At 46.9% G+C, this 71,202-nt stretch overlaps 1 protein-coding gene across 2 annotated transcripts; it reads right to left on the reverse strand.

Moving 5' to 3' along the window:
• Nucleotides 1-32,824: 32,824 nt before the first annotated feature.
• MARCO (macrophage receptor with collagenous structure) lies at nucleotides 32,825-44,811 on the reverse strand. Of its 2 annotated transcripts, XM_076343043.1 has the most exons (15): nucleotides 44,595-44,811; nucleotides 43,419-43,520; nucleotides 42,800-43,030; nucleotides 42,337-42,372; nucleotides 41,039-41,083; nucleotides 40,565-40,672; nucleotides 39,127-39,234; nucleotides 38,963-39,007; nucleotides 38,296-38,394; nucleotides 38,152-38,205; nucleotides 37,058-37,102; nucleotides 36,796-36,903; nucleotides 35,478-35,519; nucleotides 34,969-35,145; nucleotides 32,825-34,642 (listed from the first exon to the last, which is right to left on the reverse strand). In XM_076343043.1, the coding sequence occupies exons 1-15, from the start codon at nucleotides 44,707-44,709 to the stop codon at nucleotides 34,512-34,514; spliced, it is 1,446 nt and encodes a 481-aa protein (XP_076199158.1). In that variant the 5' UTR covers nucleotides 44,710-44,811; the 3' UTR covers nucleotides 32,825-34,511. The 2 variants fall into 2 exon arrangements, with proteins under 2 accessions (XP_076199158.1, XP_076199159.1); XM_076343044.1 differs by lacking the exon at nucleotides 43,419-43,520.
• Nucleotides 44,812-71,202: the final 26,391 nt, after the last annotated feature.

A 71,202-nucleotide genomic window follows, 5' to 3' on the forward strand; every position in this document is an offset into this window, starting at 1 on the left:
GCTAAACTGAGAGTTCACCTCCTAATAGGCCATTTCAAAGCAGTTAGATTTACTCTTTTAGACTAACCGTACTGTTTGAACAATATTTTATGCCTGTGTTAAAATATAGTAGGCTAGAGAGACAACTCAGATGTCAAGAGTAGATAGTGCTGTCAAAGTAATTTGTCTTGGGTAATAGATAGACTGACATGACTATGAAATATTCCGAGAAAGAAATAATTCCAAGTTTGAATGGCTTGTTTCTTTCCTTTTAAAAAGCCAAGACTGTATTATTTAAATCGTGTCTATCAGAAAGTCTTTATTTTCTGTGAAAATAACATTGGCATTGCCAGTGATGGGGACATGGCACAATGGGACTTTGCGGTGTTTGATAGGGGAATTAGGCAATGCCAGCACGGTGCTCCCAGAGCATCCTCAAACCACCCATCGTAGCACCTTGATGCTGCCAGCACTCGGGGGAGTTTGGGAATGGATTAAAAAAGTTAAACCCAGTGCTCTGGGAAGCGGCAACAGTGCAACTGAGTTCAGGAGAGATGCTTTTCAGCCAAGGCGTTTCGAAGTCCCCTAAGGAGTGTGACACTGGCAGTTGTGCTTCTCCAGCGTTAACCATGTAGATCAAAAATGCTACTAAATTGCGGGGGTAATTACTGAAGAAATGTAAGTAACCTTCTCAACACAATGTTTGTCACAAGCCTCCCCACTGCAAAAGTGTTATTGTTACTGTTAATAGCTTTTTAAAGCTTTTATCGGCTTCCTCACAGATAGTCAGCAAATACGAGTATACTTAAGGGATATGGACGACCTGTTATCCGGTCTTGTCATTTGTCCAAATGTTCTGGAAGAAAGGCTTAAATTAGTTTTTTGTTAAGAAAGCATATATGAGGACTTGGAAAAAGTCAGAAAAGTCTTAAAAGAATTCATTGTCTTGTGTTAAAAAGGTAAAAAGAAAGTTGGTAGGGTCTTATTTTGCGGAATACAGAGCAGGTAAGATTTCTACTGTTTACTTAGTCCCTTCACACCACTGTGCTGGGTAAAAGAACAGTTGAGGAAGGAGCCAAGAACATTTTTGTTCCCTTTAAAGCCCATTTCCACTGCAGGTGTAAATGGCACCAGCTAGCACAGCTGAAAATGCTGTGTTTGGCATCTTCCCCAGTGCTGTGCTGTGCTCTCCTGGGCTTGTGCTGAGCTGTCTTGAGGCTGGGGGGGTTCTGCCAGGGCACGGGTAGGGTCAGGGTATTATCCATCCATGGGGATAGAGACTGGTCCTGCCCCAGGCTCAGAGTCCGGGACCATCTCAGCCATGCCCATCACGGGGAACCTTTTTAAAGGCACAAAAAGGCCTACGGGTCAAAACAAAATAAGCACATGACGTGTAAATACTTCCTTCACCAGGAAAAGGGCCATCTCATCTGGAAATGCATCCGTGCAAACGCAGTGTAGAAATGCTATTAGAAAAACACTCGTTGATTCGACTCTGCCTGATCGCAGCATGATCGCAGCATGGTGTTCGGATGGGGACCAGCTCCCCCAGGCATGGGGGTGTTCTGCAGGGCTGAGCCCCCATGCCTTGGTGCCTACCCCTTGGCAAAGTGTCTGCAGAACTACCCAACACTGACAGCACATTTTATTCCCCACCCCCCATGCACAGGTATAAATGACCACCAAAAAACGTGGGGCCGTAGCAATACATCTCCTCACTTGGAGGTTTTCCAGGAACTTTCCATAGGAAGGTAAATATCCAGCTTTGACATACCTTTTTGATGGATGAGTACATTGAAGGGTGGAGGGAGACTTGCCCTGCTGGGGTTAGAGGCAGTGCTGGGAATAGGGCGTAGGTGTCAAGCTAGGGAGTCTCACGTTTTGGTGACAGAACTGACACTTGTGGGTAAAACGTCCCTTTTCTATTGCTACTCTGCTGCCACTTGCAGCCATTTCTATTCAAGGCATGTTATTATCAAATCTTGCGGGGAGCCCCTTGAGATTTGCAGTTGATAACTAAAAGAAACTCCTTTATGTTCATAATCATAAAACAAAGCATCAAGTCATTTGAGCTGATTTTACCCAAGACATTTCCTGAATTATTGCTCTCTCGCAGCTGTCATGGGCTTGAAGCTTTCAAAAGCCCATTTTGTTTCTGCTCATAGTTCTTTCATTGTCAAAGACTGGTGCCGTACCCCTGGGTTTGCTTGTGCAGCTCAAAGAGGAGTGAGTGACGCAGCTCCTCAAAGTTAAACAAAAAATCCTCACGGTTAACGAACTTGTCTAATTTTATGCAGAAAATGCTGCCATCTTTCCTTTTAAAACTGACTCCAAATTCCAGGTTGATACCAATGGGGATAGTTTCAAAAGCACCTCAGACTTGGATGCAAATCCCTTTGACTTTCAGCCAGATCTATACGCTCCTATATACTTTGGGGGGGGGGGAGATTTTCAGTTGCCAAAGCCTTTTAGGCAGCATCACAAACCCACCTGGCTTCTGTTAAGCACTGTGGCCAGCCAGCCAGCAAAAATCAATGCCTCTCTATTTAGCTGTGCAAATCCCATTTACTGTAATTACCCATGTAAGAAAATGATATGGCTCTACTTTAAGGATGTCCAAAGTTGCTTTATGATCTTCCTGTGGTATTTTATGCATGTGGTTTTATTTTTTTTCCCCACATATTGAGCAGTGAATGTGAAAATAAAAAAACCCAAAAAATCCATGTACAAAAAGACAAATAGTGTCCCTAAAATTATTAAATTCTTATGCAGGTGAGTGGGTAGAAACTCTCTTGCTTACTCTGAAATCAAGTTGACCTAAATTATACAGTATAGATTATTGCATTTAGAATCATAATGGTGTGCTGGATATAGCGGAGTGATTTTAAACCAAGGACGTACAGCCTTTGCTGAGATCCAGCCGGGTTTCTTAATCTGATTTATGATGCAAAATTTAGGTCAGGTGGATTGATTCCTAATAGAGATATAATGAATCAAAATTCCTAGAATGGCTTTATTTTGCACAGGGTTGTCAACAAGCTGTACTTCTCTATTTGTGCACCTGGCGTGTAATGATTCTCTTGCAAAAATCATAATCCATCAAGTCCTCCATTCAAGAATATCAATCAGTGCCAAGAACAAGACTATTTTAGCCAGGAGTTCTCAGTCATTTTGTTTTCCTCTTCATGAACACATAAGGCGCTGTGACATTTAAATTGTGCTTTGACATGTAATCATTAAATGTTTGAAAATGTCTCATCCAGTTTTTGTTGCCTCAACCATTTGCTTACACTGGCTTCTTGTTTTGCCATTGTTCCTGGGGTTTTTAGCATACGATACCCATATTGTTGCTTTTAATAGCTGGAGGCAAAATTATCTCAATGTCCTGACAAGAAACTTGGGTTTAGTATTAGAAAACTAAAATTAAAGCTAATGAGATGTCTGTTCCTCCTTTAATGGAAATTAAAACAAAAAACCCCAGACTTTTCTCTTAACGCACCTATCTCTGACATAACAAGCCAACTTCAAGAAGATAGTCATAAAACTTGTGATATAGACATGAATGTAGATCTATGGGAGCTTCTTGCTAAGATTTATGTCCTATGTGTTTTCCTGTGTTATGCGTGATTTTTTGCCAGGTTGAAAGCAAAGTTACATGGTTGGGCCACTCTGTAATTCCCAGCCTTCTGTCAGTGTCATCTGTTGGGCAGCTTTCTGGCTACACGTGAAGAACGGATACAAGGGGTTTTGCTGAAAACGCAACAAATCCCTTATACCCAATAGCAGTTCTGGGCAGGGCTGGGTGCGACAGGGTATAATTATACTACAAGGAGATGTACAGGCACAACATTATTTGTTATTGCTGGTATTAATTGTTATTGCTTTAATAAACAATAACAGTGACTTCTCCTTTCTCTTCTTGCTGAATCAATGTGCAAATGTCTAAGTCAAGACAACAGCCTGGTGGTGCGAGGTGCTATGGAGATACCCATGGAGAAGCAATGCCTTCCCTAGAGAGCAGGACTAAGTGACCACGTTATTTTTTAATTTGGTCATTGAGTTATAAAAATCAATTTAAAATAGACTTAAGGTGGAGAACTCTATAAAACATGTTGAACTAGGGCTTGGAAATGGCATTAACACTCACTGTGCTCCTGACAGTGAGCTGCTGTTAAAAAAAGCCACTAATGTTGTGGCAAAGGTTGTTAACTTTGCTAGTTTCCGCCAAAATTCAGCTTGGTGGTGTGATCACTAATGTCCTGCCATCAGCCTCTTCCCTGAAGCATCCTTTGGCATTACACAGATGGTTGGGGACTAAGTGAGGGCTGGAGGTGATCTTCATACCTCTTTTCTCTGGGTGAGAAAATTGCTATTTGCAGAATGATTAGAGGCCCTGGGGTACAGGGGAGCCCTGTCCCCATTTCCTTATGTAGAAGCATCCACAGAGGTGCAGCTTTTCCCTCTGTACCTATCTCCCATTTAAACAGGTTGAAACCAAGGGGACTGCCCTATTAAGTGTTATTTGCTGTGCTGGATGCAGGCAGCTATCGGTGGCTTGTAAAATGGCTGTATCTTTATTGCTAGCCCCCACAACACACACACCTCCAACTGCCCAGCCTTGCGAACACCCTCAGAGCTGTCCCCCTCCAGCACATGGCGGGCTGAGATGCTGCTTGCCCCCAGCCTTCCTGCAGATCATCCTTTTTTTTTCCCCCTCTCCTGTAATTCTGGTGTGTAACTGAGAAAATTATATCTCATTTCTTCCTTGGTGTAAACTGATGCAGCTGCCTTGGAGTCGGCGGGTCTGTGCCAGATTGTACCAGCCGTGAGCCTGGCCGAGAGCCAGCGCTTGGCACAAACTTGCTGAAAGCTGTGCACAAACAAGGCTTGTCACTATGTATGTTATTGCTCTTTTGTTTAGGATATAAATATGTCCCATACATGCTAGCAAGCCTCCCATTTGCTATTTCAATGGAGAATCCTGTAAAACAGCTGTCATGCTGTCTCCTGTCAAATCAGTTACAGATGCATGTGTCTTTCCCCATAATAAACAGGTATGAAATTGTCTTTATGCAGTGCGCCAGCCCTTGTCACCGAGAATGCAAACGAGGGGAGCTCAGAAAAAAAATCACCCTGAAAGCTGGTGCTTTGATGGAGCACTGTGAAAGTTACTCGGACCTCTGCAGAGAGACTTACAAGCAGAACGTTTCGGCGCATGAAGTAATGAACTAACAGTGATTGGTGTAGAAAAGTGAGGTGAACTCCTAGCTTGTCCATAAGGTCACCTTCCTACACTAGCTGCAGGCGAACGATGGCAAAGCAGCCCTTGTCCTGCCCAGGGTCAGAATGGGGTGCTGGGGAACACGCCTTCCTGCATCCAGCAAGACGGGTACATGCTTGGAGGTGATTCCTTTGAGAATAAGTGTCTGTGTAAGAAGGTATAGAGTGGAAGGAAAGGAGATGGGCAGGATTTCAGGAGTGTTACGCCTTTTCTGTCTCCTGGACCCATTACACACCTTGTTATTGCCAAGGGTGCCTGCTAATTTTGACTGGGTTTTGTCACTGGGTGACTTCGGGTGAGAGCATGCCACCAGACCTCCTGCTCTGAGGGACCTCCAAGCACGTACCTGCCCAAGGGACCCAAAATGTCTTGTGGCCCTTGGTGGAAAATTGCCTTACCCTGTGCTCACCGCAGGTCAGCATCAACTTGGGAAGACCTGAGCAAGCATGAGTCGTGTGTCTGAGTGCCCAGCTTTTCCCTCACCTGAGTTTGATAAAAAACCCCAACACGACACGTGCCAAAAGCCACTCAAGCACAGACTTGCTCTTACACTAAGCACTACCCAAGGGAGAGTCGGTCTTCAAGATGGGTGGGAAATTCAGCTTAATATTTTATCATTCCTGGGCCCTTTTGCCTCTACACTCAACTCCCACCTTGTACACCAAATGTTTTATGGCACACCTCCTGTTTTTGATGAACTGCTTCTTTCCCAGTGGCTGACATTGGTCCTTTACGTGAATTAAGTGTCAGATTGTGAAAATCTTCCTTGCACCAATGGAGTTAATGAGACAGATTTGCAGAGATGAGGATCTGGCCCATACATTTTATTCACATTTTCTTAGGCCATGTCTCTGAGGTGGATAATCATGAAGCTGATGGCATCAAATAAATTGCCTATTAGTTATTAGTATCTTGCTTCATACAATAACAGTCAAACCTGCTTACATCTGACAGCAGCGTGCGGAGGTTTGGGAAGTTTGGGGGATCCATCAGGGATAATTTTTAGCAAAGACTCAGTAGTTCAACAGCAAGGAGTTGGGCTCACGCACCGACAGTGGGGTGAGGAGCCTCTCAAGACAAGGCTTGAACGCTGACATAGTTCTCCATACTGAGCATGGGAAGAGCAATGTCTTACAGCTTGGAAACTCTGCAGCTGATGAATTGCCTGTCTCCTCCCCGCTTCAGCAATGTGCTGTCAAACTCATAAAACTCTTACGAAATTCTGTTTGCACCTTAGCCAACTGTGTTGAAACTGTGCGGTGTACTACCAAGTCCATTGGCAATACAGCGATTAGTGAAATGCTCCTGGGCACGGTACACCACACGCAAGTTAAACCTCTGAGACAGGATTTTAAACAGGGATGCTGAAAACAGAAGTCCAGCAAGAAATCAGAGCAAGAAGACCCATTCTGGAGAGCATTTCTAAGAAGCATTACAGGAAAATACAAGTTTAAAGAAGTTACATTCACATCACTGAGGACTGAAATGTTGCAGGGAAGGACAAGAGATGTTTTGTTCTGGACTCCAGTGAATGATGGTTTTTAAGGAAATTGTTACAACTCTTTGCTGATGTATATGGTGGGTTAGACGTGAGGAACTGGCCTCACAAAATCAGTAGGTATTGATTTATTGGTGTGGTTGACCAGAAAAGTGCTGGTTGAGGCTCAGCGAGTACAGGGAGGAGAAACTACTGCCCCTGGCTGCTCTCCTTCCTGCTGGCGGTGGGCAGAGATGTGTCCTGCTTCAGCCACCGCAGCTCGGGTGATGGGATGCCTCTCCTCGCCAGCTTCACGTTGGCTGACATGCTCACAAAAGCCAAACCCTGCTGCTTGGGCACATTCTGTTTTTTGTTGCCAGCTTCAGACACACCTTTGGCAAAGGCACACAGTTGTTGTTGGTAATATCCTACTCCGCTGCAGCTAGCTCTGCCCTCTTAATTTTACTCCTATGAGATCATTTTACCGGTAGTTATTACAGCCAACCAAGGCATCGTGCCCATCAAACTCACTTCTACTGGGCAGGCCAAACTTGATCTAATAGCTGTGCGTTGAATGTATTTGCATGGTATATTCATTTTGACACACCACGCTAATCCATGCAACACTCAGTGCAGGAGGTTGGGGAGAGCATTGTCAAAACGACATGGTTCTCACCAAGGCAGGCTGCAAGCTCTGAAATCCCCAAATTATACCCAGGAAGTACGCAGTGATACCTGCTGACATTTTGTACAACTGCAGACAAAAATAGCTGTCCTGGTAGAGGAGGACGTGGGAGTCGGTAGGGACTTGCAGCTGGAGGAAGAAGGCAGCAAAAATAGAATAAAAAGCCTTCAGACCAGGGAGCTGCCACCCTTCTCTTAGATGCTTTGCATGTCAGTGGTGGAAGAAACGGGGTTTCTCAACATTTCTCCCCATCCTTGTGTGGGGACAGACAACAGTGAAGGACCATGCCTCCTGATGCCAGGAAAAACTCATATTACTGCACCTTTTGCAAGGACGTGGCTGGGACAAGGACTGCCTGGCAGGTCCACGCTGCACCCTCCCACCCCTTCTTGATCCTCCTAGCTCAGGGGATCGCTGGCCTCTGTGCCAGCTCAGCGCACGTCCCGGCACAGCGATGTCCTGGCACCCACTGTTGAGCAAAGTGCCCTGCTGCTGGGTCACCACAGGCAAGACCGGAGCGCTGGCCAGTATGCTGTTGGCAATATTGAAACAAATCAAATCAAACTGATTTGATTGCTGCCTCCAGGGTATTGCTCGCTGCTTTGCTTTTGCCTGGAGGTTGCTGTGGGTCTGAGGGCTTCGGAGGGGGAACGGTTTGCTCTCACCTGACTCACATCCAAGCTGATGTGTGGGGCTGGCTGCCTTTTTGCAAGGAGTGCAGTGGAGCAAAGCCCCTGAGCGCAGCAATCGATGCAGCAGTTGGGTTTAAAATAATGCTCTGGGTATGTAAAGTCCCAGGCAGTGGTAGCACATCTCTGAAGGGAACGTGATTGCCGCAACCGTAATAATGTGCCTGAGCTTATTGGACTAACTCTAAGATTTAATCTGTCTGTAAGCCTCAAGCTCAGTCTTTTATGACTTTCCCTGAGGATCTTTCCCTTTCTCTGAAGTTTTGCAACAGGTGGGCTAAGGTCCAAGCAGGTCAGCTGAGCTCTTCTGAGCCTTGTCAAGGGCTGAATGCCCAGCGTCCCCACAGCCCCACCAGCAGGGCAGATCCACCTGCTCCTCCCAACTCTTTGCTGGGGAAGGACACTGCTCCCTGAGGACCAGCAGCAAAGGGGTGGTGGCACACCAGGCTGTGAGCATCACCTCTGGATCATCCTTACTGTCTTTCCATGTTTATGTCGGAGCTCTACATGGCTTTGTCCTTGGGCCTCTTCTCTTCTCCCTCTACTTCTCTTCAGGTTTTCTCATCTGCAAACTTCAATTAAGCCAATACTGGTGACTCACAGACCAACGTCGCTTTCCCAAATCGCAGTCCCAGCTTGCTTTTTTGACATATCCTAGTGGATGTCTGGTCATCACCTCAAGCCCTTTGCACCCAGGCTATGCCTATGTCCTACACGCTATTTCTGTACAGCAGCTCCAAGCTACCACCTATCCATCACCCTCCAAAGTTACATCTTTCCTCCAGCCTTCCCTGCACCCACCTTTCCTCCTCGCCTGACAAATGCAGCTTGATGGGCTTGTGGAAAGCCACCACAAAGTTCCCTCTTTGGGCTGTCCATGGCCATCTCTTCCTCTCCGTAAATCTCCCTGTACCTTTGTGCTTTTCATCAGTTCCTTCTTCAGAGAGTCCCACTCCAAAATAATCACTTTTTGGTGCCCCGAGGTCCACACAGTGGTGGGTGCTTAAGCCCTTGCTCTTGCCCTGGTTGTCTGTAGCTGTCTCTGGTCTTGAGCTGGAAATATCTTTTTAGTCTGTGCTTGCTAAGGGTCTGGCACGGGAGGCTCCTCATTTCTGAGCAAAAACTAACCCATTAAACTACAGCTTTGACTACAAATGCAAAAATACCCCTCCTCTCCCCTAAGAGCAAAGGGTTGGTCTGCATGTTTCCCAAGAGGTGAAAAGGGGTAAAATAGTCCTTATTTACCCCAGAGCAATTCAGAGTGCGTGAGTGCAGAAGAGAAACCACTGTGCACCAGTATGGCCCTCCCGACAGCTGCCAGGTTTGCTCTGAGGCTTGGGAAGCTCCACCGTGGCAGGTCCATACCCGCGTCTCACCCCCCCCAGCATAAACAGAGGGGATTTAATCCATCACTGGCCGGGCTGAGGAAAGAAGAGAAATTGAGGGAAGGAATTAGAGGGCAGAACAGCTTCCAAAATATGTTTTGGAAATCTGCAGGAGTTCGATGCTTGTTTAAGATCATTCTCATTTTGTGTAGAAAGAAGAACTGGTAGGACAGGATAATTAGTTAATTAGCTAAACATAATGTCTAAGTCTTCTTTTTTCATCTTTATGCCAACTTTATTTTTAAACTCCCTCCCCTCTAGCCAAAGATCCAGCTGTTTCTCAAAATCATCTTGTGATTAATCTTGGTCCTCATTGTGATCAAGAACAAAAATCCCCTTCATTACACTGTGGCCAGGGTTTCTGCTAAGAGGATTTTGGTCAATGTTTTTTCAAATTGCACATTTAAATAAACATGAGTTTTTACTTAAAAAAGCAATTTGGACAAAAAGTAATCTTATTTAAAATATTATTTCTGTAGATGTACCATTTACAAAATCCTTTGTGGAAGGATCATTCTTGATTTAAAAAAAATCATTCTTGACTTAAACAAAAAGTCTGGAGAGAAAATGGAATTACATTGCAAATGTTTTGTACAAAAATAAAGACTTGCCTTCACCAAATGCTTCCAAATTTAAACAAAGCAAGCTTGAAATTCAGCACAAAAATAGGTTTTCGCTCCTGTTTGTTTTGACTTTCCTTCTGGTTGATTTATTACCCTTGGCACCCTGCAGCACTGTCTGAGCAGTCTTTCATTACTCTGCTCTTTTCTTTCGGACATGATGAAACTTTCTGGCTCCTTGCTGTCCTCCCAGCGGTGATGAACGCAGAGTACGCGCCCAGCTCTTCCCAGCCGCTATCCCCCAGCTCTGCTGCCGACCACTCACCTTCAACGCTGGTGTTTGCTCTCATCTTGCTTCTGCCGGCAATTTGGGTTGCACTGATGCGTGCCTGGGAAGATGGGAGATGGCCAGGGGAAAAAAAAAACAACAAGAGGCAATTTATTAAATAAATGAATCAATTAAAAGCCAAACCCATGCCCCAAACATTTCCGCCTGTTTACACACCAATTTTTAAAAAAAATCCAGGGGGCTTCTAGCTGCAGCGGCCACTGAAGCCTGGGAGATGCTAGGGTACCGGGGCAGCCAGGCGGGTGGGCAGCCAGGGCGGGCCAGGCGAGCCCAGCCTGCTTTTAATCATGTACGTATTTTGTATACACCCCAGCTTGTGTTTTCCACCTTCATTTTGCACCTCTTGCCAAGGAATTGCAAACTCAGAGCAAGGAGTCCAGGGGATTTACTAGTTTGAAACACCTAATCCTGTGATTTTTTTTCAGGCCAGCTTCATGCTGATTGCTTTGTCCCGGCTTGTCAGTTTGGAGCTGCTGGAGCTGGCACCAAGGCGGTCTGCTGAGACAGCAGAGGTGTGCCGATGCAGGCCAGGCTGTGCTTGCTGACAAAGCGGGGAGTGAGTGAAGCCTTGGGGATGAGCACTGGACAGGGGATGGCTGGGGGTGGCATCACCTACTGTCAGTTATCACATCTGTGAAAAAGTAGAAATACACGCTCAGGCATATTTGTATACGCACACTCGCGATATCTGGACTGGTTCTTCATGAGACCTACCATAGATGCTCCAGCCTGGCAGTGGTACAGGTCATGAGATCCGTGACCTTTCCCAGTTTTTCCCTTGTGGCAGCCTAGTTTTGCCAGTGGCTCAGTACACTCAGTTCTCCTGTTAATGAGGTTGTAATTAGGCAGAGCTAGTTGGGAAATGTTTTTTCCACTCCATCAAAGATACTGAGATCTTGAGCATTGCCCCATTTGGCAGTGGCATAAACAGGGAACGTTACAAAATTGGTTTCATTTGCATTTTTGGGGTGATTTTTAAAAATTTTTTGGTGAAAATCCCACCTCAGACACCACAAAATGCCCACTGCCATGCTGTCCGCCTGTGCGTGCCGTGGGAGAGCATGTGCAAGGCAGAGGCAGACACCAGGGAAGTGGCAGGAGGGAAGATGCTGCAACAAAACCCTCATCATAGACTGAGTCACTATGGGGTGCTGAGATGCTGGCAAAGAGAGCGGCTAATCCAAAAAGCCTGGAAACGTGAGCTCAGCAGACCTCACAGGTTCAGAAATCACAGATTAAAAAAATCCTTCCCAGAAGAAAATTCCCCCTGTATGTGTTTTCTGGAGACAGGATGGTGTCTGACATGATTTTTGAATGCTTTGTTTTGGCAATATGAGGTCTCATTTCTACTCATCAGCAGATGTATATAGCCAACACCTGAATATGTAAATTACAGGGTATAAATTAAATTAGTATTGTGAAGTTCAAAGGCATGTATTGGCTATTGCATCATCTAATACTAAGATCTTGTTAGCTACCGTGTGATCCAGATAACCGAGTCCTTGCAAAGGCTGTGCTTTTGTAGCCTGTGCACTGGACACGTGGTGATCCAACCAACACTTTTTCTCGTCCAGCCCAGTGTCACTGAAATTATATGAGTGCGTGTGACTTTTGAAGAAATTAAACCCACACACGAAACCAACAATTTCTTAACTACAAGCTCAACTTCAAGCTTGTACTAATTCCAGTGAAGCCAACAGCATTATTCATCTATCAGGAGAGATACAGAAAAGGGTAAGGGATGATCAAGGACATGCAAGAGTTTCCACATGCCGAACAGTAAACAGACTGGGACTTCTCCTCTCGGAAAAGAAATGACTGCAAGTGAGATGAGCTAGAAGTTGTGATATCTTGAAGGTGATGGATGGAGTGACCAGAGGATTATTCATTGCGCTGTTGAACACAAGTACAAAGGCCACCAGTGAATATTTTGAGCAGCAGGTTCAAAGCAAACACAAGAAAATGCTTCCTCACCTGACACCCAATTACATCGAGCCCCCGTCTGCCTCCATGGAAACTTTTGTGTCTCAGGTGGTCAGTCCTTTTTTTGTTGTTTTCAGGATGAATAGAAAGAGCTGCTCCATCTATAACAGGCGGGGTGTTGGGTTGACAGGAACACATCATATAACAGATACTTTAAAATATTTAATCCACCAAAAACTTCATCTTCTTACTGTACCACTGACTAATTTGTTAGCCCAAAAGGAAGTTCAGCAGCTCTAGCACACCAGAAAGCAGCAGCACCTGGTACCTTGCACGGTGTCACTTGCCAGTCTGGAGCAATCAGTCAACTGCTTAATAAGCAAAACTCTTGAAACCTTTAGTGGTATTTTTCTTTGTTAATATGAAGAGGTGACACACACGTCTAAGCAGCACTGACTTGCATTGTGCTACTTTATATGAATGCACATAACCACCTGCAACCTGCCAGCCCCTCATTTGTCAATGGGGAGCAATCATTCAGCCACTTAACAATTGCCAGGAGAAATGCTCCGAAGCTTTCCAACTGGAAATTAAAGTGCAGCACTTTGGTGAGTGATTGCAATTCCCTGACAAAGCATCCTGGAGTCTTAAAAATAGCCGTGCATTTTTGTATATATCTGTAAACAGTTGACAGTTGATTTCTTACTTCCATTTCTAAGCAGGCTGGGAAAGTTCTGTAATTAATGGTCATTAGGGATTTAGAAGACAAATGAGTCATTCATTAGCTCGGTGTCCAAACTAATGAGCAATAAATGCTTATGAAAGACATGATTTATTTAGTATTTAGAATCTATGTCATTATGTGATACCTGATAAAGTTGCCAAGAAACAAAGATGACCCATGCCTTGGAGCGGTGAGGGACAGCCGCCTGCTCTACAGGACCACATGGGTGCCAAGTCTGGGGGACTCCTGGGAAGTCAGCAGCCTTCCCATGACTAACAAGCATTAGCTTAGCCGTCTGAGACCAAGTTTTCTCCTAGTGTTAAGTGTTTTCCTAGAGGCTGGGTCCAGGAGGATCATTCCTGACTATTTCAGATCACCTATCTGAGGTCTTCAATACATATATGGCACCGCCATGGGCTGCACGTCCTTGTACCAAAGCCATTTTTGGACTTTCCTTTGATACCGTCCAGATGAGCAGCCCACCTGCTGCAGAAGAGCCTGGCTATGCTGCTGCCCCGTTACCATTCAGTTTTGTCTGTGATCTTTCAAGAAGGCTTTCCATCCACCCAGCCTTCCTTTCCCACAGCTGGGAGATGGAGATGTAGTAGTCCAGAACGAAACTAATGTGCCAAATGTCAGAAGTAATGAAAAAAGAACATCACAGAAGGAGGGTTAGTTACAGCTGGTCTTGAGAAAAATTTACTTGACATCCTGTTTAAGCAAGCCAGAAGACAAACTGGATGGCTGCTTCACATGCCACGGGGACAGGGAACTGTAACGCTAGCAGGTACTTAGCGCAGGTAAAACTGGGATTGCAGATGACAGTACTCACCGGTCCAGGCTTATAAAACCTGCTGGTGCCAGAGGGAGGGCGGCTGTCATCTTAGCAGAGGAGGATTTGTGGTCAGGGAGGAAGACATGTAATGGGTGCTTATTTTGGAAAAGAAGTTCCTGCACTGCTTGGTGTGTGTCTGTGCTTACTAATGCAAACTGGTGGACTCGCTCTCTCATGGCTCGGGCTCTTCTGGTCCCGTGAATCTCTTCCAGCCCTAACACTCAGCTCCTTTTCTCCTCTCTGATTTCCTTGCTGTTTATTTTGGGCTATTGGAGGAAGGAGGTGCCCTTCAGGGTAATTAGGATCAGCTACCTCAGGCGGGTCCTGCAAGCCATTGCTTTTGGGGAGTCGTGTGAGTGATTCATGGCTTTTTGAAGGACAAATAGCTCCTCCAGAAACATGGTTTCCAGCCGAGCAGACAGCAGGTCCAGGTCCCTGCAGGGATCCCCACTCGTGGCTCTGCTTACAGTGGGCTGGGGGATTGGTCCTGAGTCAGACCAGTGCTCACTCCGCTCATTTTGGGAACCCCATCAAACAGAGAGGACAGGTTTACACAGCAGAGACAGTCATTTGTTTTCTTTCTTTCTCCTTACAGGGCAGTCAGTCTTCACACAGACCTCTGATCCTGTCGCCTGGGTATTCATGGCACGTTATTCATTCTCTGCTGCAAGTAGAAAGCAGGAAACATACTCAGTAATGTTTTCCAGGCACAGAATTGGCATGTTTTTTAATCAAAGGTACTTCATATGCACTATTTCTGCATTGGGCTAGAGCTACATTACTAAATGTTTTAGATAGATAGCAAGAATTTCAAAAATTGGTACAAGCAGACATTTTGAGGACCAGAAAATTCAACTCCTTTTCTTAAAAAGAAAAGATCATCAAACCCCCTGGTGTCTGGTGGGGTAAGAGTCTGTACATCTGCCCCATGACACTTCCGCTGCTATCCTTCAAAGTTCTGAAAATCTGGCATTTAATTAAGACATTTTTAAAAGATAGATGTCACTGAAATGTGCTGAAGGAGACAATTAAAGAATCTGAAAATTAATTCAAAATAAAAGGATCTCTTCAGATGTGTGATTTTTGGCACAGGGGTCCTCTGGGCCACAACTAATTACTGTGGAGACCAGAGGCAAGACTGAGGTGAGTTCATTTTGCTCCTAAACAAGCTCCACCACATCCCTGCCGAGAGCGAGGAATCCGCTGGCACGTGGTGCGCATCACCAGCGCTGCCTGGGGTTGGGGAAGGAAGATGAGAAAGCACATTGCCTTGGCTTTGCGGCACTCGCATGCCTGCAAGAGGTTTGGAGCTGTTGCTAGCAGCAACCAGGTAGACAGCTGACATCCGTGTCACCTCCACGAGGCTGCCTGCAGCCCCTGAGCAGGGTCTGGGGGGTCTGAGGCCGGCAGGGAGATGTGGCTTCAGTTGGACACAGCAAGCACATGGTGGCTTCTCCAAACCTCAGGGTCGTGAAGGGGGATCCTTGAAGGGACCAAAGGTTCTTCTGGCTTGACCGTGTCAAAGCTCAACCTCTGGAGACTCAGATCATTGGGCTATAAATGGTAAAGTAATGTATGCTTGTGATAGAGTGACTTCCTCCTGCGGATATTCTTTAACTGGCCAGACAAGCTGTGCTGGGTGCTCTGACCTGGCCCTTCCCACTTCAGAGCTGTTGAGTTAATATTGTCCGTCATGGCGGAGCGGCATGGATCTCATCCAGGAGCAAACAACCTGGCACTTAAATAAGATAAGCAATTTATGGCTTCGTGAAACGTCAGCACAGCTCAATTTATGCCATTTAAGAAAGGCATTTATTGTTTCCTTGTATAAGCAGCAGCAGCAAAGGTAATGCGTTCTCCCTTACTGTTTTTTGATGGAGGTTGTAGCCCTCTTTAATGTGTGACCTTCAGGGTCTACAGAAAACTTACAAATTAAGAGCTCCTGTGAGTAATCCCATTTGTAGTCAATAAAGTTGCATTCTGCAGAGGTTTGGTATAAGTCTCTCACCTCAGAATAGCAGGTGATAAACTAAGGGTGGGGTTTTTTATTTGTAATAAATGGATTATTTGGCATTCAAAATCCTCCCTTAAGTCCCAGGCTCTGAATTACACTATTGCAGGAAATGTTTTTAGTTTAATTGAAAAGTGGTTCTTAAAGACTTGCAGCTCTGGCCATGGTGGGCGCCTTTTGTCACAAAGCCAGTCCTTGGTGATGCTGCCTACCTGTGGGGTTACGTGGGAGTGGGAAACCCGGCGTGCAGCGTGGGCTGGATCACCTGTGTCCTTTGCAAATGATTCTCATTAATTTAATGATGAATGAGAAAGTGGGAGGAGAAGGGGCATTATTCTTGTGTTCCTGCTGTCTTAATCGATTCTCCGTGTAAGAAAATCTCTTTCTTGGCAGCTTGTAGAAGTTCATAAAAAGTAAGTGACAGAAGAGTAAGTTTTTTTGGCAGGGGCTGAAGCTGCTCAGTCTTGGCAGGTGACCTCCAAGGGCACCTGGGACCGGGGTTCAACAGGGCGTTTGCCCCCCCCCCCAGCCCTGGCTGAGCACTCAGACAAGGCAAGGCTGCTGGGGGGTTCAGCCTGGATAATTAAAGAGGTGTCCAGGTCTCTGGGTGATTAAAGAGGCTTTCTGTATTTGCCTTCCAGAGCATTGATTTCAAACCTTGGCCTCTCTCTGGACAAAAGGGTTAGCTGATCTCCTGCTTTTTCATTTATTTTTTATATGGGTAGGGGTGAGATAGCTGGGGAGAATGTGTGAGGGATTGCGAGCTGACCTGGCCTGCTCAGTCTGCAATATGAGAGTGTAAAAATTATTTTTTCCTGTAGCGAACAGTCATTGCAACTTTATTTTTAACATCTGCACAGACAAAGCAGCTGGGGGTAGGTAAATGAATCCTGGCAGGGGAATGGGTCTCCTTGATGAGTGCAGCAGGGCACTCCCGTAAAAACTGGGGCTGATTTGGCTGAGTTATGAGCCTTGGAGAGCTACAATTTATTCATGCGATGAGTATGACTGTACATCCATCCGGAGGAGAGGCTGCTGCCCCATGCCCACGCTGGGGCTGAGGGAGGCTCCTACAGGGACGTGACTCATCACTCACAGAGTTTCCTAAATCTCTGTGTCAGTCAAGTAGTAGCTGCAGCCTGATGCGCAGAGCTGCTCGTAAAGGGATGCAGCAAATTCAGCCTTCCCTCCCTTTTGGGGAGACCAGGCTTCAATTGCAAGGAAATAACTTCTTCCCATTAAACCACAGATCTAAACAATTTTCATCCTTCTCTTTACCAGTATATATTAGGGATACTCCTCATCTCTCATCTGAGCACTAGAAGACCAGCTCTCCCTAGTGCATGGTCATAAAATGTGAGCAAATCCCAAGCCCTTGGCAGATAATGGGAGTGCTGGGACAGTCTGAGCCATGAAACAGCTCCTAAAGGCTGAGGCTGCCTCATTTGTGTTCAGCATCTAAGACTAAGCTGCAGAATACTTGGAGGAATGATTTTAAAGATGCTTTCTGCACAGAGAGCCACATGCACTTCTGCAAAGTGGCCCAGAGGGAGACCTCTGTATACTGCATTTTTGGGCCAGGGCTGATTTCAGACTCCTTGAACGCTTGATCTAGTTTAGTGGTTAGGAGGCAGGAGGATAGGACATAGGCCAAGACTGCGTTGGGTTACTGTTCTGTGATGAGCAAGATGTGTTATTTTGATCTATTCTTAAAAACAACCCAACAACCCAATGAATCAAACAAAAACAAACTCGCAAAATGGTGCCCATCAGCAGTGGCTAAGCCAGCAGGAGTCAGGGCATGCTGTAGTGGTCTTTCACTGATAAGCTCCTCTGTGCATCTTCTGTTCATAGATTTAGGCAAATATTCTTTTTTCTTGTCTGTTGAGCAAACCAAGGGGAAATTTGGCTTCAGTAAATTGAAATGGGCTTTTTTTCTTTTGCAAAAGGAAAAAAAAAGTGACTTGAGTATTTGAAATGCTTTCAGAATGTTTGGTTTGATTAAAATCACATTGCAGTTGGAATCGTTTCACCTGTCCTATAAAAGTCAGGTCAACTTTGAAATGAAAAGCATCGCTCCAGAGTGCAAAGTCATCCCATTTTGAAATGGGGTGAGAACAGAAAATGAACAGACTGATGCTTCAGTGCATTGAAATCTTTTAATAGCTTAAATTTAAACAAACACATGCTTTAGTATTTCTATAGTTGAAGGTATAGACCCCTATGTACAAATGTTTGGAATTGCCAGGACAAAAAAAAAAGCTCATTACCCAAAAATTAATTTTTCCTGAAGCTGCCATTACTGTCAGCATTTTCCACCTGGCGAACAAACAAACAAGCCTTCTCCCCTCCAGGCAAGGACAATAAGATGCCTCAAACATTTTTTATTAAAACTTTGAATCAAAATAATTTTCAAAGTTGCAGAGGGTCTTTTATTTATGGAAAATTCAACTCAAGAGAAAACGCAGATTTCTGGAGGATGAGAAAAATTACGGTGATTTGGAAAGAGATCTTTCAAGTTTCAAAAGTGGTCACTTTTTAATAAACACCAGTAAAAGAACAACTGAAAAAAAATCCAAGGAAAGGGCTCTGTTTCAAGGCCTGCCAAGGCAGATACAGCTTCAAGGCTTTGACTTTGCTTCCTGAAGGCTTTTCCCACCTGCTCTGGTTTTTGCAGAAGTTGCTTCCACGGGCTTTGGCCAGCCTGAAGGACAATTTCTGGAAGAAGATCAGGTTTAGGCGCTAACATCCCCACCGCGGCTCCCGAATCACCTCCCTGCTTGAAATGACCTCTCCTGGGACCTGGGAGGTCCTGGCTGTGGGTGAGTTTTGAGCCTCATGCTGCCTTTTATTGGAAAGATTCATGTGAAAGCCAGTTTCCCTGCTCAGGGTGTCTGTTAACTGCGGGAACCCAGGCTTCCTCCCGTCTCAGATAGGCGAATATCTGGCTTTAATTTTGCTTGTATCTAACAGTGTTGTCAAATTAAATGTGCTGTGGATGAACAAGAAGTGATAAAAGCAACGCTTTCAGAGGATGAATCAAGACCATGTTCCTGTTCCACGAGGAGCACCCTGGCAATAGGGACATTTTCACCTGCGTCACACGCGTCCAGGGACAGTAGCAAAGCATGGGGCAGGTCTTATTTAGGGTGAAACAGCCCAACTTCTGTCCATGGGATCGGTGGGGTGCTCAGGGTGCTGCGAGCATGCGAATACCCCACCTTGCAGCTGCAATGGCACCAGGAGGATGCTACTGCTAAGCAAATATGACGCCTTTCAAAGAAACCAAGGATTTGGGTCTTTATGCTGGGTTTCTCTAACATGCCGTCAGTGAAATTAGGCACATGGCTCCCAAGGCAAGAGAAGCATGTCAGAAAGTCCCAGCCTTGCAGGCAGCAGGATTTGGCCGTGCGGGTTTGGACGCAGGCTCTTTGGAGACAGTGACAAGGCTCATTAATGTCCGTGGTGCTGGATCAGGGTGTCCTGAGGCACCCTCCCACTGAGGGCAGGAGGACCTCTCAGAGCAGCAGCACTTGCAGTCCTCAGAGGATGCTCAGGTCTTCTCTGTGTCAGGCAGTCAGGCCAGAAGCAGGCTCACGTTTGGCCAAAATATTCTTGGTGAGGGGAAAATTTAACTAAAAATAAATTTAAATATTGCCTACTTAAAACTTGCAGAAGGCAAAAAAGCTGGTCAATATTAATCAATGGGTAGGTGTTAATTAATGTCTTGTTTCTCAAGCCAAACACCATCAAGCTGGTAAACCACTTTTAACCTCACTTCCAGGTAAATTATGTTTAGTTGCCCTTTTATCTGCCGCGCTTTGTATACAAATGAGCAGCAGCTCCTTGTGGACTCCACCGAAAGGTTAGCAGCTGCGCACAGCATCCAGGATGAACGTTTGAGATCTTCTCAATACAGACGAGCGTTACAGCAAAGAACACTTGGGTATGATTAATTGGGACAAATTTTACTTTGATGGGAGTCCGGAAGGTACAGTGGCAAAAGTGGTTGTTAATCACTGTGCCTGCAGCTCAGTGTTGTGTACTCCGGCGTCGGAACTATTGTTATGACATCAAAATGCATCTCCGGGATGGATGATGCGTAATCCGTGTGATGTTTAAAGATACACAGGAGAAAGTGGGAGAGTAATGAGGGGCCAGACCCTCATTTACAATCTTTTCAGGCTGTGGATTGTCAAAATATGTCGGAAGGATTTTGGCAGCTTTGTCACTTCCCCTCCCCTGGTGCTCAGCTCTTATTTAATTATTAATGTGTGTGGCTCGGGGTTGTCTTGGCAGGTGGAAGAAAAGTCTCTGTTGAAAGTGATGAGAGTAGACTTGAAAATCTCAGTCGCATGGTCATCGTGTAGGGCCTTTTGGAGTAATACCAGAGGATAAAATGTCATGTAAAGCCGGATGCAAAGTCCGTCAAAGTCGGTGAAGTATTTCCATCACTTCAGTTAGCTTCAGGCTGATCCCCAGGAGACCTGATGAAAAGAGGAGAGTGGAAAGGGACAGGAGCGATCTCAGCCAGCCACCGCTTCTGTGGATCACGCTCCTCGCCTAACTTTACCCTACTAATTGCAGGTTTGGCTGGTTAATGAGGCTTCATGCTTTTCCCCCTGCTCTGGTCCCTACGTCTGCCTCAGCAGTGACACAGACCCCTTCCCGAGTGGCAGCCCCCAGCCAAAGCCTACCCCATGCTGGAGACTTCTCCTGCCACAGTAATGCCTCTCGGGCTGCAATTTTTAATGACATCCTGATGCTAGCAGGAGCAGCAATATATGGATTTACACCAGCCAAAAAGTGTGTCTTCCTTCAGTGAGGGAATGGGAAAGGCTTTTGCCAGCAGAAGATACGTCTGCCTTCAAAAGTGCCAGCAAACTCTTATTAGTGCAGACAAGATCTGGGGAGAGGTTCCCTCCCGGGATGACATTTTTGGCAGTTTTCTGAATATTTTTCCCTTCTGTGATGAACATGGCCTTGGAGATGTTTCGACCATCAGTGTTTTAAACAGAAATCTCTCTCATTGCGATTGAGACACTTCGAAGATCTTCTCATCTGTGAAACATTTTTCCCTTTAATTTGGGAAGCAAAATTACTGAAGTAATTAAGTTCCTCACTTAGCTTTTCTAAGCGGTTTCTGCGCACTTGCCTTTTTTTCTTAGTCCCAGCAGAAATGGTGCTGGATTCCAACAAATAAGGCAGAATGAGCTCGTTAGATTTGTTTCTGAATTGGGCAATTGATTGTTAGAAAAAGCAGTTTATGCTTCCAAGGATAATAGAGATGCATCTGTGGCATTTAGCAGCAGCAGATACATGCATCTCACATGCAGTAATGGTGGCAATCGAGCAGTAACAGAGGAGGAGAAGACCCCGGGGGAGATTCCCCAAAATGGTAGATTTATGCCCTATAATTAGTCTTCTCGCTTGCCAGCTTTTTTTTGCACTGGTGTGGCAAGGAAAAAAAAAAAAACATCAGGAGAACACTGCGAAATTTCCTGCTCTTCCCTTAATTTCAGAACAATATCCTCATTGTGTTTACATCTGTCCTCGGTAAAATATATTGCCAGTTTTCCAGTATTCCCTGCCAGTCTGTTGCTAATCCCCCTGCTTGTGTTTTCCCAATGACAGATGGTTGCCATCGACAAAGTTTCTAGAAAGTAGCTGGGATGCTCAGAAGTCCTTACTGGCATTGTGGGTATAGGGACACTAGGATTAAATCGATGTTAATGTGGCACAGAGAAACACCAAGCCGGGTGGGCTGAACTCCTCTTTTTGGCCACTTTTGCCTGGGGTACATAAGGCTGCTTTCCTTGCTGTCGGGACCACCTTTAAATTGCTGTGGATTGACTTAAATGCTACACAAACTTGGTGGAATCTTTAACACTCACTTTCCCTGAAAACTGAAATATTTTTGCTTTTGGTTTTGGCAAGAAAACAGAGACACTTGTGTTTTGGCTTAATCTCAAGGTTTGTTTTTGATTTTTTTTAGCTTGTCATAGAACAAAAAGAGCCTCTTACTGTTCCAGTTCTCATACCTGCAGTGCCAAGGCTTTTTAAACTTGGTGTGAGCTTTCTTTTTTTTGTCAAATTTGACTCGATTGTGGTACGATTACTTCTGAAACCCAGAGTCTAATTTCTGACCCCAGGCTCCCTGAAAATGTCCCTTTGGTTTCATATAATGGACAATTTTGATGGTCTGTTGGAGGTTCTCTACATTTCTACTCTTCCCTATGGAGTCAGTTTGGATTTTCTTTTCCTCTGTCCATTTTGAAAGTTGGATGTTCCCCTTATCTTTGTACTTCTCCACTTTTCCATCCAGGTACTGGTCATATCACCTGCCGGGTAACTCTCTCAGCTACCCTCAAAGTGGCAGATGGGGTGCTTCAGCCTGAGTATTTACATACTTGACTTATCCCAGTCTACCTGAAATGCTGCTGCCAGGACAAACGCTCTCCTCCTGCGTCAAATGCAGAAAGGAAAGGTTTTGAGCTCCTTTCAGCTATATACTTAATCTGCGCTTTTAATGGGGAAGAACTTGCGTTCTTTGATTTACACCCATTTTTCCCTTGAAAGCTACCGCTAGCCTGCAATAACTTGGGTGGTCCTCTCTCAGGCTGCTAATTCTTCTTGATTTTAGTGAGAATTGACCCACTCAAGCTTGCTGAAAATGACTTGATGAGTTAGCTGGGGAATAAACCCTTCTACACCGGAGTAGGATTTTCTCCTGTCCAAATGTGTCTTTTTAAAGAAATTTGGATGAAAACTCCATGCAGCTTTCTTCTGTGCTTATGCTTCGACATTTTTCAGGCAGTTTTCTAACTTTGTGTTTCTGCGTTGCTCTGTGGTGGGTCAGAACCCATTTCATAGAATCACAGAATCACAGAATCATTAAGGTTGGAAAAGACGTCTAACATCATCGTGTCCAACTGTCAACCTGACACCACCACCCACTAAACCATGTCCCTAAGCGCCTCATCTACATGTCTTTTAAATACTTCCAGGGAAGTATTTAAACCAATTTCATCACTAGGTGTGCTGATACTAAGTGAAGGACTTGGATGCTTTGATGTTGTATGGCACAGAGCCGAAGGACGGCTTGGGACTGCATCCGTCATAAAGGGGTAAACAGATAAACGGCAATAATCAGGGTTAAACTGCAGGAGTATCAAGGTGGGAGAAAGCTGGAACTAGAGGCATTGATGAAGTGCTGTTCATGGCAGTTTTATAATGCCTTTGTGCCACGAGACTGAAAATTACTGTGCTTTCTAATAATCAGTGCAGCTCAATTTAAAATGCCCTGTTTAAATTACCATTTTGGGAGAGTCCCTACTGTTTTCTGCATCAGAAAGCTGGTGGGTGGGTCCACTGCTGGGCTTGCGGTTGGGTTATGTGTGCCGCCTGGCAGCCTGAGAGGAAGGCAAGAGACCCGACCCCCAGGTTTGTGCACAGCGAGCACAGAGAGTCCCTCCTCAAACGCCTGGGCAACCAGCAAAAACGTGCCCAAGGTTGTGAATCCTGACTCCTGAAGCATCCCACACCTCGTTAGTTAATCCATCTGCCTTGAAGCTTTCTCAGTCCCGAGTTCAGTCCTGTCTGCTCTCGGTAGTACCACCCGCTTTCCAGATGATGACATTTTTTCTTGCACCTTTTATTCACTCCTGTCTCACCCTGAATCTTCTCCCTCTGGATTTAAGGAGCAGCTGGCTGGGGAGTTCAGATCTGGTTTCAGATGGGGCTGTGTGGGGAGCAGGTGGGGAAATGGGGACTGGGTGGGCTTTTTTGTGAGCCTCACACCAGGAAACCGTGCCTGCCAAAGGGGCTGGGAAAAGGAGGTAGTGAAGGATTTATAAATGTCACCCAGACTCCAGAAAGTCCCTTGGCAATGTCCAGCTCTGGCTGCAGCTTCTGGGCTGTAAGCAGCTGATAAAGCTGATGGGAGCTGTGCTGAGTGATGGACGTGAGGCACATGGCCCTGAGTGGTCTCTGTGTTTGAGAGGGGAGGTAAAGAACTGGAATGGGATTTCTTTTACAGGAGAAAAAACTGCTGAGAGGGACTCAAAGGAGCAGAAAAGTCTGGCTCTGGGAGGCACTTAGCCTGTGACTCATTGCTGGGCTAAACTCCAGAAAGACCCTCTAAGGGAAGCTCCAAATTTTGCGAAGTAAATGTCAGGGAAAGAACCAGCCAGTTCAGTATAACCAGAAGTCCTAAATGAGTTCCTTGAAGAAGACAAACCATGCCGGCATCGCCTCCCTTCTGCAGGTGCATGGGGGAAATGTGCACCTGATGTCGGCCAAGGCAGAGCTCGATCTCTCCCTCACTCAATGGCCTCATGTGTTGCCAGCTTCAGAGCTTATCCCATGTGTCCTGCAGAGAGACTGCGTAAGATGATGTTTCTTTAAAGGTTTCTTTTAATTTTTTTCCCCTTTCTCTGGTGTTGAGGAAGGTGAGGGGCAGTGCGCATCCCAGCTCCAGTCTAGGAGCAAAGGAAAGTTGCTCCAGGCTTTCGGACCATGCTAGAGCTTCCACTTGGCATCCTGGAAGGGGAAGCGGAGTTTGCAGAAGGTGCTCTGAAGTCTGTGTCTGTAAGAACAGCAATCCTGGGTCTGGCAGAGATCCAGCCTGGATTAAGAAGACTGCAGACCAGCACAGATACGGTGTTCTCAGGGCCTTCCTACAGTCATTTCTCTTTCTTCCACTTATCTCAGATTTCTAGGACTGAGTGAAATTCAACATAAAAACTGTTTGTATCTTTTCATCCCAGCCAGAAGATGCCTCCTTTAGCAGAACAACCACAAAAGTATCTCCATGAAGAACATGGATATGAATTTGATGAACTTGTTTCTAAAAAAACCCCACCCTTTGTGCTGTTTTCCTGTTACATGCAGAGAGCTAGTTGGAAAGGCACATCCTGGTGGGATTTTCATCTGGACTTTCTGGGATAAAGAAAACATAGCCTAAAGACATGCTCACCTTGTCTAGTGAGCATGGGAGTATGCTAAAATCCACTTTACCCATTACTTTTCTGGTGTCATCCATCTCGAGACAAGGCAACTCTGTGAATCTCTCAAGGGATGTTTGTTCTAGAGCCTTTTCCTTTGCACAACAGCTTGTCCGATTTGTCGTGGATCTCATATAGCGTGTGAGTTTCTATCTTCTGATGTACCATGCAAAGGCTGTCTTTTGGTCTATATGCCAAGCTTTGCTGTAAAAGGAAAGTTTTGCTCATCCTTCTCACTACTCATATTTACGGGCTTTTCTTGCTGTTTGACTGGCAACTGCGTGCTGACATGCAAAAGGGAGATCACGAAAGTGCACACGATGGCGATTGCACATCCCAAACCACTCTAAAATATTTGAGAGACTGGAGACCTGCAGTGCCTGGACACGTTCCTCTCATTGCTGCCCTGTGTGAGCCTCAGCAGCTCATAGCATGAACCTTTCGGTCACTGTCAGTGTGTGTGGCCATTGCTAGTGTAAATCTACACCCAAACCCATACAAAGGGACCACACCACCATCAGAGAAGTGGCCCCACTCCACAGAAATGGTTTTTGTAAGTGTGTTATAGAAGATACCAGAGAAAGAAGAGTGGACTTGTAAAATATATTAACCACCTAAGTGCATATTATTATAACAGCTTTTACAGGAGCTAAGCAGTGTTCGAGAGAGCTGGGAAAACAAAAATGAACAAAAAAGGGCTGAATTATTAGCAGAAGCAAATCCATGTGGCTCCCCAGATAGCAATAGAGCAATGTTGATTTATACCAGCTGCAGACGTGACCGAGGTCACAACTCTGCTTCATCTCCTGCGCTGGGTGATGCTTGGAGGCCTTTCACTGAAGTCTCATCACCCAGGACCCTCTCACTAAGCTGGGGTCCACGTGTTCACCAAAGACTGTACTTTTTATCCTCGCAACCTCAGTGCACTGTGTCTGCCCCTCGGGGTCACAGCACGTCGCACCGGAGCACATCACAACTGACACGCTGGCCTGTAATTGGAAGTAGCACTGCGCATCCGGGAGCAACAAAAGGAAAATGTTGAAAAAGCGACTTTTTTTCCCACATTTCCTAGTCCAAGAGGTGGAAAGTCAGAGTGCCCCAGAGCACTGCGGTCACAGCACCCCTTGGAAAAGAGGGATGTTTCTCTCCCTTCGTCTGCCCTCTCCATGCCAGCTTGCACTGGGGGACTCAAAATGGCCTCTAAAGCAAATAAACCGGGAGTAGGGGACTTCCCCACCCTTAATCTTGCAGTTTTGGAGTACAAACGCAGGAGAAGCGAAGGGCGTTCTTCCTCCGCCCATCTATCCCTTAGCCAGATCCATTTATAGTGTTGTGCAGCTCTTCCAGGCTGATTGAAATAACTAGATTCTCAGAGACAGGGTATTTCCCTTCCCTCCAGCATTGCTGTAAGAGTCTGTCCCTGCTTGTTACTGGAGAAATTTTATAGCCCTGCAAGTTGAGTCAACAGTCTTTACCCACGTCTGGAAAAAAACACCCTTGTTCTTTTAGCCCTGGGATCCTCATCTCGCAGCCCGGGGTAATTGGAATTAGCTGTTACTCATGTGAACAGTGCCACTTAAGTTTAGTTTGATCTCATTTCCACCCAGAAAAGAGTTTGAGGGCCTCAGAAGTGTGTTGAGAGCCTTCCATCCCCACTGAGCTTCTCACATCGCTACTCTGTAAAGTCAAAGGATCTCCTTTAAAATCAGAGCGACTGCACAATCAGAACAACAGCAGAGTCCCAGTGCTTGTGTGAGCCCCAGCTACCATGGCAAAAACCTTCCAGAAATTCCCTTTCAGGTGCCCAACAGAAGTAAAACCATCAAGGTCACCTCCAGTTTGAGCTTGGCATGTGCTATGCATTCCTCTTTTCGCTTAACTTCAGCAAGGGCGTTAGCATCCCTTTATAGGTGCGCTGCTTGCCTGGTACAGTTCCAAAACCTGGTTGTGGGCTTGTCCTTGCCAGGTGGAGTTAACTATGTTAAGGAAAATTTATTTTCTTTCTTGAACCTTTTCTAAATGAATTTAAGGCAGCAATACTCTGTGGCTCAAGGACCTCAGCTGGCTCCCAGTGTCCCAGCACAGGTTAAGAGTGGAATTACTGGGAGAGAGCTGGCAGGACAACAAATGTGGCAAGAACGTGGTGGTTTTTCAGGAACGTGGTGCTTTCTCTGCTTTCAGAAAACTTCAAACCAAGACAAGGCACCTCCCTAGAAAACAAGCTGTAGTTTCAGAATGATGCAGAAAGTCCTGGGTGAATTCTTCTGCCCTGCACCATGCAGAAGGTCAGATGAGATTATTATAATGGTCCTGCCAGCCTTAACATCTGTGAAAGTTTGCTGCAGTTCCTTTGAATAGCTAGTCAGCTTAGTCGGAGATGACTTTTTTTTTCCTGTTGGCATGTTATCAGAAGAGATCAGACTAATTGCGCATTTATCTGGAATTACAGTTATGAAGCTGCTCTAATAAGGCAGTAATTCATATCTTGAGTGATTTATGGCCCGAGCCTGAAAGCCCTCTGAACCCATTGACTCCAGCGGGATTTCCTAAGGTAGTGAGATACAAGGTCATTGCAGAGCCGTGCTCTGTCGTGCTGCTGATACCCTGATGGCATGGAACCAGCACCTTCACGCCACTTGTTTGTTAGGATTTACACAAAACATCCCAAAGTAGACCCAGAATAAATGCAATTTGTGTACTACTTTCTTATTCACACAGCATACTTATTTAACAACTTCCAAGGTCCTCTCCTGCCTTCCTCCACTGTGGCACCTAGATGACTTGGGAGGAGTTTTAGGTGGCAATTCTTCTTCACTCCTGGAACTTGTACTGTTAAAATTCATTTAGCTTCAACAAAGGAGAGTAATGAGCTTTTATAGTCCCTGTGAAGTAGTTTCAACCTAGGACTCAAAAGACAAAGACCACTGTTGAATAGCAATGTTTATTTAGCACTTTAACACTTAAATCTTTCTCCATTTGGATGCGTCTTTCCTTTTGAACTGGAGGCACAAGTTCCTCTATTTGCCTGCAAAACTCTTTTTTTTCATCTCGCACTGAATCTCCAGAAAATCCTCAAATATTCTTGCAAATCTCAAAGATACTAAGGCGTTAGCCCCCCTTCCTCCCCATTTAGACCTTTGAAGGCTGGTGTGACTAGAATGATTTTGGAGTTATAGCTCAGAGTCTGAATAAAAAATTAAGGGAAGCATTTTGCAATACTGTAGCCAGTACAATAACTAATTACTTATAGATTTTAGGTCACATTTGAAAAAGACAAATACTGAAATAAATGGATAATCATTTGGAGCTACCACTAAGAGTTTGTTTAAATACTTCGGGTTAAATTCAGCTCTGCATCACGGCAGAGCAGCTGCCTGCATTGATGCATGCTCCAGCTTCGTACTGGTGCCAGTGAAAGCCAAACTGGACCTTTTGCTCGGATCAGAAACACTTGTAGCTCGGGCTTGTGTGCTGCACTGGATGGTTGGTTGGGCCTTTACTGGACCATGCCAGTGGGAGGAGAGTTAACCAGGCAAAGCATGACCAGTTCTGACAACAAGTGAAACAGAAAAAAATAATTGAGAGTTTTGAGGCCAGATGCTGCCTTCCACCATGATGTTTAGCAGAAAAAACTAAGAAATAAGTCGGCAGATTTGTGGTGACGTGATCTCACTCCGCGAACAACAGAAGACTTCAGAAGAGAGGGGTGAAAATACAATTAGTGACACATGTATTACATGATGAGTTTAACCTTTAGATATAGCCAGCTTGCGTATTAAAATTTTTACCTGTCTGTAATATGAGCAGAGAAGTCATTCCTTTATTACAGTTGACATTTAATGTGATGGCTTTAATGTACTTTAAAGAACAACAACCCTCAGACAGAACAACTTCTTAGCTGTGAGCCAAATGAAATTGCCTTTTTTACATTTGCAACTTGGAATCATCAATAATTTTGCTAAGGCAAGATGTGTTATGGATGCATTCAGCATAAACTTCAGGCTCTGGAAACCTGGAGACCAGGTCAGTAAACATTTTGCTCTTTAGCATCTCTGTGTGCCTGGGTGGTGCTTCGAATTGCACGTGACTTCTGTTGAGGCTATGAAAATTGCATTCAGCCTCTCATCAAACTCCACTGGCAACCTGCAGCCTTCTCCTCTGTGTCATTTTTCTGTGGTTTGACGGTAATGCTAATACCGAGACATGGCAATGATCAGATAAATACTCTTTATTTATTAACACATATTCTCAGCAGGATCCTCCATGATCTAAAGCACCGATGCTGGGAAATCTGCACCTCGCTGCAGAGCTGAGCTTTCCAGATCCAACCGTCCGTGGAAGAGGTGTTGGCTGGGGCCAAGTGTCCCCGCACCACGGGGCTGGGAAACCAGCAGCCTGGGTGCCTGCCTGTGCAGCAGGCTGGGAGGGGTGGCATGCGTCTCCTCCCTTCCCAAGGGACACCAGATGGGAAACTTCACTTCAGCTGCTTCCTTGCAGATTTTGGTAAATCCTTCCAGCCACAGCACATATCCCACAGTCTCTAGCGGCTCCCCATTCCTTCACAGTTGACAGAAAGCCCAGTTTTCTCCCCAGAAGGAGAGAAGTCCCAGGTTGGTGCCAGACAGCCTCTCTGAAATGTTTATCTTCTTGGAAAAGCAGGGAGAACAGTGTCAGATATGTTGGAAATGATGTTTTAGGGCTCTGGAGAAGATTTGTGTCCTCAAGGGTCTTGCTAACTTACCTCAGAAATACATGTGAGTCAGTGAGATGGGGAGACAAACTACCTGACCCCCCCCAATCCTCCCCACCCCACATCTCTTCAGATCACGAGGAATGGTCAGGGACAGGGATGGGAGCATCTGGAAATAACAGCATTCCTAAGGGAAAGTATTCCTTTTTAATTAATTGTATCCCTTTTATCCATGACAGTGTAATTGCATTTTGCTTAACTAAATCTTTTTAATTGGTGCTGGGAGTGAATGATAAGCAAAGCTGTACAATTCCTTATTAACTATTATTGATAGCTATTTTAGGGCAGTGTAGGATGGTTAGCTGGGAGACTTAAAAGCTGGGGCCAAATATTGGATATTTGGGGAGAGAGGTGGTGTGGGCATGCATGCCAGCCTCTACATCTCAGGGCTACCCATTTTTGCAGATGCAAGAGGCTTTTTCGTTGCTCACCGACTATCTCGTGGTGACCTGTGGCACTCTTCCTGCCCCAATTCCTTCCCTTGGACCGGAGAAGTGGGCGCGTGGGGCACCAGTGCCCTCCAAACCTGCTGCCCAGGGGTCCCGGTGCTGGCTCTCAGGCTCCAAGTGCCACTGCTGTGACTTGTGTTCTGCCCTCACAGCAGCGAGGCTGGGGGTGAGCTGTGCAGCCGTCCCTCCTCTGTCCCTCCGAGGGGACACCTCTGACATGCTAGTGAAATTTGGGGTTTTGCCTTAAAAATAGTGTTTCTAGCTATTAAGAGTGGAGAGAAAAACCTGTAAAACTGCCCTGACTGCTTGGCAGTCTCTTACAAACCATCAGGCACAAGACACTGAATCACAATGGTATTTTCCACTATTATTTTTCAAAATCCCTTTCTGGGAGGACTGGTTGAGCACGGCTGGAGTTACCAAAGACTGGGAAGCTGCCGCAACCTGCCTCACCCCCCGAGACCGAGCGCCCTGCTCTCGGGTTTCGGGTCTCGCTGCGTGTGCCGTTAGTCCATTGAACAGAATAAAACACGGTTTTGTCTTTCCCCGTGACACGGGTGGGGGCATCACGGGGACCTTCCGGCCGCACCATCGGGACCCTCCGGCCGCCGCCGCCCTCCCGCTCCCGGGATGCGCAGGACCGCCGTTCTCCGGGGGAGAAAGCAGCAAGAAAGAGGGATGCGCTGTTTGAACCGCAGCCTTCCCGGCACGGCGGGGCAGGGGCAGCGGGAGCCGCCGGGGCCGGGCAGCTCCCGATCCGATCCGTGCCGGGCCGTGCCGGGCCGTGCCGTGCCGGGGCTCCCGGCGCGGCGGCCGCGGAGCGGGTGGCGGCCCTTGAGCTCCCCTTAGTGTCGGGAAGGAGCATTTTTAATAAACACGCCGTCCGTGGAGATCGCTGTGGGGAGGCCCGGGTAGTTCAGCACTGTTGGGTTATTGGGGAGGGTACCCGGGGCTCATCCCGCAGGTCCCACCACGCCGGTGGCACCCCCGTTAGCTGTATGTCCAGGCATTGCCCTTGCTGGGAAACCTTTATTTGACACAAGAACTGACATGAAGATAATTCAGGCCTGGCTGTCCCCGTGCTAGTTTTATCCAGTGGTTCTGAAAGAAATCAGTTTTTTATTTTCTTTTTGAAATTAAATAAGGGCTTTTCTTCTACCAAAACACAACATAGAAGTGAGTATGGCAATTTATATCAGGTGAGGACCTGCCGCAGATATCTGTGATTTGAATTACAAGTGTGGAATTTAGTGTGAACTTCTGAATCTGCTAAAGCTGGACTTCAAATTTTTACTTCTGGCACCTGGACTCCTGGCTCTCGTGGGAAGTGAGCCTGCAGCCTGAGAGTCTCACGGCCTCCACGACTCCTTCAGCTCATCTACCTCTTATGGGAACTGGGAAGAAATTCTTCCTGCTTTAATGACCACATTAGTGACTTCTTTCTGGTTTCACCCTGGTTTGGACAGAAAAGGATCAGACATAAAATGTGCTGCCACCACCTAGCATCCTCTGCTGTTTATTCACAGTGGGCAGCGCTTCTCCAAGAGGATCCGTCCGGACAGACACAGTCAGGAAGGGTGAAATCACGGGCACCGTGACTTTGCCATAGTGGTCCCCTCCAATGGATGCCATTTCTTGCACGTGGGACACGCTGCACTGGGCTCGGTTCTTCTCTTGCAGCTCAGACATGCTCTGCATCAGCAAGCAGAAACGGTTGTGTTTCTAACTCTTGTGTAAACTTTGTGCCCGCAGCTCTCCTCCCAGCTGGTGGGCTTCCCTCTCTGGACTGGGCACGCAGAGTGGTTTTATGAAGGCAACGGTTGTTTTCCTGCCAAGCTCTGGTTTTGCCAGCACAGTAATATTAATACAGGTCCTGGTCCTGAGCCCCCTGCTTCCCTTCCCTGACCAGGATGAACTGTACTGGTGTGGGCACTTCTGTACTGATTCCTGCGTCCCCGCTGAATGGAGGGGGCTGTGCCAATGCTGACAGGCAGCTGCATGTTTTGGCTTGTTCCCCTTTAGTGGTGGCATTCCCAGCCCCTGCAGCCATCGGCCCGGCTGCATGCCTGCCTGAGCCACCTCGAGCCCTTCCCCAGGGTTGTGCTGCGGCATGGCTGTGATGCCGCCAAGCTTGAACACAGGCACTCCCTTCATCACCCACATCCTCCTTCCTTTAGTCCCTGCAAGATAAATGCCATTTTGTGTACTTGGCACTGAACTCTTCAGTGTCGGCATGGGCTCTCCCAGGCTGCTAGGAAATCCCTCTGACTCCAGATTTTGCAGATTTTACATCTGCACTGCATGGTGAAGAAGTGGCAGGGGAACAGGTTAAGAATGTCATGCTCTGGTTTCTGGCCACACTGTTGGACAGTAGCTTGGATTCAACCTGTTCCTGCTGTGCTTAGGAGCAGATGGGCTGGGCCATGGTGTTCTTTGCCCTGGGCATGCAGAACCAGCCCCTGGTGTCCTGACCTTAATCCTGGCACAACTGCTGATTTCTGGATGCCCATTCTCCAAAAATGAGATTTATGGGGATTTAAGTCCAGCCAAAGGGTCACCACTGAGGACATGGTGACTTTTCCTTTGGTGGCAGTTTTGCCTGATGAAAAATCAAATGTCTCAGCATTTAGCCTGAAAAATGGTGAGGAACATACTCCGTTAGCAAGGAAAGTGAGAAAATGAGAGTGTAAGCGGCACTTGTTGCTGTATCAAGACATGAATATGACTTGTAAATCTTTTATTTCTTAACAGTGGGAATGCTTTATTTACATACCGCAACACAAAGAAAAATGAAGGAAACCTGTGCAGGCTCAGCACTGTCTGTGGGAGCCCTGCAGAAAGCTGTGTTAGCCCAAGTGCTGATACTCAGCATGCTTTTAGTGCTGGTGGGGCTCCCTATGAGAACAGAAAGCTTTCGTCTCTTCTCGTGCAGATGAGACACTGTCCTTTTCCATCAGCTCTGAAATAGTTGTCATTCACCAGGTTTCACCCATGGTTTGTGGCAGGTGCTCCTTGCCTCCTCTAAACCAGAACCAGGAATGGTAAGCGTCTCTCTTCATTTTCCTGCTGTCAAAGGCATCAGAGTGGATACTGGAAAACTCTTAGGATTTTCCAGACTTCTTGCCTGAGGCCTGAGACCCCATACGAAACATGTCCTCTGGTTCAAAACAGTGATGAGCTTTGTTGCAGACTGCACTATCAGAGCCTGCACACTGCTGGGTCTTCTCACTCACATTGGCCCTGGATGCCCCATCGCTTGCTGCTCTTACCAACATTGCTCAGTTTTTCCACTTATATCTGGATTTCTAAGCACTAAAACCAAGTTTCAAAGCTGTGTAGACAAATGCAATTATGACTCACATTAAGGCAGAGATGTGGGGTCACTTACATGTATTTCTGACATTTTAAATAAAATGTCCACAAGCAGGTTGTTGTGATGTGCCCAGCTACATGTACACAGGCTGCTTGTCACCTGCTGAATGCCCAGTGCTGGTGGAAAAGGGGAAGACTTAAGTCTTAAGGAAGAGAAGCCTTTCAGTTATTATCTCAGACACATATAAGATTTTCAGTTAAGGTAGAAACCTTTGGTTTAGGGTCCGTATTTTCACTCTGGAAGTTTAATTAGCTGGTACTTCCCCATTATTGCTTTTATTCATCGTCCCTTTGCTTTACTGGAGCATCTAATTTCTAAAGGTATGAAAAGCTTAGCTTTATACACCAGGTAAGGGGTGTTGCTCCTGAGGACAGGTTAGGAAACACTGAGAGAGAAGGCAGGGGGCTTGGCCAAGGTCAAAAACAAGGCCTGTGCTAAACCAGGATAGTGCGGCACCTAGATCCCGAGCACCTATTTTTGCACTTTAACCTGTGATCAGCATCGTTTCTGGGGAACATTTACATTTGAATGCCAGAGAGATCATCTGATGATTTCCAAGCACCTCCTGTCTTGGGTGTATGCACTTCACTGGGGGTTTTAGGCTCAGATTCCCAACTGTACTGTGATGAAGATGGACGAGCCAGCTCAGCTGCAGTAACTGCCCATTTCTGCACGCTTATCCCGTTCTCTCTTACTGCACTAAGCTGAAGTGGACCATCTCTCCTCCACTGTGGACTTAGAGGTCACACACGTGTGAGCTACTGCAGATGAGCTGAAGTCAGATAGCTGGAAAAGCTGTAAACTGGTTCATGTGCCTGAGCTCCAGTTGTTTCATGACAGCTGAGATGTTTCAGGTTACCTGTGGGTCTTACAACCACTATCGATTTATGGAAAATTCAACTTTCTCTGTCAGTATTTTTATGACCTGGTAAAGAGACTATAAGCACAGCCTGACAAAATTGGGTTTGCGTTATGAACAAGAGCCCCATAGAGAGCAGAGGGGGGCAGCAGCTCCCAGGGCAGCCTCTGTGTCCCATCAAATGCACTCCACCCCAGCGTCCTCGTTGTGGGAGCAGTTGTTCACACCCCAGGCGGGCTTTGGACAGTCGAAAATTGAACTTTCATTCCCTCTGCAATTCACGTCATCAAGCCAAATTCGTCCAGTGCCTTTGGAAGATGAATTAAACAAACAAACAAACAAAAAAACGTTGAACAAAAGAAAGAGGAATATGCAATTTTTTCTAAAGAGACCTCTGTGGATAGCAGGCGTGCATTGGGTTGCACGGCTGGCTTGTTGGAAATCAAGCCTTTGGGCACAGTTCAAGCAGCACTTGACGTGCAGCTCCCTCATCCCAAGGGGAACAAGCTGCCCTTTTGGGGAGATCCTCTTTACTCTCTTGCTGCTCGTGTAGAGCACCTTGCTGTGGTGCTTTCTGGGCGTGCATAATCTCCCGTGCCAGGCCTGGGGAGGTGGAAGGCTGTTGTGGACTCACCTGCTGTTGCTGTGAAGGCAGAGACCGCATGGTTGTATCCCAACATTCGACAGACCACAGTGGCATCTTGGGTGCTCCAGCCATCGTCACATATTGTTCCCCAGGACCCATCGTAAAAGACTTCCACACGGCCCCTCCTGCCCCCTTCCGCGATTCGTATAAAATGATGGAAGTTGCCTGACAGTTCAGAGGAGAAGAAAATAACTCATACGGGCATGAGGAAAAAAGCACATTGAAAGGTGGAAGGAGTGACCACCCAAACTGGACAAATGTTCCCATCTCCATGCCTGTAGCCAGAGTGGGACCAGAAGTTACTGGTAGCTCAAATCTAAACAATTCAGGGTCCTCTCCTGGGTCTGGAGACACCTGGCTGCAGCTCAGCGCATGGACCCCTCAGTTCTGGTAGCCGTGCTGCGGATTAACCAGTGTGCACAGGGGGCACATTGGTCCTGATCTCAGATAGCTTTGTTCCCAGAAGCCAAGTAAGAGAAGAAATAAAAGTCCAGTACCTTGTCCCTTTTCACCTTTGCTCCCTTTCGTTCCTGGGGAACCTGTTCCAAATTTAAAAAGCAAATATTTGACAGCTGTTAGGAAGAAAATCCAGTTATTAACTTTTTCTGAATAACTGGGTGAGTCAGAGATATGAGGGCTCCATCCCCTTGTGGAATGGACCCTCTGAAGTGGCTAAGGGCATGTAAAAGAAATGTGGCAAGAAAAGTAGGATAACATACAGCAAAGTCTTCCTAACATGTGACCCAAGAAAAGGGCCACTTGCAAAATCCCATCCATTCAGTTGTGGGAAATGTATCTTATTCCCACTACTACCAGTAAAATGACATCTTTGATAGCATTTGGGCTCTCCAGAAGCAGGCATGGTATCTCCAAAAGTACTTGCAGGAAGATCTACATCATGGGGTTTGCTCCCCAGGTACTGCCACAGGACAGCAGAAAGCCACTCCCAACAGTCCTCCACATTTCTGTGTAGCATCCTGGTCTTGAGAGCAGGGGTGTTTGGAAAAACCCAGTGAGCTCTTCCCCCAAAAGCTACCTCTACAAAGCACACATTGCTGTCTCCTTCTGGGGACCAAGAGATGAGACCCACCCAGAGGGCAGTCCCTAACCTGGGGTCACCCCAGTTACACTTTTCCCCTCCTCCAGAGGCAAAGCTCCAGAAAAGGAGTGCATGGAGGAGCCCCATATAGGCTCTAGTTTATTTTATTTCTGAGGACTCTCATACTGCTCTGTGTGAACAATTAAAAGAAAAAGCATCTGGAGCACCGGTTGCTTCCCATGGCCTGTTGTAGCTACTGGTTTGTTTTTTTTTTACTACAGGTCTTAGGGCTTTTGGAAGTATTCTATGATTGGAAGGGAGGGGGGTAAGGATAAGGCATAACTGTAGTGTTGGCCCTTTTGAACCGTCTATTTTTGTGTCCTACAATTAGAGAGGTGTAGTTAAATACCCCTGGTGTTTCTGATTCTGTGTTCCTGACTGCCATGTTTATGTGGGATTTATCCCAGTGGCACGGTGTGCTGCGAGATGTCTCTGTACAAAGCAAAGAGGAACATGGATTGTTCCAGCTTTTTGTGAGATCGGGGATTTGGGAAAATCTAATGCATCTGTTTACTTGCATATCTTTTAGCACACCTCCCAAGGTGTAAATGTGACACTCTGCACATTCATCTTCTGGGAAGACTGATTCTGTCTGTTGAGTTCCTCCAAATGAGCTCTGTAAACATGCCCCAGAGCAGCTTCTGCCAGTCTGTGATGTACAGCCCCAAACCCAAATGCACCATCAGCTCCACAGACCCTGTGGCAAACAGCCTTACCAGAGGACCCACGGTCTCCCTTGGCTCCTTTTACTCCCGGTTCACCTTTTGGACCATGACTGCCATAATCACCCTTGCTTCCTTTTTGACCAGCTAGGCCTGGGGTACCTGGGTGGAAAGCAAGAAGGTCATTGCCTTTGTCCCTTCCCAAGGAAAAAGCGTGATGAGCATTTCACATTGATGCAGGGAAGTGGAATGTGGCATTTAAAGTGCTTTGCTTAATCATCATCAGAATAAGTCATGCTGTCGAACAAAGGTTTACCTGGCAGGCCCTGGTCTCCCTTTGTTCCCTTTTGCCCTGGAAGACCTAAGATCATCAAAACAAACAAACAAAATATATAAGACAGAGATTTATACATTTATAAAAGTTTATGCAAGCTACTATTTATGATGGATTTCAACTGGTCCAGTTTAGCCGTCTACACTATAGGCATCTATTTCTGAAGTAGGTGTCTTATTTCCCATTATGCTCAGTGCAGACCTCTTTAATACAGAAAATACAGACAGTGGAGAGTCGTCTTCTCCTAAAGTAGATCAACTTCTGGTCATTTATTTCTTATCCTAAAACCCACTGATGGGATAGAGACCCTCCCTCGAGGTGGGTCTTCACTGACGCACACAGAGTGCCTAGACACATAAATTTAGGCGCATCAGACATATGCAAGCACATAATGTTGGACCAGGTGACTCCCACCCCTATCATCCAGGTATCAATGAATGCAGAAGGGTGCAGCACTTGGACCTTTGTCACCTGCTGATGGAGATGAGAGGTTGCATGTACTGTATAAATTCAGGGTTAAAAAGGTTGATTAAAGAGAAATGCACCGGAATAGGCTTGTACTGCAGAATGTCACCCTACCGTTTGGGTGCCTGGGACAGAGAGGTGGCCTTCTTCAGATGGAAGGTCAAAGAAAAGGCCTAGGTTATGTGCTCCAAGTTGGCCTCCGAAGATACCTCTTCCTGCAATGCTACAGAGGAGGCCAGGACAGATGCTTGCTAGTGAGTACCTTTCCCCATCAGATTTACAGCCAGTAAAATTTGTCTTTAGCTCCAGGGTAGGGAGGTGGTTGTTTGGTTCATCTTAAACTGCTGCTTTGTTTGTGCGTTTTCTATTTATACAAAAATGCAGGCAGCATCACCTCCTCATGCACGTTACAGATGGTTGAAACAACCCCTCCAGTGAGTAGCTGCCCCCCCTGGCAGTCTGGCAGAGGCCCAGGCCCACCATGGCATCCTGGGATGCTTTGGGGCTCCAAGAACAGGACTCAACAAATCGCCTCCTTGCTGTTGCAGATCCCTTTCCAGTGTCTGCATGATGCATGTTGTTGACCCCAAACCTGGTTTATTGTCCTTTACCTGTTACTCCTCTGTCTCCCTTTTCACCTCTGAGTCCCGCAATGCCTGGTATTCCTAAAATTAAAAACAAATCAGTAAGGACGACGCCATCACACAAAGCGAGGCCAGAGTAGGAGGTCAGTGAGTTACAGGTTTGAGTAGTACCTGGACTACCACTGAGCCCGTGGTCCCCCTTCTCCCCTTTCTGACCAGGTCTGCCTTCAGGGCCAGGAATTCCCGCAGGTCCATGTTGTCCAGTTACACCTTAAGGTTGAGCAAAAGCAGCACATGTGACATGCAACACAACATATGAAGGAGAAAAAAGAAAGATAGCTCGATCACCGGCCCCTGCACTGTACAGATTGAGTTGACCCTATGAAGGCAAAACAAGCGCCGGGTCTCTCCAAATTGCAATCCTCCCCTGGCAGCGCTAATCTTAGTGGTTCAGTGAGTGACGGCCTGGAGTGAAAGGCTGTATGGACCCAGGTTCTTGCAGACTGTCAGCCTTGAGAGGCACAAGTGCTTTTCTAAAAGAGCAGCCAATTTCTGCCCTTGTGTGTGCACATATGTCAGGAAGGAGAACATGGCCCTCCACAGTACAGGACCCTTCTTTCCCTCTCATTTTCCTGCACAGTGAGTTCGGTCTGGATGAAACAGCCAAGGCTGTGGGATGGATTTACACAACGTTGGCATGTTTTTTTTCATCTAGTCATCATCTGCTCTTACCCATGCTGGGATCTAGCCTGACTGCAGTTTTCCTTGTCATGAAGCACCATCTAAAAGAGATTCGTCTCACATCTCTAGAAAAAACTGCACCTTTTGTACTGCTTACCTGCCTCTCCTTTCTGCCCAGGACGTCCAGGCTCCCCCGTGCTACCTGTAACAACATCCTAGCATCAGTGCTAACGAGGCTTAGCCAAACGCTTCAGCTAGGGCAGCCCTCCACCACGGCACACATGTGCTGACAGTGGGTTGCGCTGTGTCCTCTGCACTTACCATTGAAACCCGGCAGTCCTGGGACTCCCTGGTGTCCCTGAGGACCCATGGGGCCACGGGGCCCAGGGTCTCCCTTCTTGCCCATTTCGCCTTTCTGTCCTTGGAGACCTACCAAACAACACAGCATATGTGTGTAAATTAAAAAAAAAAAAAAAAGATTTGTTGTTTCTGCAGCCAGTGGAGCACCTCCGTCTAGCTTCACCAGTAGCAGAGCTTGGCCTCACACCCACATTTACCATTAGCAGCATTCCTGTAAAGCTGTAGGAAGTCAGGGCTGGATGGCACCTCAAGAGTCTGTCTGAGCCAGAGCTCTGCCAGACTGTCTGGCCAGATGTTTGTCTGACCTGGAAAAGACTTGCAGTGGTGCCATGACCTCCCCAGTCTATTCCCCAAACTATCCCTACCACTAGAATGTTTTCTTCTCTAGCTAGATATCCCTTATTGCAGTCTGAACCCTTCCCTTCTCCTAGCCACAGTGGAGATGGAGGACAGCGTATTCTACTCCTGTGCTTCCAGGGTACCGCCACATCTCCTCTTAACCTTCTCTTCTCTGAACAAGTGATCAGTATGCTCTGAAAGAGCTGAATTACTTGAAAGTGCCTCATTTAAAGAGTGACATCTGCATCTTTCTGCTCCATAATTATCCCAAAGTCCTCTCCTTTCGTATTCCTCCTACTTTCACTTTTTTCTTCTGGAGCAACTTGTGCTAATGAGTGCACTCGAGCATGTGGGATGTGATGGAAGATATGAGGAAGCTCTAATCAACCTGTCCAACTGTCCTCCCTGGTCTGCACCACACACATCTTCTGCTTTCTTTTGCTATCCTGCTTTCAGCCTTTCCTCTCTGGGTGCAGCCCATGTGAGACCACTGAATAACAGCTATCCAGGAGATGCCCACTAATGCATGTTACATGGGAGAAACATGGTGCATAACTCTTCTACTTAAGGTGTATAAAAGTCAGGCTTATATAGGACATAAGGTTCTCAGAAATAGGTTTTACTAAAGTGAGGACTAACATCCACATGCTTGTGCATATAGACTATATTGTATTATTTTATACCATGAAAATCCTACTGCAAACATCACTGCTTTAATCTGGAATAGGCTGATAATTAAATACCTGTGGCTTTCATTAGACAAAGGTTGCTCTATAAAGAGACTTCCATGGTGCAGAGTCAACATTTTGCACGTCCCCTTCCCCCAGCCCTCCTTTGGGAGCTTTGCTGAAGCATGACATGAAACAAAATCCCTTCAGATCAGGTCGAGTGTCCTGTTCATCCAGCTCCCTCATTGACTGGCAATCCACGCTCAGGACTGCCTGGATTTTTATGAAATATCTGACCTATGAAGACTTCTTCTGGTGTTTTCAGTAGAATGAGTTTAAACAGGAATACATGGGAGAATCTTAAAAATGTTGAGATAGTGAAGAAGTCTTACCTGCAAGCCCCATCTCTCCTTTTTCTCCTCTCACTCCTGGTTCACCACTTGGGCCAGCAGGACCAGGATCTCCTTTGCTCCCCTTCGCACCCTGCAGTCCATGTAAGCCTGCAAGGACAACACCACTTTTCTGATGCTTCATCGGGTGTCGTGTCTAGTGACTGTCAGCAGCAGGCCACGCGGCTCAGCTGCGGGCATGAGCCAAACTCTGCTCTCTGTGTACTTGAGAGTGGTGCTGGGGACAGTGGGGAATTGGACCACCACGACCAGTACACATTTACTTTTAAAATAAGAATTTTTCCAGCTAAGTTTTGCTTTTATTCACATTAGTTTTACATAGGCTTATTTCCTTCAACTCCAATGACATTCCTACTGACTTACACCTTGACTGAGGACAAGATTGCCCATAAAATCATCCATAAAGCCACTTTATGTTCATCTACAGAAATAATTCAGGTGTCAGAAAAGCCTTACCTTGGATTCCTTGGTCTCCCTTTGTCCCTGGTGGTCCCCGTAGCCCTGAGATGTAAAATACATGTATCAGCTGACACACATCATCTATTCGCAGTAATGGCTAAGAAGAAGACATGAATTTTTTAATCATCCTTTGTGCGTGTGCTTTCGGTCACCACTGAGGCCAATCTTCAGCTGGCAGGGACCAGCACAACCGCTTGAGCAAAGCCTGTGGAGCTTGGCTGAGTGCATGGCTGGGCAGGGGCCAGCTGTCCTCCAGCCAAGCCCAGCTTGTGGGGACCTTTGGGGAGATCTTTCCTGAAAATGCACTGAACTATTGGGCTCTGATGTATAATAACGGTGCTTGGCGGGAGGTGCTGTTTCAGTGTTGTAAGTGCAGCCAGGAAGATATGAAAACATGATTTTTTAAAAATGTATTAATTTTTTTTTCTTCAGAAAAGCTCATCAGTGTAGCCAAGAACTAGGGATGAGATACAGGCCTGACCTAACAAGGGTTGCATCTTAGATCATTATCATAGGATCATAGAAACTCTGGTTTCCCTGGACATTGCCTAGTCCAACCTCTGCTCAAAGCGGAGCCAACATTAGATCAGGACTTGCTGCATCCTCACAGTCTGGAGACATTTATCTCCTGCAGCGGGTGTAGTTCTACCCAAAACCCCCATGTACCCAGGACAGCATCTTGTGCGTGGCTGTGGAGGGGAGCACTTGCACCCAGCTCATTCCTGAGTCTGTGCAGTTGTTTCCCCAGGAACAGGGTGGGCAAGGTCCCAAATCTGTCACTGTTTGTTACATGCACCATTCAGCTGGGGCCCTGTAGAGCAGGGACTGGGAAGGTCTCCTTGAATTGTCCTGGAGTGAGTTAGGCAGCAGGACCTGCTATGTCTGGGGCAGAAAGCTCAGCTATCCGCTGGTCGTGGGATGCACATAAACCCCCTCACTGGTCCTCTCTTGTCTCACATGGGGATTTGGGATGGTTAATGCAGATAACAACCAGGTACAGTTCCTCCATCACCCCTGAGCTTTTCTGGTGGGGTAGGAGTGAAGGGGCAGAGCCAAAATGCTCCTCCGTGGTGGTCACTGACCTCTGCAGGAGCACTCGGGCAAGGCGAGGCTCCCAGGGAATCAGTCAAAAGGTGCAGCAGGTCTCCTCATGGCCAGGGCACTGGGTGTCTGCACATTAGGTAGGATCTGGGTCTAGAGACTGAAATCCCAAATCCTCACTTCAGGTCTTTTAGGGGAAAAAAAGAGAAAGAGGAAAAGAGGAAAGGTTGTTTACAGCTCATCTACCAACATACCTGGTGGACCAGGATCTCCTTTGCGTCCAGGAGGCCCTGAAATAAATATTTAATGGATATTTTTCAGTAGTCAGCACTCAGTGAGGGACATACCAGTACGGGGTTGATAGGCTTGAGGTCTGGGCTGAAGACACCACCCTTTCGGAGGGCACCCAGAGCCCAAGTCTACAAGTTACGGTAGGGGAAAGCAGCCCAGAGCCGCGTGTGCAGCTGCAGTGGGATCTGGGGGGGCTGCGCAGGGCTGTGCTCCAGCTTCTCCAGGTGTGTCCAGCTCCCCAGCCAGGGCACCCAAAGCCAGCGTCCAACCCTGGGCACTGGGGCATTGCTAACTAACAGAGAGGAAGACCAAATCTTGCCCTAGTTATTTGTTCATCTGAACTAGGTTTTTGGCCCAGCTTTGCCAGTGGTGTGGAGGAATCATTTCTCCCCACTGTACAGCTGGCATGGAGAAACGGGGCCATACCTGCAACCAGGGTGATGTTGTTCATCATCATCATCAGGTTTGCATTGCTGCTTTTAATTACGGTGATTTCCTCTTCTAAGATTCTCCTCCAGTTTTCTTCATGTCCCATGTGCTTCTCTGTAGAGTTTGTCTCCAAAAGCAGTTTGCCGGCAAAGGAGCTTTCCAGAATCTCTTCTGTATAGGAGGTATTTTTTTCTTGAAATTTCAATATCTCTCTCTGCATCTTAAACACTGAGGAAACAAAAGGCCCATGCAGTGAATATTCCCTGCCCGATCTGTCTGGGAAATGCCTGTTCAGCAGAGCAGCTCCTTGGCACCCGTTGAGGATACCTGGGGTTAAACACTACCACCGTTTGACCCGGGGAGGTGGTTTTCATGTGCTGGTTCTTGCTGCAGCCAGGAGTGCAGCCAGGAGTGCTTTTGCAAATGCAAAGCACATATAGGGGGTGGGGGAACGGTTTCCTGCATCGGCTGCTTTGACTTGCAGTGTGTGGAGGACTGCCTGTGCTCCCTCAGAAGTTTCTGATCTGTGTGTTCATCCCCGCTCGCCCACGCCCCCCGAGAGCACCCAGCAAAGCTGTCTTTTGATGTCAAGCCCACAGTAAGGTTGCAGCGTTACCTTTGTACGCCAGCAGCCCCTGGCCCGCCGTCAGCAGCAGCAGGTAGATGCCGAAGGCCACCCGAGCACAGCACGTGGATGGCTTGCTTTGGCTTCGAGGTTCTAAAAACCAACAGAAGTAGGGTAGACATCCTCTCACATGTCTCCCGCTACAAACTCTGCTCGCTTCCAGCCATTTCAGGCTTGGCCACAATAAATTAGCAGTGCTTTCCAGTGATGGGGAGCAGCAAGGTCCCTCTGAGAGACTGTCAGGTCCTGCAAGCAAGGCAGGCTCTCTTCCTCTCACCCGGGCTTTGCACTGCAATTCACACTTGACAGTCTTTTCCTTAGCCAATTTAACCAGCTCACTTCCATCAAGACTTAATCCATCCTATAACAGTATGAATGTGGTAGTTCTCCCCTTTCTGCATCAACCATCAACTCCGTTTCCATCGCTTTTAGTTGTCCCGGGCTGCCACTCAAAAAGAGGGTTGCTCAAAGCACTTGCCCTCTCCATCCAGAGTGCCGCATACATGCAATTCCAACAGTGATGCATGTACACATCGAAACAAATGAAAAATCAATAATAAACTGAACTGCAGAACAAATGAAAACAAGTCGTAACATTTAAAACAAATTGTCACCAGCAAGAAGAAAGAAATAAACTGCTTTGTCAAATTTTGGCCTTTAGGGAGAAAAAAGTATTTCAGAAGCACTAATAACTACTTCAGACATTCAGTAAGTTACCCTTAATTGAGTTTTTTTCAAAGTAATGTAATCAGGAGTTTAAAGTCTTAGTTTTAAAAGAGTACAGTGATTTAATTAGTTTTACAATAGAATGGTTTAGTCAGCAATGAAGTATTTGTATTCAGCTAAAAATTCATAAACTTACATTTTTTATTGGATCTGGTGATTTCAGTATCTTAACTATGAAGACATGAAAGTTTTACTCAGTGAAATTAGGCATTTTCTAAAACAGGAAAAGAACTAATTTTTTCTGATGCTCAGCATCAGCTTTTGGCTAGAAAGGACGCTTTCATATACTTCTTTTTTTAAATGGTCAGTTAATTTATTAGAAAAATCACTGTAAAAAGCATTTAATATGCAGTATAAATACAATATTTCATTTTTATGCTCTGCTTTCTTCATAGACCAGATAAAATCCATATCAATCCATTTAATAAAAAGAAACCTTACCACTTATCTGAAAGGTTGTGGTAGCAGCTGAAGCAAACCCAATCTTGTCTGAAATACTGAAAGTGTTCATATCACTCAAATTTCCATCTTGCCCGTATCTGTCTGTAGTTTTCATGACAAATTTCTTGTGGCTAACTTAAAGCCTTGTCAGATTATGGACAATAAAGAACTGAAGGGACTTCCTATCTTCCTCCTGATTTGATCTACTTTCTGATATGCTTTTCCTATCTGCTCAGTTTTTATAGACTTGTGAGAACTCTGATGTGGTAATTTGAACAGTTCCTCAAAAAATCCCACGGCTAAGATGTTCAGCTGCTCTTGTGTGCTCATGTAGGGACACCGTGTCCACAGAGCCTTGGGCGGGATCCTGCAAGAGGTTCAACCCTGAGTTATTCAACATCTCTGCACTTTAGCGGGGTTGGGCATGAGGTGGCCATTTTGCTCCTAACACAAGTAAACCTCCTCACATAGCCAAGAAGATCCCAGGTTCAATGTTAGCTTGGAGATCCATCCCCTGGGAGGGGAGGTGAAGCACTGCGTGGTAGTGAAAAACACATTAACTTGCACCAAGATGACGACTTAGTGATGGTGCATGACTGAAGTGCAAGGAAGAAAAGAATCAGGAGGAGTTGTAAAGATGAGCAAATGATGGTGGGGTGGGGGATGCTGAAGCCCAAATGGGTTTGGGATGTAATGGAGAAGAGACACTTGCAGCCTCCTTGCCGAGAGCGTCTCCAGCCCCTGCTTTCTCCCTGACCCATTTTCCACACCCATGGACACAATTCCTACCACCTCACCACCTCTGTGCTCACGTTCTGTAAAACCCACCCCTGCAGACATCACTGTGGCATTTGGTGTTTTGGCATCTCCATTTGTGCTGGGGTTGATTTTGATTTTGCAAAACGAAGTGACTCACCCAAGCCCGCAGGTGAGAGGCGTTGGTAGGCGCCGGGCAGAGCCCTCCGCACCCACGCTGCTGCCGCCACGTGCTGCCCTCTCCGAGGTGCAGGGCAGTCCTCATCACATGGTCTTCTCCTGGGCTGCGGGTCTGTGCTCATCTGTGGGGCTGCTGGGTCCTCGCCACTTTGCATGGCCATGGAAGAAAGTGCAACGTAAGCTTCAGGTAGATGTGAACTGGAAATCCACACCCTGACAGTGCAGTGCAGAATGAAGCCCTCTGTCCTTTAGAGAGATGCTAAAGGGCCAGGGCTTCCTAGCAGAGAGCCTGGAGGGTGAGGCTGACGGCCCAGTAGACGTGCCCCATGATGTGCTGGAAACTGCTATTCTATTAATAGAGATGTATATCTCTCTAAAAGGCTTAAACCAAAAATATGTGGGGATTTTTAAATCCACTTCTGTGTTCTCCTTTCAAACATGCTTGTGCAGCTGTGACCTGGTTTGGCATCGGTAGGGAGGAATAGGAGTCCTCTGTTATCATATATTCTGCTACACATTGCATAGGAATTGGGATAATCATCTGCTTCGTTGTGAAGGGCTCAGATACCCCCTTGAATTAGGGTGGCTTGAGAGGCTACCACCGATCAGCTAAGCCATAGTAACTACCTGTGAATCCTCTCCCTTTGTGGCATGACCTCCCCACTGGGATAAGGGCTTGTATCCAGCCCATTTCTAATGGTTTGGGTGGTTCAGCTGACCACTCTGCACAAGCCTAAAGCCATCTACTCTTGCTGAGCCAGGTCACGAGCTGGACATGACTGCACTTGTGTTGCCAAGTGGATGTTTATAGGGATGGATGTGATTCAGATGCATACGGAGAGCAGACTTACAGCAGAAAGGCTTTTAACAACACATCTAGGCAAATCCATTTTATTTCAAAAGTATTAAAAAGAAGCTGGCAGCTGTAGTTTTCAAAAAGCCCTTCTAAAAGACAAAAGGTGCAATGAGATCTTTGTGCCCTCCTTCCCAAGAAAGAAGTTCAGGGGTATGTTTTCCCACCCCTTATGGTCATACTGTGGTCATGCCATTCTCAATGGCCCAGGTGGCATGGGTGCAAAAGCAGGGGTAGAGACCCTCGATTTTGACAGTCCTGATCTGCACTGCTCCAGGGTTCAAAGTCCAGTTCTCCACTTAGCTATTTTGGGAAGGTCAACAGCAAAGCCACAATCCCACCCGACTTTGCCAACCAGCCGTGGTTGCCTACCCAGCTGGTGAAACTTAATTCTCTCCTTATTTCTAGTTGATGTAGCCCTGTGGCAGCTCTGCGTGCTGCTACATTCCCTTCAGGTGAGCATCTGGCTGCCTGGGAGCGTCGCGGTGTGTTTCCATCTGGATGTCAGCCTCTGCAAACAAGCTGCAGATTTCCCTGTGCACGTGGCGCAGGGGGTCTCGGCCATGCCACGGACGTCAGAGATCACGTACCAACATGCTTGCTCAGCCTTTGCGTGCGCTTGCTGACGCTGCCCCCACCCTGCTTTCTGCTGTCTTTCATTTCTTGCTGCACCATCACTGACTGCAGCAGTAGATTGACCCTGATTGTGCAATCAGGGTGACTAAATCAGGAAAGAAAAAAAGAAAAGAAACTGCTGATTCAGTGCAGTCTCCCTTGGTTGAGGGTTTGCTGAAACAATGAGATTATTAATAGAATAGCAGTTCCCAGCACACTATGGGGCACATCTACTGGGCCATCAGCCTCACCCTCCAGGCTCTCTGCTAGGAAGCCCTGGCCCCTCTCCCTCCTGCTGCTCATCCTGCCTCCCCTGAAATGCTCTGCTGACATCTCGGGGAAGAGCCTGAAGTCCTCCGGTTCATCCCCTCCCTTCCCACGGTCTGACAGCAGTGGCTTGTGCCGGGCAGAAGGTGCTCCTCACGCTCTCATTGCAAAGGTGCATCACATCGGAACCAAGTTTTATAAACAGACCGCAGCCGCCTCAAAGTCATGGGCCCGTGGGTAACTGCTGAGGGGAGGGTAAGGGAAGTTTTTGGTCCCTGGCCATCCTTGCTACCTTTCTCATCTCCTTTCACCACTGTTGTCAGCTGCAGGCATTTGCCACCACCAAAAGCTCATGGCAGAGCGAAGAGACGTAACGCCAAACTCCAACCTGGCATTTGCTAAACACAGTGGTTCCCAGCAGTGATACTGCCAGGGAGCTTGGACAGATGTTAGCCTCCTCAGGACAAACATTTATCCTGAAAGAACTGAATTTGTGATTTTTTAAAGTTTTCTACCCCCTTATCCCAACACCTGCACTCATGTTTCTGTAGATGGGCTTCAAAAAACCCAAAAAGTAATCCTGCCCACAGACCACACTGCTCTCCCACAGAAACAAGTAGCCGTGGTTTGACCTGGGACACAGCCCATAGATGCACACCGCAAAGCCATCAGCAGAACTGTACAATTGCCTCTGCAGTGGTAAGTTTGTTTGTAAACTAGCTTGGGTTGGGCTTTTTTTCCTATTTTAGCTGATTTTTCAGTCTTTTTTCTTTTTGGAATGAACAAGGTTGGTGAATTTTGACATACCAGTCAGTTCTTGTGGTGGATTGACCCCGGCCATCAGGCAAACACCCACCCAGCTGCTCACTCAGTTCCGTCTCCCAAAGGGTGGGAAGAAAACAGAAGGAAGGTGAGAAGACTCACGGGTCAATATAATACAATTTAATAGGGAAAGCAAAAGCTGCACTTGCAAGCAAAGCAGAAAGAGGAATTCATTCTCTACTTCCCATCGGCTGGCAGATAGGCAGTCACTTCCTGGGAAGCAGGGCCTCAGCACATGTGATGGTTGTTTGGGCTGACAAATGCCCTAACCACAAATATATCCCCTTCCTCCTTCTTTCCCTGAACTTTTATTGCTTCTCTTGATGTCATATGGTGTGGAATATCCCCATGGTCTGCTTGAGTCAGCTGCCCCGGCTGTGTCCCCTCTGAACCTCTTGCCCACCCCCAGCCTACTCACAGCCTTGACGCTGTGCAGGCACTGCTCACCAATAGCCAAAACATCGGTGTGTAAGCAACGCTGCTTTAGCCACAAATCCAAAGCACACCACCATACGGGCTGCTGTGGAGAACATTACCTCCATCCCAATCAGACCCAGTACAGCTCTCCAGTATGACAGTGTTTATGCTAAAATGCCTTGTCCTTCCCAAGGAAGGATGAAGACTTTGATGCCCATGGATATTGGGAGGCACTGCTGAATTCAGGGGATGCTGAAGCAGATTGTGAGTGATCTGCTCACCGGCTCATGGAGGTGCCAGGTCTGGGGTCTCCCTTGTGAGTGTCCCACTGACTGTGTGGCTCAGCCATGGTCAGCACCCCCTAAAAAAAAGCGGATCCAGCTCTAAGGGCAAAAAATGATGTGGTACCTGGAGAGTTTCCATGCAGAAGAGAGACTGAGGCCAACACGCAAGATCTAAACAACTGTGATTTGTGTCAGGGCATTAAACAAAGCTTGAGCCTGGACCCATGTGGGATTAGGGACCTTGTTTTGAAGCCCCCCATGTCCCTGCATGCCCGGAGCCGCACTCAGGGGTCTGGCTGCTGCAGTAGCACCTGGGCACTCCTGGGACCGAGGAGAAGCACTTGTGCTAAAGCAATAAAATCCCTGGCGCTGCCTGGCTGACATTTCTCCTTTCTATGTTGATGTGTTGCTTGGCTTTGTTGTAGAGATTGAAACCAGATTTTCTTTCCCTTCTATGAGTTATGTTAATTTGTGTTTCATCAGAACTTGCCTCTTCTTTTCTTCCCCCCCGCTCCCTTTAGGCTGGATCCAGCTGCACCATGAATTCAAGGAACCACCTGCAAAATATTTTAATGACTTCAACCTGCTCTTTGAGGTGAATTAATACCAGGGCAGCCTCCACAGTATGGTGAAATAGTCAGGCTTGGCTAAGCAGGCCACCCTCAAAGCCGAAAAATATGTTCTGCAAGGCAGCCGCTCCTGACAGGCAACTCTGTTTTCAAGGACCCCGTACGGTGTCTTGTTCCTCACCTCAAAGACACTCTTCCTCTGTTCAGGTAAGAGCGGATCCCAGAGGTTGGACGTATCCCAGGCCAGCTTAGAAACAGGAGGGATAACGAGATGTGCAAAAACCAGCCACATGAAGAATGGGTTAGATCTATTAATGGTCTGCTATAAACAGCACAATCACAGCTGAAGGGAGGCATCTCCCGAGGCTCGCTCTGCACATAGCAGCTCAGCGCTGTAGGGAGAGATCAGCTGCTCCCTAATGCTCCTCTTTGCTGGGATCCTTTGGTTCATCCCACGCTTTCAACAAGGCCAAAAAGACTTCTTTAAGCACAGCTCATGGTGTAGCCACATCCCCACTTTCCTCCATCCCTTGGGCTTTTAAAATCCCAGGGTCATTTTAGATTTGCTAAGCAGCTATCAGCCACGTCAAATGATGCTGCAAGTGCTGCTGTGCTCCCCTCTGCCCAGGTGTGTGCCCCACAACCAACCCAGCCAGGCAAGCAGGTCCTTAACCTGCCCTCATCTCTTTTTTTCAGGAAAATCTCTGGGATTATGTGAGGTTCAGGGTCATTGTAGTTTTAGATATTAAGCTAGGCAGGTAGTCAGCAGGTTGTTCAGAAGGACGTTCCTAAAGAGGTTTAGTATCGAGTGTTGTCCTTGCACTGGGGCACATCCCAATTAATTGCCTGCACATCGATGCGTTACTCTGGATTTATCTCAGGGTAAACAAATTAAGGAGCTAATACTTGGGCTTCCACTGAAGGACGCCACAGGATGGTTTGTCTATGATAAGGTTTCTGGCCCAAATTTCCATGTCCTGAATGCTACTGGCAAACACTTCAGCTTGAAAATCCATTAACCTGTAACCACCCCGTGCCCCTTATTCAATGAATGCGGAGAGCAAACATGTGTGTGAGCAGCTATATACACAGACTTGAAACCATCACTGACAGCAGTCCATACAGAATTAACTCAAAGCAACTGTCCTGTAAAACATGTGTGCAGTGCTAGGTATTAAAGCTCAGCCCCTGAAAATGCTTCAGACTCCCCTGCCTCTCAGTTTTCTGCTGTCCCTAGAGAGCAACAACCAGCCCTGCTGTTCAAATCATCTCCCGTAATTGCTATGGTGACACTGGGTGTTTCAGAGACCCAAAGTCATGGCTTTTCCCCCTGAATTTCCTTCCTTCATCACCTGCCCTCTTTTCTCACATCCCTTTGCTGTTCTCCTGTGCAGCTTCTCTGGGTGCTGACATGACTGTGCTGCTCCCGTCTGTTCAGCACAGCTCTGCAAAAACCTCGATTCCCTTTCGGTGACTTTCCTGCTTGCCAGTGACAGCCACGCGGGGCTGAGCTTGCTCAGTCTCCTGCTAGGAAATGATAAGCTTGAGTCTGAAACCCCCAGCATCAGCACATGGGGGAAAAAAGTGACAGAAAAGGAAAAGACACTTTACTGGGAGTTTTATTGCCATCCTCCAAGGCATGGCACCTACAAGAAACCACAGCCAGTTTGCGATCAGTGCACTGTTCCCCACAGATCTCGCCTTTAGATCAGTATGGGTTGTTTTCCTTTAATTAGGGCCATTAACTGATTGCTGATTCTCCATTATTGTCTTTAGCAATGATAACTGATTCTGAATTCATTCTTTTGATTCTCCACTATTTCTCAGCGTGAAGTATCCCAGGGAAAGGGAACAAGAAACAGGTGAGGGATGGTGAGAGTGGGGTGAAGCATCCGTTGGGGCAGAGCACGGACCCTCGTCAAAGTGGCAGGGGGCTGGGAGAGGACGGGTGCAGTGGGTGCTGCTGGCTTGGTGTGTCAGTCCTGCAGCACTGGGAACGGGTCAGTGTGTCTGAGGCCATCAGTAAGGCTTGCCCTGCATCACAGGAGGTGTGCTAGGACTGGGGTGTTTGTGAAACATTTGGACTTGCCTTCTCATGTGCCAGTGGCAGGCTAGCACTCCTTATAGTTCACATTTGCTACCGTACGTGAAAGGCAAGTGTCATCGCTGCTTCTTTCCCACGCAGAAACAAACGCAAAGCCCTGATTCAACGTTCTCCTCTGAGCACCTCACAAAATGGGCTAATGCTAGTAGCAGGAGTGACTTAAGCTGGGATCAAGAGCAATGCAAATTACTTTTTCTTTGCATGCTTTCAGGTGCTTTATTTCTCTCTAAGAAACTAAGTGCAAGTGTCCAAATGCCTGGAGAATTACACAATGCTCAGATCTTGCCAGTGGCTAACTTGTCCGAGGTGTGGGCAAGTCTTTCTAGGGAAAAAAAGATTCTTTTGTACTGACCTTCAGGCTTTTGTGCATCTTTCCATAATCAAGACACAGCTTCTTTTGGGAACTAGCTGGGAATTCCCTTCTTCCTGCTACACTGGCAATGACAGATCAAGCAGAGCTGAAGCGTTTTGATGAACAAAAGTAGAATTTGCCCCACGGCCCTGACCCTTGTCTAATTCCAACCCTTCCCATTAAACTGCTTCTTTTTTTTTCTCAGAAGTAACTGGAAGCAGCAGGTCTCTAGGATTCTCACATTTGAGTAAGAGTTAAAGACCCAAAAGGCTTGGGCAGAGCGGCTGGAGCCTTCAACACTGTTAATTCTATTCAGGAGTACTGCCATTCTCGCAGGGTGTTTGAGCAGAGTTATGACAGAAAGCTGTTCAGAAGGGCTTTGGATGCCACAACCTCTGTGTATCCCCTACGTGTTACCTAGGAAGATAGGTCCATATGGTGATGGTGGTGGGCAGTGGTGGTAGAGCAAAGAATAACCAAGTGCCATTGAAGGCTGGTTCAATACGGAGATGGTAATCACTGAAATTAAAAAAGTGTGGTTCTTAATAAATTCCTTCTGTTCTAACCACCAGGGAACCTGGCAGAAGGCACAATTTAAGCAAAAACAAACACTGAAACGACACATGTATATGTACTTTAAAAGAAACAGACTGAGGAGGAAAGGGAGAAATCAGTTAGAAATAGGTTTTCATTATTGGTCAAATATTTAACTCTAGCCCAATAAAATAGTAAGATCCGCTTGTCATTATTTGCCTTTATTAATAAGTCAGATATCTCTAATTCAATACAGCACTCTTGATGGCATCAAGAAATTCTACATGGAAGCCACTGATTTACATTCACTGTTGTGTTTGAATGAGCTGAGCTGGTGAAAATGTCCGTGCTATAGGTTGTTTAACCTTCCCAAGGCACGTGTAGATTTAGGGCCTCATGCAGAGGGTGTTGGTGTCAAACGGCAGCTTTTGGGAGATGTCAGCAGGCTTCGGGTCAGGCAGGACCCGGGAAAGCCATGAGAGGAGCTGCAGTCATGGTGCCGATGCGGAGCATTTCTGTGCCTGCTGTTGCGGTCAATGTGGCAGGAGAGCTGGAGGACATTGGCTAGAAGACCCCCGGAGCTGTGGTGGTACCCAAAGCCCTCCTTGGCGCTCCTCGAAGACACCTCCTCAACAATGTTGGGGCCACTGAAGGACACGACTAGTGCCTCAGACGCCCCTTCCTTCTCAGTGAGGCTCCGGCAGGAGCCCTGGCTGACCCCACACCCATATTTCAGGGCTGAAATCAAGGGGCCGGGCGCGTGCGTGGGGCTCAGCATGTTTGACAGTGCTGAGCTGGGCAAAGGTTGATAAAGGAGGTCAGCCCAACCGGTGGGAGGCTGAGCCAGGCAGCCTGGCTCCCACTCCCCTCTCAGCCACATCTGAAAGGGATTTGCAGAGACCTCAAGATGAGGCTTCGAGACTCTCTCCTCGCCAAAAATATTAGAAAGACGTTGTGAAAAATTAGAGATCCCGGTGTCAATAAAGCGTGTGACAATTGCAGTGGGTTTCTGGCTATCCTAATTTCTTTAATTAAATTGCACCAAGCGAGCAAGCTGGTAAGCAGTTTTCACTGCGATGTAAGCGCATAGCTGAGAGAATTGGACCAAGGTGCCACGTGTTAATCATTATAGGATTTTGTCTGCACAACATCAGTCTTGCACAGATCTGCTTATGAAATCATACCTTTCCCATTAAACACAGTTTGAGTTTTGAAAGGGAATTCGGATTGGCTTGGCATGAACCTTTGTATAGGGCTAAGGAAACCTGGAGAGATGGCCCCGCTTTAGGTAAAGAAAAAAAATTAACCTGACTTCTCTTTTATGGTGCATTGAAAAGTCTCTGCTTAAGGACTGTGGATTGATGGAGTGGCCTGAGGTGGGAAGAATATTAAAAAAGATGTCAACATGCCAATAAATGTGTGTGCCAGAAATAAATGCATTATATGTTAGTCCGTCAGAGCAAGCTAAAGAAAGGTCTTCTTTTATGGAGAGAGACAGTCTGGTAGCTCACATCATTAAGGAAAAAAATGATCAAAGCAGAAATGAGCTCAAGTTTCCGAATGTCATCTCACCTTCAGAGTTCATTCCCTCAACCAGTCAAGGGCCAGATATTTGCCGAATAAGATCCAGAGGGGATCTCAACTCTACATAGAGAGTTGGGTGTACATTTTTCTTTAACTGTCCGCTGCTTTCCCTACATAGGCAACCTGACACTCTGGATTAGAAGTGGTCTTTGAGAATTTGTCCCAAAACTTTTCCCCAGATCAAGAAGAAGAATAGCAAAATCCTAAAGCAAACTGAAAAGAAAGTGGATCGAGGTCATGCATTTCATTCTCGGGCTTGAGAGCGTGAAGATCCAGACTAATGACAAGCAGATGGAAAGTTAGGCACTGGTCTAAGTTGGCTGCCTTTTGCAATAGCAGTAGGGCTTGGTCTATAGTGCAACATGTTTCTGGTGGAGATATGCTGGCTGGAGAGCAAAAAACCATTGCACAGAAAGCTGAGCCAAGAAGATTTTTGTTTTAGATAGTGTTTTGTCAGCCTAGCAACATTGTTAGTAGAGATGATATAGCTCTGCTGGCAAGAAAAATCCTAAATTGGTACATGCAAAGGTCTGATGTGATGTCTCCAGTGGCATGGCCTTACCAGGAGAGGACACATCATGCCAACAAGCTCCTCCTTGGTGGTCTGCATGCAGCCTCTAGCTAGGGATGAGCCTGAGCATCTGGTGGCAGGAGGAGGGAGGACCAGTGCCATACCTGGCTCTCAGCTCTGTCCCCTGGTACCAACACAGGCAGTGGGGCAAGAGATGGAGTCTTTTGTCTAGTTTAGCATAGATAAAGGCCTCAGTGAGGATAAGTCCTAATGCTTGTTGACACGTGAATGATATCCCTGGAAAGCTCGCTGGCACACCACTGACCCAGCACGGGAAGGGGACAACAGTCGGCAGCTCACGGTGGGTGTTGCTTTGTGTAACCTCCACTCAAAATTCAGGTTCTCAATGTACCAATAAGTGCCTTTGAGGTTCATTTGTCAAACACACACACACACAAAACCGAAAAAAACCCTCCAAAAATAAAAAAATTGGAGAAATATTAAAAAATAAAATGTAGAAATATCCCCTGTCCTGGGAAATAAACACATCCCAGTCCTGTGGCAGTGCCCCAGGCTGGCACCAAGCTCACATTACTTAATTATGATATGTTGCATATACCAAATAGCAGGGGACAAAACCCCTCCTTCATTCTCACAGTCTAGTGCGGCTGTGTCTGCCTCACAGCTGTTCAGAGCACATATATCAACACATCTCAGCATCTCAGTGCAAGCGGAGGTGCTGGAGATGCAAGCCTGGAGACAGAAGCTGCTACGGAGAAGTCCCAAATTTACCCTTAAACAGTGCAGAACTGTCTTCTTCCTTTCACAAGCTGATTTCCTTCTCTTTAAATGCAAATTTGGTTATAGCTCTTTGCAAGGTTTTTCTCCTTACAGCACCAGCTGCCCTTTTGCCTCCGCACCAATTCTTCCCTCTTGCCATCCTGAACCCAGTGCAGGGAGGACTGGCTGCTGTATTGTCACCAGGCAGGATTATGTGGACAGTGCGGGGAAAAATGCCAGGAAACTTCAACACCTCTGGGAATTCTGACCTTGAGCATCCCAGGCACACACTCCTGTTCTCCTGTCTTTATTTTCCCTGGTGAAAGGCTCAGTTATACCTCCCAGCTCTGTCCTGGGCTGGGGACAGAGCCTAAAATCTCCAAATGCAAAATCATTTAAAAAAATACAATTACTTTAAAAAATACAGAATATTTTTTGGGAAAAAAAAAAAGTGTCTTGCACAGACTGCTGAATCGCACAGTCCCACAGGGAAGAGCTCAGGAACATGCCCCCCAAGCCCGTGGTGCCCAGAGCTGTGGCAGAGGAAGATGCAAGTCTGGAGCATGAGGATAAAAACCCAACTAGAGAGCTGGGAAATGAGAGTTTGCCAGTGTTCCTCCTACCTTTAATTAAGATCATTGTCATTTTGGTCAACTCCCGCTCGCCTTCCCTCCCTCTCTCTGTCTTTTTGCCCTGAAAGTCTGTTCTGCAGACTCTACCCAGCTCTCAAAGCTCAAATTTTAATTAAAGTCGTTCAGTGGCTTTGAATGACTAATGACCTCTTATCAGGTATTGTGCTACAAATAACAGGCAAATGACCTTCCCTCCCACTCTTCATTAATACACTATTATTTTTTTATACTGCCTGCCCTGCCAAGACCCTTTTTGTTTTAAAATAATATCAGTATAGAAAACTTCCTTGAAATACATTTTAGTTAGGTGCAAAGGGCACAAAGAGGCTAATGGATGAAGATGCACCTTTACAGGCACACCTTGAAAAATCTGGCCACGAAGGGGTATAACTTATAATCCAATTTTCAGCAAAGACAAAGCAAGTCCTATTGGATTTCTAACACCAAGTTCTGTCTGATGGGCATTTCTGTCCATCGCTAGACAGCAAGAGTGTGATGCTGACCGGGTGAGCGTGGCTCAGGTTTGGGTATCCCTCAGTCCTCCAGGGATAATCAATAAGGCAGTAGGAGAAAAGCATTTCTGCTGGAGCTACAGAAAGGACAAGGGTTTAGGATGCACAGAAATAAGTAAAATTTCCATTTTGCCTATATTCCTAGCTCTCCTTGCTTAGCTGCTGAGAGTTTTGATAGAGGAGGAAACCCTCTGTGATTGCTGTCCTGAGCAGCCCCGGGCCCCGTGTGAGGAAGAAAAAGAGCTGAGATGAGCAGAAGGCGTTGGTGGGGCATTTGCTAAAGTCTTGGTTTTTGTCAGAAAAAAGAGATAGCGAGAAGTAAGTAGAAGAAAAAACCAGAAAACACAGTTTCTTTTCCCAGTGGCAGTTCTCTTTTTGGTGCGTGGGGTGGGGGTGGCACCTGGCTGTGCTACCTCCGGGTAAGTGGCTCCTCTGAGCAGCTCTGCAGTGCTTTGGTTGTTTGGAGCAATTAAGTTTCATCTTCCTTCTATGCTCCTTCATATCCATCGGTGCCGGAGCTGAATGTTTTATGAAGTTTTGGTGAGTGTCCGAGGCGTGAGCTGGGAGCACAGAGGCCTCTGCCAGGCTCCCACCAGCCCAGTGGCTGCTCTGACATGCTGTTTCCCTGGGAAAGTCCATCACAGGTTTCCAAATCCGCAGGCACACAGTGAGGTCTTTGCCACAAATTTGCAGCGCTACGAAGGTAAGAATTGAAAATAAACTAGTAGCATTGTTGAAGAATTATTTTTTGGCTTCTTGAGGTTGTCTTATAAACACAAAAAAAAAAAAACCCAAAAGGTGACCTCATAGCATAAATCCTCCCCTATAAATGACTCTCTAAACACCAGCAACAACTTTCAGCCATACCTTGGGCTCATTTGCAAATGGCCACCTTGAGGCAAAGTTTTCAGACTCACCATTTGATATCCTTTAGGTCAAACTCAGGCATGAGCACATGTTAAACCCAGACATTTTTCAAAGCACTGGCCACAGCACAGTCTCTAACTGAGATTTAGCTGCCCCACAGTGGCAAACTTGGCCTGAGCTGAAGGAGAACTGAACTTGCCATTGTTTTTCAATAGCTGTTTATCTCTTTCTCTGTCAAATGCTCAGCCTGCTCATGTATGCATGGCCGCCATGCTGCGATTTGCTCCGGGTTTATGGCTTGAAGCTGTGGCTTTCTCTTGATGCATCTGCAGCCCAGGGTGGGAGACTGCAATACAGAGGCTGGAAACATCCCAGCAGCTTTCCACGGGCTTGGATTTCCCCCGTGTGATGCCATGAAGCCATGGTGGACCTGACCATGTTTGACATAGAGGTATGATGGACATTTTAGTGAAAATTACTTTCTGAGCTCCATTTCTGCTGTGGTGGGTGGTGGTTACACACACCCACCGGCTCGTGCTGCCCGGCCGTGGCTGGCCGCTGTGAGGAAGCTCAGCAAACCCACCACGTTGCTGCTGGTTTCTTGGCCAGCCCAGTTGTAAGGAAGTCACATCAAGTCATGTTCTGCTTTGTGCGAGTGGACAGTGCTGACATATTTCCATTATTGATTTTCTGTACATTTAACAATAAAACATCCACATGGCAGCTCTAAGCAAGGCAGCAATAATTGAACTTTTATAATAATGACAAAAGCCCTGCAGCAGTCACTACACAGACAGGTTCATTCTGTCCTCAGTGCCCTTTTCCCTCAGTTGGCCAAGTTGAGCCAGAAGCAAAGTCCTACCTCTCCTATCAGGTTTCCTCAGCGATTTGCTCACTGTGGGATAGCCCCAGGGCTGGGGGAAACGGGGCCATTTGGGGTCAATGCAAGCCCCAGGTTTCTGGAAGGGGTGAGCTGTAGCCCTGAGGCCCCTCGAGGCAATGCCTCGCCTTGGGTGGGACAGGACTTCCCAGGGATGGGGACCCTCTCAGGCAGGTGCAGCTCAGATACGCTGGTGCTCCTCAACATGAGTGTGACTGAGGGTGCCCTTTCTTCATACAAGCTCACAGGAGCCCCTCCTTGGCAGAGTTCTCTGTTGAAAAAGTACCTTTAATTTTCTGACCTATATAAATTGCCTGGAATAGCTTTACAGCAGTATGGCAAAGAAATCCCAGCTCCTGCCAATGACATTAATTCCAGCCATGACGTTAGTGTTTCATACCACACAAGTGAGAGAAAGAATACAGAGATAAAGAATAAACTGCTGTACATGATGTTTCATCTGGGGATGGATGGACACAGAGATAAAGCAGTCACAGATGAATGCCTTCATCTCCTCAGCTGTGTATAGATAATATTGCAAGTGGAACTAACTTTCTTCCTTGCTGTTTGAATGTAACTTTTCTATCACTTCCCAAAAATAAAAACCCAAACTATTGACATTTTATCAGTGTGAAAATATTCATGACCTTTCTGATACATCCCCCATGTTATTTCTTGTGACTTCAAGATCTCCTCATCGTCCCTGGCCGATTCACTCATGCTTGCTGTGGCCAGGCTGTAACTCTGCTTGCTTCCCCTCGGCAGACCACTGCCTTCCTCTTCTGAGCTGCTACTGTTGAATATCAGCTGCCAGCTCTTCGGCTGGGTTAAAAATGTCCAGGGACAGTAGTAAATTATTGAAGAGCTCATCCACTTTCTTCTCCTGAAGGCTTCAGCCTGGGGATCTGTGGACCACGTCCTACTGTCTTTGAAAGACAACTAAGCAAAGATAGTGCATTGTTAGAAGGCTAAAACACCCACCTCCCACTGGGGCCTGTGGGAGGAAAACCCACTCATTTAGAGGAATAAATCCTGTAATTTGCTGAGCCCTATTCAGTCCCATTCAGCCCCTCTCCTGACAGAAGGGTACGAGTGGACACATTGGCTCACATGGACTAAAGCCTTATGTAGCCCACCACACTGCCTGAGGTTTGCCAAAAGTGGGTGCCTAGGAAAGAGTAGAAGAACAGTGTATAAGAACATATTTATGATGTTTCCCAACCATTTTCTGAGCCTCCAGTCATTCTCAGATCGGGGATTTCCTGATCTGGCTGGATGTTACTCCCAGGTATTTGCTGTTTCTTGGCATACTTCTTTTTTCAATGAACTCATGCTGTCACTGCTTGAATCATGCCAACTTTCACCATCTACTTCCTTTGGCCGAGCAATCCCAGCCCAGTTGCCCCAGGGTGATGCTGTCCCCATGGCTCTGGGGGTGCCCAGCTGCTCCATGAAGCCCTGATTTGGGGAATATTTTCACTGTTCCTGACCCTGCTTTAATACTGGGCTGAAATCAGTTGGTTAAGCAGAGCTGTGGGATCATGTTCACTCACACACCTTTACCGGGGTGGCCAAGACCACCGCTGAACTGACGCTTAGGAAAGTCCATGCCCCATCCTGTGCTCCTTTATAGCAAAAGCAAAGTCCCCACTAGCCTCACTAAGACAAGATCAAGACTTAGTGCTTTCCCCTATGCACTCCTAGTCTAGTAAGAAGGAGGTTCGAACAGAGAAACCTTGAGATAAAACCCAAGCCTGCTCCTGCAGGCAGACAGGCAAGGAGCTGGGATGTTCAGAGCAGAGGGAGCTCCTGGGCAGCAAAATGGGCCAGGGCAATGTATGAACTAACAGAATTGGATGGAGAGGCTGAGACACCTCCAGCGATGTCAAAAAGGTTCCCAGGATCATGTCTAGATGGGTGATGACTAGGGAAAACCCTCTCCAGACACAGAGATCCTCTCCACCTAGCTTCGTCCCTGGGGATATGAGATGTGAAGGCAAGACCTGGGGCAGGGCAACCTTAAAATCACAAAAGCAAAAAGTATTGATCTGGGAGGTCTTAAGATAATTCCTGACATATGTTTGTGTGATCTGCTCTTAAAACTCAAAGGCTCCCAGCCCTCCATAGATAACCTGTCCTAATGCATAATTACTTTCACAGTTAGAAAGGATGTATTTTTTCCCCAAATGCGTACTATTAAGCTCTGTTGCTAAACATTGAGCTCATTCCTTTTTATCCTCCCCTTGGTAGCTATGAAGAGCAATTGACTGCTGCCCTCTTCATAATAACCTCTTGCATATTTGAAGACTATAATCAAGTTCCCACTTCTCTTTTTTAGGCTGTCAAATACTTTGTTAAATCCAAGAAGTATCACAGCTATTGTTTGCCCATATTCATCATGTCAGACGTCCCGTTCCTGGCAGAATGGTAGGAGGGGATGGTGGGAAGTATCATTTCACCCAGCCCGAAATGTATGGAGCCCATGATACCGGTGGGGGTGTAGGCAGAACAAGATGCCCATTGCCACCAGGGGAAATCACAGGCACAGCCCTGAGCCTGCCACACTTTTGCTGGCACCCCTGGCAGTGGGTGTTTCGGAGCAGGCAGGTATGGTCAATGGAAACGAGGGAAATGCCTCCGTGTTGCCTGCTGGCTGCACGCTGCCCTGCAAGGCAGGGCTTGACAACTTGTCCTACAGTTTTTAAGGAGCAATCATCCACTACCTCTGTGCAGGAATTGCTCTTGCTGTGGCATCTGCCTCTTTGGAAACCAAGTAAAACTGAGCGGGAGCACGAAGCGCTGAGTTTTCCAGCCCAGCTGAGCCTCTAAAGGAAGAGGTTCCCTTAATTGCTTGAAATCCATCACCTTTCTGTGATAGTGGTGTCACCTTGCTTTTGTATGGGAAAAAAAAAAAAGAGGCACACCTGATTTGCCCTCTTTCCCCTGAGCCTTGCTGTGTCTTGCCAGCTCACCCCAGCCCCAGCAGCAGCCTCTGTGCTGGCTCTCCAGGTGATAGCAGAAGCTCTGGGGCCCCCAGGACCAAATTGCACTTGCACCAACATTTTCTAAAGCCTTTAATGCTGTGATTATGCAAGAGAGACGATGTAGGGTAACTTCCTGGGGCGTGGAGCAAGGTATACAGGGCTAAGTGACGAAGTGACGGCTTGGCTTTTGGCTATTAGAAACTTCATATCATACAGAGATGAATGCAATTAGCCCTGACCGGAGCCGCCTGCCATTCAGCATTGTAGCATCCCCACCTTGTGGTGCGGCGCCGGACTGCCTGTGAGCCGCACAGCCTCGCCACCCCCCCCGTGCTCCCCAGGGCTTTAGGGGCACTTGGCCATCAGTCTTCAGTCCGGATCCACCTCAAGCCCTGACTAGACCTTCATTGCAAACAGGTACATAAGCATGTGCTCTGCCTCTTCTTCTAGACAGGCGCTAAAAGGTATGGAAAATGTCCTGGATAAATGAGGAAAGGTTTGTTTGGGTGTTTTTGTGTGATGTCACTTAAATCTTTCCTTCTGGAAAGATGAAACCTGTAGTTCTGATACCTAAATATGTACCATGAAAATTCAAAATATCACTAAAGATTTCCCAGAGGTGTTACACAGCTGGCCAGTACCTTCTCCTTTGCTGCTTTTGCAAGAAAGTGTCTCAGAGGTGATCTGTGAGCTTTACTGAAAATATATTTTGCAAGCAAAAAAGATGCAGCCATTTGTATTTCCTCAGTTAGTCCTGTGAGTAGTCACTGGTCTTCAGAAAAAACAGATATTTCTAAACCCCGCTGATTACCAATTGGCTCAGTGAAATAATCCATCATCTGTAATGAGGTGATAGTGTAAGATCTCCTTTTAGGGGTAACAATTCAGAGTAAACCAGACATTTTTCTCAAAGACCTGCAAGTTCTTCAGTCTCTGAGAGCATCTGCAGGAGGATAACTTGAGCCCGACCTCTCCCTTCCCAGGTCCGAAGCTACAAGCACCCCGGCACATGCCCCATGGCCACGGGCACAGAAAATGCTCAGCACCTCCCAGAAGCAGAGATGGAAACCTGGCAAGGTGGAAACGTGGGTGGGAACCCAGCATCTTCCTGCCCTGTATTAAGATGAAACAGCTTCAGTCCTTGCTCTTTGAGGGAAGGTGGCATAATATTGTATCTTGTAAAAAAAAAAAAAAAAGAAAAAAAAAGTGTATTTCTGCACACACTGACTATAACAGATCCAGGTAGATGCCTAGTACCCCAGGGCTGCATTTTCTCCAGTGCTCTTCAGCACTCCCCGAATAACAGAAATGATTTATAAAAACACAAAGCCATCAGTGACTTTGACTAGCTCAGAGCCCCTTTCTCTCGTGCTTCTTCCTTGTAAATCAAGGTGTGAAGACTATTCACAACCACTCAATGGAGGAGCTGATGGCTAGAAGGAGCAGGAGGCAACCTCCTCCCTCCTGCTTCCTTCTGTGGCAAAGAGATGACAATCTGCAGGGTCTCTCTTGAAAAGCTTCTCCCCGGGCACGCTGACTTTGCAACCTGCTGATGGGTTAATGTGAAACAGAGCCCTGGAAAATGCAGGGAGCGAGAACAGCAAAGCAGCCCGGGGGTGTGGGGTGGATAAATCACGGGCACGCCAGCCAGGAGGGGAATCACGGGGCTGCGGAGTCGTAAAGGCTGAGCTTGCTCCATACGCCTTGGCTGCTCACCGGGTTGCTCCGGAGCTAGTTGACAGAGCTCTGCCTTACAAGCCCGGTCTTCAAAGCATTCCTGTCTTTACTGTCGAATGCACCAAATGTCTCCCACAGCTGTTTAGTTGGTTTGCGAGCCTTGTTAAGTGCCAGGTTTATCATAGCTTTCCCAAGGAATGCGTGCTCCCAACAAGTAGCTGAAAGATATTATCTGGTTCGGCCAGCTGAGAACTTCAGGCTCCTTAGATCAGCGGAGGCTTTTTGGAGACTAGGTGGGAGTGTACGACTAGTTTCTTTACCCAGGCGAACACTGGGCAGTTCGATATGTTTAATTGAACTTGATTGTCCTTTGGGTTATGTTCTGCTGGGGAGAAAGGTGCAGGGAGAGATTCTCAGCATCATCGCCCTTGTGGTGGTGGAAAAGCACCAGATATCACTTGGGAAGCCATTCAGATAGTCATAGCCTTTCAAACACGAAGCCTTTAATCAGTATGTTTATACTTTCATCACCATAAAGAAATATCGGTCACCTAAGGCTTGTCCACCTCCAGCTGGCAGAGCCCTCTGCACAGACACACCACTGCAGACAGGCAGATCTAATGTTGTTATCTGCACCTTGCATCCTCTCCATGGTATGAGCCAGAAAAATTTCCCTTCAGTGGCCATGACTGCGTCCATACCAGGATTTGTTTTCCTGTCAGAGCAATATCAAACCATGCTCACCCTCCCAGCATAAGGTGAGAGATCTGCAGCCTGGTCTGGTACCCGAAAGCAGCCTGCTTCCCTGCGAATTAAACCTCGCCCATGCTACTGGCTATTAAAGTTTCCTCAGCAGCATTAGGCAACTTTAAGCTTTCTTTGAAGTTCACTTTAAACATCTCTCAAAGCCATAATGGGTACTGTGAAGGTGAGGTATATAATGGCCACAATAACCTTACAAAGCACACAGAGAGAAGGCCAAAGTACTTGAGTACTGCGGAGTACCGAGCCACAGAGTAAATGGGCTTAAGAGCCTGCCTCTCTCATTTGCTTATTCAGCTGATTGATGTGACCATAAGTTCCCCATCTGCAAGCTCTCCAGGCTCTTCCTAGGCTGGGTTTGTCCATGACACACGGTTAATAATATTAATTATTGTCTCTCTCATCTCCGGGGAGAACAGCGCTCTCTGAGCAAGAGCAGAGGAGAGCCCCCCCGGTCGTTGGCTGCAGCCTGGGCACAGCGGGCAGAAGCAGAGTAAAACAGGGAGGCGAAATATTAGGGAGAAACATGCCAAGATGGGGTTTCCCCTTCTTTTACAACTGGTAGGAGGAGACTTGCAGATGAGTGCCGTGTGCCCTTGGATGGAGGATACAGGACACAAACTAAGCAGTGATTTAAAATCCTTCACTGGAGGATGATAAAATTACAGTATGATATGAAGGAATGGAAAAGTAAGAACTATAAACTAGGAAATTCTACAAAACAGATCACAAGACAATAAATCAACTCTGTTTTGAAGGTGATACAAAGTTAGATCACTGATGAAAGTGATAATATGAAGCTCAGATTGTACAGCACACCACTATTTTCAGTGCTGTCTTAATGTTTCAAATGTGAAATTCAGAATCAGAGATACAGATTTGCATAAACTGAAACAAGTAGTTTTTAAAAGATAGCCTGAAGAACTGAATGGAAATCCAGACTGAGACCATACTGAACATGTAGAAAAAGAAAGAATTCAGCTGAAAGGAGAAAGTGTGGGAGTGCAAGGGGCAGGGGGACACACTTGATCCCCAGCAAAATGAAAAGGAAAAAAAGGTTTAAAAATACGCATATGTTGCAAAATATATTCTCTGGTCATACTTTTTCTCCTTTCAGCTGCCCTTGATGTGAGCATTGGTGGATGGCAAACTGCCACCAGTTCAGGTGTCCTGTGCTTCCCTCGGGAAGCTGCTGTTTTGGTGGCAGCGTGAGGTTGGACGTCACCCCGAGCCAGACCCCATCCCCAGCCCTGCCAGCCCGGATGGACACCTTCCTGAAAGAGTGGTTGAGAAGCTGGAGGCATTTTGGCTTGCCCTGGGATGGCATCACAGGCACCAAACATTTCTTGTGGGGTTAAAATTAATTTTTCCTCCTTGGGGTTAGTTGGTTTTAAGTCCCAGCTTGGGCCACCTTAAATGAATGAGAGTTGTTGTTGGGATTTTTTTAATGTATGGAACAAAATAAGAGGAATTGAACTGGATGCAATCACTGTTGCACTTTACACTTGATCCTAAACTTAGCTATCGTTATAGAAATATTTAGCCTTTCTTTCGGTGGTCCTAGCAAGCAATATTCTTGACATAAAGGGGAACTACGTTCACAGAGTCAACTCTGCCGGTCATGTCCCACCCAGCTCCTGTCTCTGAAGCCCATGGACGAAATTCTTCCTCGGCATAAGAGTTACAGAAAGAATCATTTGATGAGTCAGAAGTTTACCCAGCATCAGCCCAGGTTGACAATTTCATTTCAGCAAAACCAGATTATTTCGGATAGCTATTAAACTGGACCAACTGGTATTCCCATTCCCATGTATATACACACATACCAGACAATAATCTCCTTAACAACCCACAGATGAATTCCTTAGCTTACGAATCTGCCAGAAAACACATAATTTTCCCCATCGAGGAATGTTGCTTGGCACATCTTTAATATATCACTTACACAGCCCTCAATCAACCTAAATGATTCATCTAGCAACATCTCTTAGGCAAAGCTTTACGTGATTGAATGGTTTATCCTCACTGAAAAAGCACATGCCATTCAGTCCCACGTATCAACTATAAAAGTTATTAATAACTAGGAATTATTTACATAAGAGCCATGAGACCGGCTTTAGCTTGGGTGACTGCAGCTGGCCCGCTTTGAGCTCCATCAGTAAAAATCAGCCAGAATTTGCCCCCTTGGGAACAGATCGCAGGCTCAACACCAACCCATGCATCATATTTTATGTTGTGTTTTACAGTTTATCAGCCTTTGGATTAAGATTTATTAGTGTTGCCTCGCTGTTTAGTGGTTGTAACTCACGACATGCTTGTTGCTTTGTGGTGCTGCTGTTGCACTGGTGCCTGTGATGGAGTGGCTGGTTCTCATTGCGGACGTTGTACCAAACTACAACTCCACACAGGAAAACTGCCTCAAGCAGGAATGCAAGGACACCAGGTCATCCGTTTCTCTGCCAGGCTGCTCGTCCTCTCTACATGGTGTCTCACGTCCGTAAGAGGCCAGGAGACAGATCACTTCACCCACCGCTGTGATCAGGTCCGTAGCTGCCATTGCCAAGGCCGTATTATGGGCTTGACCACCTCTTGGATGAACACGCCGATGATTAGCTTGAGGACAGAGCGCAGCAAGCTGTCTGAGCCAGCACAGCCAACACATTGTCCAGGGCACCTGGGAAGTCATTTTTCATCCGCGATATCTTCTATCCTCCAGGGCTGGATGAATTACGTAAGGTTCCTTGGACCCCAGACAGGCGAAATGGGGTTATAGCGCCATGTGATCTCAGCTACAGTTCCCAGCCCAGCATCTTGATGTTGTGCACAGACATGGTAACTTGGCTCCTCTCCTGCTTGAAAACATTTGTTTGGATGTTCTGAGACTTTCTTGAGGTTGTGGACCCCCGCCATAGGGTGTTACATGGCTTTAGATAAGAAATCTCCATAAAACTGCAAGCAATGTGTCTTCTGCAGTAAATCTTTCTTCTTAGTCAAGAGTGAAGCAGTCACATTACGTTTCCTTACATTGCAGCCCACCTGTTGCAAGGAAAGTGCCAAGAAAATTATACACCAGTGGGAAAGTGTAGATTGCATAGATGGCTGGGACCCAGCAAGAGTCTGTGTGGCTATGGGATACACATTAAAAATAAACCCCCATCTATGAAGCTTTCTTTGTGCAATCGGAAGGGAATCCCTGGCTACATGGAGACAAGCAATCTGCTGGCTCAGACACCATAGCCGTAGCTGCTATCTCCCTCTCGAAAGGAAAGAGGATTAACTGGGTATTGGAAGACAGATCCTATGTAGCGTGGCACCATGGTGATCCTTGGGGTGCCTGAGGCTTGAGGAACAGCCTTCATTTCCCTGCCTGAACCCGGCAGCTCCCTCCTGCATGGTGTGGCCATGAGTGAGGAGTTGGCTGGCAGCATTGCGTGTGCTCAGGGATGTGGGGCTGCCCGTGCTTGCTGGTACAAGCCGCCCTGGTAGACAAAATGATGGGCTTGCTGTCTAAACAAGAGGTTTACAAGTCCAGAAAAGATCTGTTGACACCCAGTGGTTTAAATGCCCTTTCTTTATCTAGTGAATAGTTATTGCTAGGTCATTACTTCTGAAAAGATTTTAAAAGCCCAGCAGTGCCTTGTCCTCTGCTGTCAGGGAGCACTTTGCTTTTCCACCACCGCCTGTGCAGCCAGTGTGGGGATGGATGGGACCTTCATGGTCACGGGATCCTATCCCCGCTATTTGCTTCCTACCATCCCCTTTCCGAAAAGGATCATCTTTCACACACCCATGGGGTGTCAACCCTCCTAATTGAGCTGAGAAGTTGCTCCTGGAAGTCTCTGCTGCAAGGGCTAGAGATGGCCCTCCTGTCTGCGGTGTCCAGGGTTGCACAGCCAGCCCGCAGCTTCTGCCTGTGCATTAACCCTGCCCTTTCCCTGCTTCTCACAAAAGTACTTTTGCTTTATATTTCTCTGCCTTTATAGCACTGTCATCAAAGGAGCTAATGAAAAACAACCCTGTGCTGCATTAGCTGCTGATGCACCAGCGCTGGGTGCTCTGTAGGGAGCAAACCCTGATCTCCTCCTGCGGTGACACCAGCCTGGGAGGGCTCTCACACCAGTGACGCTTCTGCAGAAGTCTTCGCTCCTGCAAGACTGTTGCTTACACCCGTACCCTAGCCCGAGCTGTATGTGAGAGGGGAGTCCCACAAAGCCAAAAACACACATCGAGGGGTAAAAAAAAAAAAACCAACTCATCTCATTCAGGGTGCAAACAGCAAGCAGCTTGGGTCTCCAACACTGCGGGAGGAGCGGCGTGCTGGGATGTGGAGCAGCTCAGCTGTGATAGCTGGCGAGAGCCACAAGATGTCTCTGGAAACCAGCATTTGGACAAAAAAGGCATTAATAACCCCAGGAAAGGGGCCGGGCTGTTTCCATGTGCAGCGAGCGCTGAGCCCTGGGGATGTGCGCTCCGGTGAGCCTGTGCTTGGAGCACCGGGGTTGGGACAGCCCCACTGGCTGAAGCCACCTCTCCATCACCATTTACTCCAGGTGAGAATTTGGCCTGTGAGGTCACACCCATGGCATTTCCTCACGGCACGGATGAGAACTGTGGATCAGTATATCACTGATGGATTAAAAACTATATTGACTTCTGAAGTTGTGGGACAAACAGCAAAGAGTGCACATTGAAAACCAGATTAAAGAAAAATCACAGTGCAGCAGAAAACAGTAAAAACAAGAACAGTCCTCTCTGGGACCCCTTCTGCCACATGTTCCCTGCATGCCAAAGCAGTGTCTGTACGGCTTTGGATCCCTCGGGGTCTGCGGGCACCACAGGGCGCAGCGCAGCAGTGCCTGCAGCTGGCCAGGGTCTCAGCGCTGGCCGTCTCAGCCCAGAGCAGCGATGGATAATCCCTTTCTCCCTTAGGGTCCTGCTTCTGCTGCGGGTCACTCCTGAGAGAGCTAAAGGAGGTATTTTCAGCTTCTGAGCTGTTCCCTGTAGGCAGTATAGGCCTGGGTTTATAACCTCCAAACGTGCTAACTCCTATGGGGTTTCACTACCCGCACCGTCACCCCCAGGGATTGATGAGTACAGAAAAATCCTGCTGTGGGACACCCACAGACGGACGTCATGGGAATGAACTGTCTGTCCCTGACACAGGGAAAAATCCTGTTGAACGTGACTCAGAGCTCAGCAGAACGCCTGCAGGTCCTGATCCTGCATCCATGTCAGTCAGTCGGTGAACTCCTCTCCCTTTCACCAGCTCCTTTTGGCTTCCTAGTAAGCAACTAGAGAACTGTAGAGTGGAAAAGGCCCATATAAGTGTAAAGTTGTTATTAAGAAATAGGCAAAGCACAGTAACTAGCCACTCACAAAGGCTAATGTGAGAAAACAAAGCTAGCCTTCAATGGACCACATAGAGAGACAGCAGTTACTGTAAACTGGAAAACTTCTTTAACATCCAACTAAAAATGTGTGGCAAATAAAATCCATTGCCCACCAGGCTCAGTGATTCTAAGTATCGTTTGTTTTAGGATTTGTTTTCCTTCTTACAAATCATAAGACAGTCATTTAAATTAATAATAAGTTATGGGGATAATGGGATTTTTGATGAGCGGTTTCTGGTTGTGGGGTTGCCTTTGCAGAAACCCATCTACTGCATTGCAAATGCCAATGTTTAGCACTAAGGGATGTGGTGAAAAGCCCATTAGTCTAAATCTGCTTGAACAGAAGGACCAAACTTTGTTCTTGCAATGTGTTTAGGAACCTCCCGCCCAGGACTGAGCTATCGTTACATCACTTTACTTGAGGCACACACATTCGGACGGAGCAGGACAAGAAAAAAAGATGTAGCCAATATCTATGGCGTGATTAGAGGAAGGTTGGCTGTTGCTCCACAGCCACCCCAGCAAAGCCTGCCCTGCGGCAGCTGGAGGTCCTCCTTGGCCTCCCAAGAACAAGTTTAAAGCCTTTTTGCCCACAGACGTCAGCAGATTTCTGCCTAGTGCAACTATTTGCAGACTGAGGCAAGAGGATGCTGGATGCCAGTGTGACATGTGGGTGACAGGGTCAGGCCCTCTGCAACACCCAGACAGCTCTAGCAGGGGAATCACAATGGAAAGGGTGGCTTCGTGGCAGACCCGACCGACCATGCTTCAGCCCTGCACACGAAGGGCATCCTCGGCATCTGCGCCCCAAGCCTCCCCACAGTCACAGGTCTGGTACTGGGGAAGGGAGATAAGACTCCCAAAATTTTTTCCATGCAGACTATGAGCACAGGAACTTTTACCTCACTGTTTTCCAGTGAACCAGATGAAAAAAAAAAAAAATTAAGTTGATGCCGGGGTAGTTTTTCCCTTCATTACACAGATAGGGAGCTTAGAGTTGTTCTCACTAATACGCTTGTGTAGTAATCAGACAATTTGGAGCTGGTATTGTGGAAGATCACCAAGATTTACTGGGACATTTCTTGATGACATTTAGTTTGACTTTTACCTCCTGGTTTGTCTGAGATGACTGCTCTTTTTGGTCAGAAAGTACCAATCTCCCTCCAAAACATGCTGTGACTCAGAAGCAGAAGACCTGTTCCTGAATCGCTACCCATCCAAATAAATGCTTGCCCCAAAGGACCAAAATCCCACAGCACATTTAATTTTCTACATTAAAAAAAAGCGCTGTGGTCCTTCATTTGGGATCTGTGTCTCTCAGGATGTCTGGGCTGAGGCCTCGGGCGGCTGAGGGATGTTGTGTATCCAGCTAGAAGAACCCACCCCAACCCGTAACCACCCTTCCCACAGCCGCAGCTTTGTGCAAAATGACAGAGAGGGTAAAACGGCGAATGCGAAATCTCCTGAGTGAAAAGGAATTAGTAAAACCCCATATTCATGAAATATTGAGAGCTAATTATATGTGCATCGGAAACCTCTGGGGGAAGGGAGATGGAGGCCTTTCATTAGACGGTAACTGGAACTTTTTCATCATTTGTCTAGCTCAGGAATGTAAGGCTGCTGTCTGGAGAGGGATGTGGGATTTGGCTGCAGGGCTGGGTGTGCAGGTGAAGTGCCATGCTAGCGAGTATTTCCATTGTACTCTGGCTTGTCTTGGAAAAGGCTCTCAGCTGTAGCAGGTCGGTGGGGCTGGGTGCTCCTACATCTCGGTGCTCCTGCAAGACCTCTTCAGTCATATGCACCAGGAGGAATCGTTGCTCTCAAATAATTTTTCACCTTCCTCCCACCCAGCCCCCAAATGGGTCCAAAGTCCCATCCCTCGCTTCAAACCTGGTCGTGGTTTCTCCTGGAGGGCGCAGACCCCAGCTTCTGCCAGGGTCTCTCCAGGAAGTTGTTTCTTTGCTTTTGCCCTGCTTCTCTGCTTTTGCAGCCGAAACGAATGGCTGGTTACTACCACTGCACCATCGACCAAATTCAAGACAAAGATCACACTGGTGAAGAAGGGGGAAAGTTTTTATCGTGGAGCCAGAGAGAAGCACGCAAAGGAAACCCTGCCCGCTGCATGGCCAGCAGTGCCCGGCAGCCACAGGGCAAGGGGTGCAAAGTAAAAAGGGGGGAAAAAGGTAGCCTGCGGTGGGTGACGGAGGGTTTTCTCTCTCAAAGCTTTGCAGAGACTTTAGACACAAGGATGGCTCGGGGAAACCCGTCCCAGCTCT

This window comes from Aptenodytes patagonicus, chromosome 6 (assembly GCF_965638725.1).
Source record: "Aptenodytes patagonicus chromosome 6, bAptPat1.pri.cur, whole genome shotgun sequence".
NCBI classification, from domain to species: domain Eukaryota; kingdom Metazoa; phylum Chordata; class Aves; order Sphenisciformes; family Spheniscidae; genus Aptenodytes; species Aptenodytes patagonicus.

Bases quoted from the DNA above. Each gene is read 5' to 3' on its own strand.
- MARCO (XM_076343043.1), bottom strand. From the start codon at position 44,709: ATGAAAACTACAGACAGATACGGGCAAGATGGAAATTTGAGTGATATG. The intron at 39,008-39,126 runs GTAAGTGCAGAG...ATGTTGTTACAG, and splicing joins AGGACTGCCGGGTTTCAATG to GTAGCACGGGGGAGCCTGGA. The intron at 38,206-38,295 runs GTACTACTCAAA...TTTTAATTTTAG, and splicing joins CGGGCTCAGTGGTAGTCCAG to GAATACCAGGCATTGCGGGA.